The sequence below is a fragment of the Benincasa hispida genome, chromosome 12, assembly GCF_027475165.1.
Source record: "Benincasa hispida cultivar pf3 chromosome 12, pf3_genome.v1.1, whole genome shotgun sequence".
Lineage (NCBI taxonomy): Eukaryota > Viridiplantae > Streptophyta > Magnoliopsida > Cucurbitales > Cucurbitaceae > Benincasa > Benincasa hispida.
Window position 1 is genome coordinate 2,900,942 of NC_143489.1, and position 72,089 is coordinate 2,973,030.

The 72,089-nt window shown below is 33.5% G+C and overlaps 2 long non-coding RNA genes across 3 annotated transcripts; one reads left to right on the forward strand and one right to left on the reverse strand.

The window, feature by feature from the left end:
* Window positions 1-12,365: 12,365 nt before the first annotated feature.
* LOC120092920 (uncharacterized) lies at window positions 12,366-18,339 on the forward strand. Its single transcript, XR_005486216.2, has 2 exons — window positions 12,366-13,548; window positions 17,988-18,339. It is a non-coding gene; the product is annotated as an uncharacterized LOC120092920 (long non-coding RNA).
* A 36,860-nt stretch (window positions 18,340-55,199) lies between these two features.
* LOC120067046 (uncharacterized) lies at window positions 55,200-59,028 on the reverse strand. 2 transcript variants are annotated; one of them, XR_005478913.2, is made up of 4 exons: window positions 58,485-59,028; window positions 57,747-57,920; window positions 56,619-56,689; window positions 55,200-55,644 (listed from the first exon to the last, which is right to left on the reverse strand). It is a non-coding gene; the product is annotated as an uncharacterized LOC120067046 (long non-coding RNA). The 2 variants fall into 2 exon arrangements; XR_005478915.2 differs by having other exon boundaries at window positions 57,747-57,961; window positions 58,485-58,863.
* Between the last annotated feature and the right edge of the window lie 13,061 nt (window positions 59,029-72,089).

Consider the following 72,089-nt stretch of genomic DNA (forward strand, 5'->3'; position numbering starts at 1 on the left):
TATTTATTAAATTAATAAAAGTATTATTTTATCATTTTTCTTACTTATAATAAAACTGCATAATAAACAATAAAAATTAAACAGAACCACATAGTATTAAATTTTCATTGATATATTGATTTTTCCACATTTCCATGAGTTCAACATCGATATAAGGAGTAAATCGATATTTTCATTTATCGTAGGAGAATTCATGAACCATAAAAAGAAGAAGCAACAAAATGTCATTAATGTAAATAGAATATAAATAATACACATGTTAACTTATTTAAAAATCATAAAGTATTTTTTTATAGTAATTTTAAATTTATTCTTTGAATTTTTTATTTCTATAATTTTTCTAGAAATATCTATGGAAATTAATATTTTATCACTATTTTAAACCTTGAATATAAGGTAAATAATTTTGAATAGTTTGAAAAACTAATTTAATCTAAATAAAAATAACTTAAATGTTTAAAAATATGGAGTGTTTAAAACAAGAAATAAAAATATATTACTAAAAACGTTTTTTTATTTTATTAAAAAATAAACGATGAAAAAAAATTAGATAACAAATTTTAATAAAAGTGTTGGTATAATATTAAATTTATCATATCTCATGAACTTAAACTTTTGAATTTATTAGTGATTCAACATCAACTACAAGTGGTTGATACTATCTTATCTAATTAGACGTATAATGACTTACAAATTTTCTAGGATTTTAATACTTATTTTAAAAAAATTTAAATGTAAAAAGAAATCATTTGAACTCATTAAACTCGACTCTAAATTAAGCTAACCATCACTTTGCGAATAGTTGAAATTTTGCATATGTTGTCCAATCAAAAGAGAGAAAATATAAATCACATCTTAACCATTAACTTTACTAAGTTTTGTTAAATATATTTTACTTTTACTAATTAAAGCCTCGAGAAGGCCAAAAGCAAAGAGAAACCGAAGTTCGATATCTCGTAGAATGCATCTTTTGTAAAGGGAGATGTGAACAATGCAAAAAACCAAACATAAAAAGACAAAGACATAATTAGCACATTAATATTTGTTTTCTTACATTGTTTAGTTTGTAAAAGAATATGTCTTTTATATTACCAATCAAGACGTAGTCTTTGGTAGCCATTTGTTTGGAATTTTATGTTCAAAATGTCATTAAAACAATCATAAAAAATACAGGTTTTTCTTTCCCTTTAATTTCTCTTTTCAACTACTCTACCACTCACAAATTTCGATCTAAAACGTATTACAGATTCAATAATGCAATGCATTTAAGTTTTGTGTTTGGTTTAATCAATCAAGAAAAAAAGGTTCATCGTAGATAGGAATTAAAATATGTCGTATAAAATTCATTAATCTTTAAAATTAAATATAGTTAAATATAGTTTCTTTTGCAAAGGTATACAATTACAATAAATAAGACCATTGAAATTAAACCATGTTTGAGCACACAAAGAATACTTAGGCACCGTTTAGGATTGAATCGTAAAAAACTTTTATGGAAAAATCTTAACTACCTTCCTTACTTCGTAAATTGAATTATTTAATAAACTATGAGAATCACTTCTTAATTTTAACTAACGTGTGTAAAAGTTAATAGATACTAGGTTTTAGATTTGACTTTCCTAAAAATTTGCTAACTTCTTTACTTTTTAAATAAATATATTTTAATAATATTATTTCAAATTAATATAATTTGTTAGGTCTATTTTCAAATTCTAATTTATTCATTTTTTATAACAATTATTTTTTAAAAAAATATATCAAATAATTTATATTAAATAAAATTAGTTAAAATTTAAATCGCATACAATTTTAAATAAATTATAAATTAATTATCCATATACAAATAATTGAAATAATAAGCCAAGTTTGGTTTATATAACTAAACTATACCAATTTAGTATTGATTTACCAAATACCATAACTAGTTTTTTATTTAAAATTAAAATTTATCAAATACTATTTTTCTTCTTTTCACACAGTTGAGTTTTCTAAAAGTACAACTTCCCACAATTATTTTAAAAACTACAACCATCCTAAACTGAAGTCCTAGAAGACTCTTTGTTTTTTGCATAATTAGCCTTGTAATATTTTATCAAAAATGTTATCCTATTGATTTTGTATTTACAAAATTAGGCTATATTCACATAGTTTATATAATGTTACTCACTAATTAATTTTGTCAGAAATATGAGAATTTCTTCTATACAAGGTTTTATATTATTGGCTCTAACACTAATGTTGATTATATTGTCCACTTGGACATCATTCTCTGACATTGTTTTTAGTTTCACTAACAAATGTCATACTGATGGAGATAATTGTTCTCATTTATATTCTACGGATCTTTCTTTATTCTAGTCAATGTGAGATTTTTATTTGCATATATGTTCTTACACCAAATTTTTATAGAAGAGTTGCTTTATAAGGTGATTGACATGTTCCTCACATGTAAGTTAACGTTTCTTTTTTCACCCAAGAGACAATTTGATCAATAAGGCACACTTTAGAAAAGTTGACTTAGGAGGTCCATAAATTCTATAATACTAAAAAGCTAACAAAGAGGGGACAATGGCTTTAATACTAAATTTAACATGTGGTGGGGATTTTGGAACAAATGAAGATTGTCTTTGAATTGATACCAATGAAAAAAAAAAAGGCAAAGCTTTGGACTAAGTTTCAAGCCATTTTCATGAAAGACATAAGAATTAGGTCAATGGGCAAGGTCAGGTCAGGTTGTTGTGTTTTTCAATGTGAAAGTGTTGAATTTTTTTTGGAAATTTTCTCCAAACTTTTATGGTCAAAAGCAAATAGTTATTGGTAATTGGTGTCAATGTCAACTTTTTTAAGGTCATTTTATGGACAAACCCAAAGCTTAGACTTTTTTTTCCTCTTCAAAAAAAAAAAAAAAAAAAAAAAAAAAAAAAAAACTTTTGCAAACTAATGAATATTATGAGAAAAAGTTGAAATCGAATTATTGTAATTTAGAAAAGTTTTTTTTTTAGAAGAATACTATAAAGCTCTAAGCACCACTTAGGTTAAATTATAAATATTTTGTTAATTATTGTAGTGAGGCATTACAAAGGAAATGATATATAATAGTTACAAATTAAATAAACCAATCATAATTGTATCTTTTCCAAAAAAAAAAAAATAGATCTTTGGTTAACGAGGATTTTGATTTAGTTTAAGATCATATGTAATAGCATGTTTGTGACTATGAGGACTTTCTTATGTTTATATGTTTAAGTTTTTTTTAAAAAAATTCCATGCATTTAAGTAACTCGAAAATTTTATTATTGTGATAGTACATAATTTATGATTGGTAATGTGATTCTACTAATATTTAAAGGGGAGGGGTTGTTTAGTTTTTAATTGTGATAGTAGTAAGCTTTTATTATTTTGAGTTATTTCGTGTATTGGAAACTATGTGTGATTGAATTGTTATTTGAACGTTATTTATATTATTGAAAATTGTTTTTGAGCTAATTGTTTGATTGAATAGTGATTTTGAGTCTACTGTATACTTAGTAGTTTCATTTGGAAGTTATTTATGCAATCAAAGTTTTATTTGGAGTTTATTTGTTTAATTTGAAGCATAGTTTGTGTGACTAAATTATGATAAGCATAATTGTATGATTAGTTTAATTTTGATTCTCTCATGTGTGATTAAGTTTGATTCTAGTCTTATTGTGCAATTGATTTTGAGCCTATTTTTTATTTTAATACTATTAAATCTATTGAACATTAAGTTGTTACATTTTACATATTGATCTTGTCATCTTAGTTGAATTTGTGATTATTATGCTTGAGATTGTTTTAATACGTTTATTGTTGTGATTTTACTTGGGTTTGAAATGAGATAAAAATTGTATATGTTATGTGCAAGATTAAAACCGGTCCTTGTTGACAACACAAGAATGAACGATTGTTAATTGACTTTCTTTCATCTTTGTGGGTAGAACATTTAGTAATGTTTCTTTTGTTTTTTTAAGACATCATAACTTAAGGATTATGTTGGTTCACTTATTTTGTAATTTCAAAACTTTATACAAAAAAGTTTCTACATGTATGTGTATATATTAATTTTAACCTTTTTATCAATATATTTGGTCTGATCTTATTTTATTTGATTATTTGTACAAGCAAAATGTTTATTAGATTTGAAATACAAAAGATAGGAAAGATGCAAGAAACGTCATTACTAGAAATTAAATGAATATTTTTTTTTTTTAACAAAAGCAAGCTTTTGCGAATAAATAGATTTTCATCGCAAATAATTTTTGTGACGATAGTGGTTTTCATCACAAATTGCAACATTTCTCGGAAAATGTTGCCAAAAGGTATTCATCGATGGAGCTTTAATGATGTTTCATGCGACATTAATATTTAAGTTGCTGAAGGTTTTTTTGCAACACATTTTTCACTATTAACAACGTTTTAGTTTAGTCATTAAAAGCAATATTTCTTATAGTGAGAATGTATAACAAGAAAGGTATTTTTTATTTTTTTTCTTTCTTTCCTTTTTTTTCTTTTTTTCCTTAGAAACTCAAATCTTCAACCAAATAAAGTAGATACTAATGTCTCACCTAATTGAGTTGTAAACACAATATTCTAAAATTATTGAGCTTTATGAATCCTAAAATTATTGAGGTTTGTTGTGTTGGAATCCTAGAAAGCATTATTACCTAAAATATATACAAATCTTCTGTTTCTTTAATTAAACTTTATATATTATACCTACTCCATCACTAATGCTATACTTGTTTGAAAACTCGTATATTTCTGCAGAGTTATACTTTAGCCAATTTTATCTTTTTATTTTCAAAAATTATATTTTTGATTAGAGTAATCAATAGATGCATTAAGATCTTCCAATCATTTACATTGACAAAAACCCATTGCATCCTAATGATCATCTAAGAAATTCCAAAATATTATTGAGATAATAAAATTTAAAAGTATGAAATAGATTAACCAAAACTTCAAAGAAATTTTGCTATAAATGTCATGTGATCCAAAATGAAAATAAAATTACAAAAATTAGAAAATATTAGATTTTTTGTTTTTTTTTTTTAACACCACTATTTATCTCAGCAAGAGCTTCAATTAGAGATGAACTAAAGGAGATCCTTAAAAAGGGAGGGGGAACCCTAATTATATTCTACTTTACTGAAAAGTATCTCTAAGAACTTTAGTTTCTGTATACAAAAATCTTAGTGCTACCCCAAGCTTTATATATATGTGTATATATATGTCTATATGTATATATATATGTATATGTATATGTATATATGTATATGTATATATATATGTATATATATATATATATATATATATATATATATATGTATATAAAGGGATCAGAAAGCTACAAAATTCAGATTAAATATAAAAAAAATTGCTAATTGAACGTATAAAATAGGAGAAGTTAATGAAAGGGGATGGTTGAAGTTCAATTTAGTACCCAAAGTATCAAAACAACTGTTTGTTGTAGAAATCTTTTATAATTTCATAGATCTATTAGTTGTGGTTGATGACATAAAATAAAATTTTGGATTGCCACACCCTTCTATGTTTTTTTAGAATAGATGATATTATTATATAACAACAAGGAGGATCCCATAGCCCAGGATCAAGGCATCATCGCAACAAAGCACAAATAAAGACAGGTCAACAAAATGTAAACAAAGCCAACAAGATAAAACCTGAACATAACCAAACATAAATGTAAAACAAAACCCCCAAACACCAGGGAGAGAGCCAAATAAGAGAGACCAAAATCCCACAACTAGGGACAACAGTAAAACATAGAGCAACAGCAAGTTCAAAAAGAAGAAAAACAACCGAAACATGCTAGATAAGACCAAGAAGATCAACCCGCCAGGAAGCAGTATGAGCACGAATCGTAGAGACCATAAGGTGAAACAAAGCAGACACCGACCTCGGTCCATCTCCATGCTACCGCCGATTATGTTTCTACCAGATGTAGTAGATGGAAGCACAATAGAATACACGGAACAACTTACTACCACCCCCTTATTCGACCCCACCCGACTCAACCAACTCAATTCGACATCTCAACCCACCACCCGATGTGACGAACCTAACTAACGTAACACACCAGACCACACCTCTCTCCCAAACCCACACTCAAAAAATAAATGATCTCGAGACTCTATACCTCCCATACATAGAAGACACTCCCCTTCCTCCTCTGACAATACACCCCATGCACAGAAGGAGTGGCGCGAAATACTACCCCCACCCACAAAATACTAGTCCAAGATACCCTAGGACGACGAGGACGCCAACTCTCCTAAGCACTACCGATAGAAAACTGACTACTAGCACCCGGCTCCCAAACCCAATAATCCTCCCCCCTCACCGCCCCATTGCCTGAATAGAACCTCAGATATCAAGCAACTCCCAAGACACTGTAGGCCACCTCCAACCTCCCTCACTATCTAAGAACTCCGATAACCGTGCCTCCAAACTACTCCCTGCATCATAAATCACCGTAGACCCATATGAATCCAAAATTGCACCCCCAGCAACCAAGGATCCCACCAAACAAAACAAGACCGTCCATCGCCGACCATCAAACGAACCAGATACTTGAATCTATCTCTATAGCGCAAGATAGCCCTCAAGCACCAAGACCTCCCAACCTCACTCCCAGCCCACAAATACCACCCCTGCAAAACATACGCCTCCATCCACGCCACCCATAATGAACCCGATTTAATTAAGAGAAAGCAGCTTCATAATAGCAGTCTGATTTCATGAAGCCACATGTTTCCCACACCCTTCTATGTTACCGCCCACACTGTTCTAGGTCTTAATTTTGGTTACTTCAAGGGCTATTTTTAAATATTTATAAAATGTCGAGGGAAATAATAATGCAACATTTTGAAAAAAAAAAAAAATATGTTATGGATGAATTTGGATCGGATGAAATAGGCCATAAATCAAGAAAAATAAGGAAAGATAGATATACAATATAAAGTGGAGTTGGTTCAAATAAGTCTAACTACCAACTAATCAATTATTAGATCTAATCCTAACTTATTGATTAGAAAAGATCCATCTCATCTTCATCTTATGAGAAAAGGTAAATTCCATTATCTCATTCCACATCTAAATAATTTTTTTAACAGATTACTTTATTTCTTTAAAGCAAACTCCAATAAATGATAGAGTACATAAAAACTACAATACATTGGTGGAACTCTACCAACTAAAGATGTCAAGACAAACATCACCAATGACTAGACAAACTCTGTCGCCGACTTCTCCTTCCACTCCATCTTTGTCGCCTTTCATTGCATCAAATTTTTCAGTCAGTATTCTATCATAAGTGTGGCCGCAATAATGGCCTCCTTTGAACCCGTCAAATTCCACAACAATCACCTCATCTCATCCTCCAACTTTTTTTATGCCTTGAATCCCCACCCAGATCTATGCCGCTGTTGCCACCGCAGTAGTCACCTCCAAAATCGTCTGACTTCGCGATTCCAATTTCATCTTTTCCGCCACCGTGTCCTTAACCATCTGCTACTCCACTTTCATCTGCATCTAATATTCCACTGCTATGAACTCTCATTGTCTCTTCCGCTGCAATGGACAATTTTGCCGGCAACCCTACCACCAACTCCATCCAAAGCTCTGCCCCCATTAACAACGGACCCTTCCGCCTCTAGCAAAGCCTCCTCCTCCACAATCACCGAAACCACCTTGTTACTCCCCTTGTCGCCCCCATCAACAGCACAAACAAAATCATCGTATATTCCATTGCTGCTGCCACAACCCACAGACCCATATGAGCAATCCCCCCCTACACCACCATCGGTATCTTCAAAAACTCACCTCCCCTCCTTTTCACACCACACAAAATCCATCTGAGAATTTCCTCCATCGACATCTCCACGAATTCATGAACTAAAACTAATGGAATAGCCAATTTTTTTTTTTTCGTAATGAAAACGATGGGTTATTGATATTTATAATAAATAATATTTTAGTAAAGAATTAAGTTATTACTCAACAAAGGATTTTTTTTTAAAAGATGAGATCAATTCAGAAGTAACCTTTTTCTTTATTATTATATTAGAACCGGAACAGACAGAATTCTATTGGATTAATTCGGGGACACACGATAGATTTTTATCGTATAGTATTCTACAAAAAAGACATATCAAGATAAATAATCCCGATACGCTCCTTAAATTTAAGGGGAGAAGGAGGAGTGATTCCTAAAAAAGGGAAACAATTAGGAGAAAAATGTGGGCAAAAGCTCCAATTGGGGGTGGGTTCGGCACAACAAGTGATTGCGGCTAGGGGTGAGTTCGACACAATAGGTGTTGTCGTCGGCTAGGATCTGGCAGCAGTGGTTGGCGGGGGTGGTTTTGAGGGGATTACTCATTTGACTTTTAAAATTTGAAATTTTTTGAATTCCTAGAAGACATTCTACCTATAAGTACATGATTATAACTTCATATGAGGGATATTAATATGAGATATGGAACTAAAATTCCATATCTATTCTATAGTTCTCCATCTTTAACTTTGACATCAAAATCTTTTTTTCTTTGTTTTGCAGGACATCTCTTCTCTAAATTACAAATTTATGATTGCGGTCATGTAAAGGTCAAGTGTGTTTTTTTCCTATCAAGAATTTGAACTCAACAATTGGCATCATCTATGAGGACGACAGTGCTCTACCTTTCTATTCCAAAATTAAGAAAATCAATACTAGTTGAACTTGTTTGAAATCTAGCCCAACAAAAAAGTATTGTAGTAAAAGACATTGAAAATTTCATATCCATATTGTCATGAACCAAAGGAAAAACAAACCCTATGCAAGAAAAGTATCTTATGGTAAAAGATATTAAAGAATTTTAACCCGCAGTAAAAAACTAATGAAAAGATAAATTCTAAAAACTAGAACAAACAAGATCATAAAAGAATGTAAGACATTGAGAGCTTAGATTGGAAGCAAAAATAAAACACATTTTTAATCTTGAAGATTTCTACAAAGTTATTCATTCCCATATAAGTTTTATTTCAAATTTGAAATTTTTTATACTACATTCAAAATTAATAACAATTTTGTTTAAATCTAGCTGATGTAATTAATTAATTGCATGACATATTTATTTTATTATGATCCTTTGTCTTCCCTGTAAAATTATGTGTTCTAGAAAATAATACTCAAATCGAACTCAAAGTATCTAGTTTAAAGTAATTAAAAGTCGACTAAATTTTAATAAGTAATGGGATTAATGTTACGGGTGAATTTAGACATGACATAATAGACGGTAAATTAATAAAATATTAAAAACATGATTATAAAGTAGATAAAAAGTGAAAAAAAAAAACTCATTCATGGAAATAATGTCTACGAACTTAATTTTTTAAAAAAAGTATTTTAAAAAAATATTATGTAATAATATGTAAACGTTTTTTTATATAAGCTTTCATATGCAGTAATGGGGTAATAATAATAGTAGTAGGGGGCTGGCATGGCCACGCTTATGTTTCCCATTTGGTTCAACTAAACTTCTCATAGAATAGATGTTAATTAGACGAATTTGGAAAGGGATTAAAGGATCAATTAAACTAATTTTTTACATCCCATCGATAATTATTTCATTTTTTGTTTTTAGTTTTTAAAAATTAAGCCTATTTTCTCTATTTTTTTTTTTTAACGATTTGCATCCTTATTAATCATTTCATAATTGTTAAATTCTTATCCAAATTTTAAAAATAAAACAAATTTTTAAAAGTTATTTATTTTTAGTTTTCTAATTTTAACTTGGTTTTTTAAACATTGATAGAAATAGGTAACAAACTAAGAAATTTGAAGTTAGGAGTACTGTCTATAGATTTAATTTTTTTTAAAAAAACAAATAGTTACCAAATAGAAAAAGAACTCAAGAATGTAATAAATAAATATTCAATTATTGTTTTCCATTCAAACTTAATGAAAAAAAAAAAAAAACACATTATTATCATTAAAAGTTACCAAACGGAGATAAAATTAAAATATATTTCTAACAAAAATATTATTCATACAATCTAAATAATTCAATTAATTAATGTAGACATATTTTTTGACCAAGAAATTAAAAGATTATAAATTTTTCCATAATTCTCTTGGATTGGCTGAAGTTTTTAACACTGAATTATTTGAAACTTAAATTTGACATGAAAAATTATTTGAGCAAACTTAAATACGTTTAAAAAATAAATTCAAAGCATATGAAATTCAAGAAAATATTTATATCCAGTATTTGACACACAGAAATGAATTTCACAAAGTGAGAAGAGAACAATAAATATACTCAGTAGTCATATCAATTCATTTAAATACAAAACAATGGGCAGTGACAGGAAATAGTACTAAAGCTCCCACTTTTCTCCATTTGAAAAGAAAAAAAGAAAAAAAAATCTCAAAGGTGAGGAATTTCATAAAGTAGAGAAAAAGATAAAAAGAGATAAAGAAACAGTAAAAGCAAAAAATAAGCCCAAAAAAAAAAAAGTCCCTAAGTTTTTTCCTCTCTCAAAGATATTATATTTAATACGTAAAATGGAAAAATTAAACCTCTAACCTATAAGTTAATAGTATAAATGTTATGTCAATTGACGAAATAGTACATTTTTTGTTTTCAAGTTCTGAGTTTAATTTCAAAATAGTCTCTAAAATTTAAAATGTAAAACTTTTAGTTCTTAAGTTCTCTGTTTTGTTTAAATTTGATATCTACGTTTCAAGATTGACACATTTCATCCTAATTTTTCCATTAAAATGCCCACTTTCAATTTTGGCGTTATTGTCAATTAAATAATTTAAAATAATTATGAAGTGAAATTCTAAAATTAATTTAAATAATAATAAAAAAGAGTGAAACTTATATAATAATGATTTATTTATTTATTTTAAATTAATTAATAAACATCAACAATCAATAAGTATTTAATGAAAAATCAAGATTAAAATTTCAAATCTTAAAATTTAGGGACCAAATATTGATACAAATCTCAAAAGTATTCTAACATTTCCAAACCTAAAAACTAAATTGAAATCAAATTCAAAACTTAAAGACTTAAATATTTTGAAAGCTAAGGTTCAAAAAAGTTTTTTTTTTTCAAAAATCAAATCAAATCAAATAAATGATAATTGTTTTAAATGACAAAATTGTTGAAAATATTTTTAAATATAGCAAAATGTTACTATCTATTAATTATAGATACTAATAAACAATGATAGACATCTATCAGTATTAATGATAAACAATGACATTTTATTATATTTATAAATAAGTTCGTTTACTTTATTATTTTTCAAAACAGTTCTAAAATAAAAACAAAAATAAAAAATCAAATCACATATTGGATCTTAAGATGAACATCTCTAAAATCAGAGATGAAGACACAAGGGGCTCTCTGTGGACCAGCAGTCACCTGAAAAAAAAAAAAGAAAAAAAAAAAAAAAGAAACCTAATTTTTCTGACTTTCCACCAACTCTTTTTCTCTACCCCTGAGGCCCCCATCTTTTGATCTCGAACCCCCCGCTGCAAACGTAGAAAAATAGTAGACCCCAAAAAGAAAAAAATGAAATAAAACTGAAAACCCACTGAACGAGGATTTGCCTTTTTTATGAACATTTTTTGTACATTAACCCCAAAGTTTTTACACTACCCTCATCAAAAACATGTAATATAAAAAGAAACTCACTTTTTATTTTCTTTTATTTTTTTTCTTTTTAAACCCCATTCTTTAGATTTCATTTTTTTACCAAAATAAGGTTATTGGATTGGCTCAACCAATCCCTCAACCAAAAATTTGGCTTTTCTTATTTTGTATATAGTCATTTTTCATCACCATCATCCTCTATTAATCATAGGGCTTACAAAGGATGATGTGTGATTAGGTCATGATGATTTTTAATGTCAAAATTCCTTTTTTTTTTTAAAATAAATGGTAAAAATTAGTTTTAAAATATGGTAACAGCTGTAATTATACCCTCAAACTTTTATTTGTAAAAATTGAGTCTTTAAATTTATACAAGTATTAAAATTGGACTATCAAATTTATATAAGTATATAGATCTGAGGGAGTAATTTTCATCATTTAGGGGTCCAACTTTTACAAATATTATAAATTTGAGAGTCATTGAGACCCGATTTTTACTATTGAAAGTGACTATCAACATACTTCAGAAATGATTTTTATAATTGACTAGTTTTTTAGTAAAATCTCGAAATTCAAATAAATGAGTATATGTCAATTATCGATAGGCGAGATATATGAATTAAGATTCTATATATAGAGGGTAAGTATAGGATGGGATTTGAGAGAGGAAAAAGGGTTATTTTTTTATAACCCAAAAAACCCGGTTTTTGTAGGTACCCATTTGTCCTTTTTCACTTTACAATTCTATCCCTTTTTTTTCCCATTTCAATCTTTCATCTTCTCGAACACGCATTTCTCAGACTTCCCTTTATCTCTTTTTTCACTCTTTATTTTCTCTCTTCTCTCTCATTTTCCTCTCTATATTTCTTCGAAGAACAACAAAGCAAGAAGAAGAAGAAGAAGAAGAAGGCAAAAGAAGCAATTTTGTTTGAGGGGAATGTTGTCTGGCTCGAGGTCACTTCGATCCATAAGTTTTTTTCTCTCTCTCAAAATCCCATCTTTTATTTGGTTTTAATTTCAAAGCGATTACGACAAATCGACTCATTAGAAACGAAGTGTCGTCGGACCAGGCTTCATTCCCCCCACAAATTTTGCTTCAATTATTACACCAAAAAAAAAAAAAAAAAACCCCAAATCGATTTTCTTTCATGGGGTTGTTGATTTTGGTCTCCTCTTCTCGATCTACAGGTAAAGTTTAAATCTTTTTGTGTTTTTTTTTTTGGTCAAATTTAAGGAAAATTATTTGAACCTCGGATTCAGTTTTTTGAGATGGGGTTTTTGAAAAAAATAATGAAAAAAAAACAAAACAAAACAAAAGATTTAGATTTAGATTCTGTTTGAGGCAGGAACAGATTGGGGTAATGATGGTGTTATTTTGACTGTCTTTTTTTAGATCTCTTTTCTGACCAAAGAGTGAAAATATCATCATTACATTTTGGTTGTGTTTTTTTTTTTTTTTTTTTTTTTTTTTTTTTTTTTTTTTTTTTTTTTTTTTTAAATTTCTCTTTCATGAATCAAGATTGTGTGAATGAGAGAGAAAGATCTAAACTTTCTCTTCTAAACTCTGATTTTCTTTCTTTCTTTCTTTTACAATCATGGCATTTTCAATCTTCTTTGTCTCTTTCTTCATTTCTTTCATTAGGGTTTATATTCAATCTACCAAATTTCAACACATTTATTATTAAAAAATTTCAAACCTTTTTTTCTTAGATCTATATATTATGCCTTTGTTTTATGTTGAAATATTTTTTTTCCTAACTTGTTTTATGGTTTTGTGGAGTTACTGTTTGTTTTTAAGCCTTTACATCTGAGAATTGCAGCCTTCAAACTGAAGTTCATTCCTGTTCATTGAAAGGGGTAAGTTTGGTATATCCTTTGTTTTAGAGAGAATCTTATGAACTTGAGATTTTAATGCAGTAACTGTGCATGTTTCACTCTTTAGACTACTTTGAAAAGATATGAGACTTTGCAAGGACTTAGAATTTACATTATTACATTACGATCAAAAGAATTAGCCTATCTATTCTATTCTATTCTACTTGCTTTGATCAATTATTTATATACATGACATGTTGATTGAATTTACAAATAAGTTTTGAAAAGATGTGACACAATGAATAAGTCAATGAGATAAAAAGAAACCCAGATCTAGCAAAATTTTGGTTTAGTGTGTATTGTATTTCCTCATACTATATCATTTTTTTACAATAATACAAATTTTATGTTCATTTAACTATACTTATGTTATTGTATACTATGTTTGTTGAATTCCATGGATTCTATTTGACTCGTTCATGTCAAACTATTACTTGTTAATCTAAGTAGTATATCAAAAAAAATGTTAACAAAACATTCTTAGCCCCTGAACTTTCATGAAAGTAACAGTTTAGTTATTGAATTTTAGTTGACAACGATATGTTCTATTTACTTCAAAATTTGTAACAATTTAGTTCATAAATTAAATAAGTAATGATTTAATCCATGTACTTTATAATTTGTAATGATTCGATCCCAATGGTGAAAAGTATTAATTAGTATGATTTAGTGAATTTTTTTACCCATGTAGATTGGTAAACTGACCAAGAATCAAGTTTATTTATAAATTATAAAGACTAAATCATCACGTAATAAGAATTGACACTTAATATATATGAAAAATTTTACAATAGAGACTAAATCGATAAAAATTGTAAAGTGTATGGACTAAATCATTATTTGTTCAACGACTAAATAGTTACCAATTCGACAGTAAAATGACGAAATTGTTATTTTTCATGTGTTTTTCAACCTTAAGAAGTCACTAAAATAAAAATGAAGGTGGTAAAATGATAAATGAAGTTAGAAAATCAAAGAAAGAAGAGGAGAGAGAGTGATTGAAAAGGTGAGGAGAGAGAAAGAGGGGAAGAGAGGGTGATGGGTGAGTGTAGGGTGTGTGTCTCATTGTGTCATCAATTTTTGAAACTGAGACATATGCTTTCTTCACACATAAATGTTTATAATAATTAATTAATTATTATATTGTCTCTTCTCTCTCTTACCTTTCTTTTTCACTCTGAGAAAATCTGAATCATTTGTGTTAAATTAGAGAAGTCAACATCATCAATTACACACCATGCAAACTCAAGACTGCTTCTTGTTTGTGATATTGTGTTCTTGTTTTGGCTCACCAAAATAAATGGTTCTTTTAAGTTTTTTTTTTTTTTTTTTTTTTTTTTTTTTTTAAAAAAAACACTAAGTTTTTGTACTAATTAAGCTTTGATTAGACAGAGGGTGTGAGATGTGGTGGTTTGTTTAGAGGGAATGTTTTTGAATTCAACAATTGAAAGTTTTCAACTCAAGAACATTTGCTGAAGATGTAAATGGCAAACAGTAAAGTACTCTTTCTATTTACTTCTTACCCCTTCTTTTTAAATAAAAAATGGTTGTTTTTCTAAGTAGAAATTGAGGATAGGAAGATTTGAAAAACAGATCTTTTGGTTCTTAATTACATTGATGTCAGTTGAACTAAGTTCTTTTTGACAAAAGTTAATGGTTGTTACTGACATATGTTTGTCTATTTTTCCTATTTTTGGGTGAAAAATATTTTGGTCTCTAATCTTTCATTGAAGTAAGAATTTAGTTCCTAACCTTTGGTCGGTAACGATTTAGATCTTGTATTTTCAAATTGGTAACAATTTAGTTCATGAACTTTAAAAAGTACAATTTAGTCTCTATATTTTGAAATAGGTAACAATTTAATCCTTATAATGAAATTTTTCATTAAATTTAAGTGTAAATTTTTATTATATAATAACTTATTATTAGTCTATGAGAAAAAAAAATAAAAGAAAGAAAGAAAGAACTCCAGTCAGTTTTTTGATCTACATGTATAAAAAATATTAAACTTTACAAAAAAAAAATCATGATAGAAACTAAATCATTACAAATTATAAATTACGTTACAGATTTAAAAATCCAGGATTAAATCATTATTAGTTAAAATTTAGGGATTAAATTATTACTTTCATGAAAATTTAGGGACCAAAGGTGTTTTTTTTTTTAATTTTTTAAAAAAGTATCGATAAATAGAAGTATTGTTTACCAACTTAATTTTCAAAACACAAAAAGGTAATGGACCGTTTGGTAACCATTAATTTTGTTTTTTGTTTTTGTTTTTCTAATAAATGGACATATTTGATAACTAATTGAGTTTTTTGTTTTCTAAATTTTAAAAACGTTTTTGAATGATTAAGAATTTTTTTTTTCTAGAAAAAGGGTTTTTGAAAACTGTTTTTTGTTTTTTAAAAAATCGTGTTTGATTATAATATATACTTGCTTTATCGTTTGGTGGTAGGAAGGGTGATTTTCATATTCACAATAGTGTGTATTTTTTTTCCTTTTATTTATTTTCAATTTTATAACAACAATCTCTAGTTTTTTAATATAATAAAAATAAAAGTTAAATAAGATAAAAAAAAACATTTTATTTATTGTTTTACATTTTATTTTTACAACAATTCTCATTTTTCATTTTAACAAGTATATCTTAAATTTTGTTAAAAACAAATTTCAAAATGCAAACTCTTCAAAAGAGTGTTTTTTCTCAAAAAATAACCCAACATTATTGGAATGATATTTTTGTTTTCTCAAATGATATTTTACTAAATCAAAATAATAATTGTATTTTGTCATTTTGTTTATTATTCTTCATTTTATTGTGGTTAATCCATGCATTCAAACTGTTGATAATGTTTTATCGATATAGATTTGTTTAAAAAGGTTAAAATAAACATAATTTTATAACTATGCATATATGATACAAATAAATTATCGTAAAAATATCTTGATTTTAATTTTATAAACATATGTAAAACTAAAAAGGATTATCAAAAACTTGAAAAAGAATTACCAAACATGTTTTTGGTTCTTGGTTTTTAAAAAATAGAAAACCAAAAACAGTAACAAAATATGTATATGCATTCAAACTGTTTATAATTTTATAAAAATATATCTTAATTTTGTTTTTTATTTTTTATTTTTGAAAATTAAGTTTATATCATCTACATTTCTTATCATAATTTGAATTTTTCTTAAGTACAATGGTTGAATTTTTAGCTAAATTTAAAAAACAAAAACAACTTTGTGAAAGCTACTTTTTTTTAGTCATCAAAATTTGACTTGTTTTCTAAACCATTGGTGAAAAGTAGATTATAAAGAAAGAAATTTGGAGGTGAAAGTAGTGTTCATAAACTTAATTTTAAAAAAAAAATAAAAAATAAAATGATTACGAAACGGGTTCGTACGGTTTTTATTTTTTTAAAATAAAAAACCAGAAATAGATTTTCAAAAACCAAAAATAAAAACAAGGAGCGAAAGGATTCCCACATGGAGTCAGAGTTATTTTGAACATAATCAAACAATCAATCAAAATTTTGAAAAATACATCTATTTTGGCCACTTTTCCCCCTTTCTTTTTGAAATATAGTCTTTCTAACGTTAAAATCAATGGTTCTGAAAAGAAGATCAAACAAAAACTTGTTTGATTTAATTTCTTGGATCCTTTTGAAAAGTGTATATAATGGAACTGTATTGAATCTTTCTCGTTATTCTCAATGGATTTCTAATTTAAAGAACAAAAGAGGGAAAGACAGTAATTTTTTTCTTCTCTAGTATATATTTTTCCCATAGGAACTTAAAAGTAACTCTTCAAAAGTGAAACTATTTTTTTTAATTAATAATTTTGAACTCTCTTTATTGAATATGATATAATAAATAAACAAACTATAATTTATCTCTTTTAACCTATGAATTGGCCAATCTTATGGTTAGAATAGACGAGGTGAAATCTTTCATGAATCATATGAGTCTTTAATTGGATTTAATTCAATTTCCATAAATCTATAATTGACCTCCCTAGTGTAGCAAATAATTTCTTTACTAAATGCTAATTAAGTATCAGTCCAATTTGATAACTTGTATTGAATAATGTAATATTATTTTCCCGACAAAAATTTAACGTTTGGGCTAAAATATCATATTAGTAGATGTATTTCATTTTACTTTGAAAATTGTTACTACAATATGGTTGGTTGTTTGTAACATGTCATATTTCATGCCGTACAAATTATCTGAAGATTTTTTCCTTATATGTTGATATGTGTAGTGCAAATTTGTTTGTAAGTTTTTCTATCCTCAACAACGTATTATGTAACATACCATGTATAATGTCAAGCATAATGTTACTGACAAGTAAATTTTAGTAGAATACTTTTTTTCTTATCTGACCTTGTGTATTACATACTTTTTTAATCTTGCAGATAATATTTTTTTCTTTTCTCGAAGATCTTCTCAAAGTTGAGCAAGATTCTGGTCTTGTTTATTTTTTATGGTTATGCCATTTGAATAAAAGAATATGTGTTGAAAACCACTTGTAAAAAATGATATGTTAGGCTTTGTGTGGAGACAAAACTCCACCACCAAGAATATATATGTTTTTGCATTGGTAAAATTTTGACCAAAAGTCAAATTGGAAGGAACAAGAAATTTGAAGGGGAAAAAAAGGAATTGGAGGTGGGGGCTTAGGCCAATTATGAGCCTTAGGTTTTCTTTTTGTCAACACACATATCATATATATGGAAATTGGATAAAATAGCAAGATTTCGTATTTTATTTGGATATATGGCAAATTTCGAAAATTATAAATTTTTTGGCAAAATGTTTGCTACTCACGTGAGATTACTTTTTATAATACTTGAACTGTCCTTGATGTGATCATCCATCAGAAATTGAATACAATGTAATTGTTATAGTGTGAATCAATCCTCATTAGAAATATAACGTAAATGGGCAAGCATTAGCTATCAGTTTCTAATCTAATAGATTTTATATATATAAAATAAAAGTGGTGCATTTTTTGCCCAATTTACATTTCTAATTAGCAATTTTTATGAAATTAGATTTGTATAACCACCTTTCTGAAAAGTAGTAAATTTATATCTACATATATAGTGTAATTATAATATGAAATTCTGAGATTTTATCTATCATTTTTACATGGTTTCTAATTAAAACAATATTGTATCTATTTTAAACACGTCAATCTTCTCGTAAGATTTTTTTCCCTACAATTGTTTATTTAGAATATTATTGTGTACACAATTTATATTTTTTAAAATTTTACATATACAGTAATTACATCTTGTGTTAGAAGTATTGTATCAACTTTACCATATTTAATTAGAAACAATTAAATTAGGAATTAGACACTATTTATATATATATATATATATATAGTGTAATTGTATTTTGTGTTATTAAATTGACTGTTATCATATAAAACTAATTCTTTATTGAAATATTTAACATTTTTGGCATGTGGACTTTTTTTCCACGCTTCAAATTTGTTCTCTCTGTTATCATATATAAATTAGTCCCTAATTTTTTATTTATACCCTAATTCCTGATTTTTCCTCCATAATTCCTAGTTTTCCTCCTTGCTCAAATTTGAATTTATCTCCTATTTTTTTAGATTTCATATCTTTCGAATTTATAGTAGGTTGCTTTTGAAGTCTAATAAATTAGATTTATACCAGAATAAATTAAAATATTAGTTTTCAAATTTTTGGATTCGATATTTTTAATATAAGTCTCAACTTCATAATTTTGGAAGTTTAATGTATTTATTTTAATTAAAAAAATTTAGAACCAAATTTAAGTTTATTGGAGAAGATCACTAATGTATTAAAAAAATATATGTGGAGAATATATATATATATAAGATTTTGTGAGTTTTAAAAGGAAAAAGGAAAAAAAAAAAATTAATCTCTATCAGCATCACACAAGCCCCCTCCACCCTCTCCCACAATCCTTGTTACTAGAAATAATGAATATGATACCTAACGAAAAAAGCTATAATAAACTTTTTATAGCCTTTTTCGAAGATCTTGACAGCTCATGTTATTAAAAGTCCGAAACTCTTTATAATATTTTTGTAGAACTATAATGGATGTTATAATAGAGTATAAAGAGATAGCTTATATATGTTGCTATAAAAACATTTGATAGCATTTTTTAGTAAAACTATAATATGTTTACGTAACTAAAATAATGTGTTGTCTTTAATATATAATAGCTTTTTTTTCAAGGTTATTATATATTATTTATATCTATAATTACAGCTATAACAATGCTATTTAATCTTTTATGATTACTATTGTTATTGTAATAACCTTTTGGTAGTATTTCTTTTTTACTATATAAAAATTTCTATAACTTTTACTCATGGCTATAAAATATATAGCTTTTCTCTCAACAATAATTTTTACATTAATTAGATTTTGATAAACTTTACTTCAAGTACTCATTTTTAATTAAAATCCAAACACATGAAATATTCCATAATAAACTAATTACTATCACTTCCATTCATAATCCATTAATATTATAAAATAAAGTATTCAATAATTTTCCAAAATAAATTTATTATCCAAACTATACAAGCTAAGATAACGTACATTAGCTTCCAAAATGCACAATTGTTCAAGTGTCGAAGATTATATTTATCAATGTAGTTGAGTTGTCATTGTTGGTTCTCTTTTGCTTTGGTAAGATATCATTTCATCAACCCACATGAATATATAAAATATATATCAGTAAATGATTATGTGGATACTAATAATAGTGAATTAAACAAATAAAGAAAATCTTTAATAAACGTAGACAAATAAGCTTAGAAAATAACATACTAATAATCAATTTCAACCACTTCCCTTGGAAAAAAAAAAAAAAAAAAGTCAACCCAATCAAGTCATTCTTCAACAAAAATACACAGACTCTATAGGCAAAATATCTCAATAAAGATCCTAACAAAGTAAAGTCTTATAAACTTTTTCAACCTCCCAAAAAGAAAGAACATAGTATCACTACTACAAAATTGGGCTTTAATGTCAATTTAAAATTGATATTATAGGGTATAATATCGGTTGAAAATCGACATCGAAGATCGTGTTATAAAAGGCTTTTACTGTCAGTTCAAAATCAACATTATAGATGGCCAAGATTTCAATGCTAATTATCTTCAATGTTAGTTTTTAGCCGACATGGAATACTATCTTCATGTCGTTTCTCAACCGACATTGAACATCATCTTTAATGTCAGTTTTCACTTACTTTTTATTGATGACTGTCCATTATTAAATGTTTGTCATGGTTTTATTATTGAAAAAAAATTACTTACGTATGGGCAAATCAATAATATTTCTTTGTTACTTGTACATGCACAAAATAAAATCCTAATTGCTCTCACAACCCTAATAAATCATAAAAGAGGAGTTGGATGATAATTTAAATCCAAAACCAAGATAAAATATATTTTTCATCCAAATAAACTCCATATGTTTTAGACAACAAATCCCTACGTATCGACCAAGAATTATACATATATATTATATGTTAAACAAGTACAGTATACATGCCAAGTTACAATGATGCCTACAAAATGAACTACAAAATGGTTAGAATGACTAAATATAAGTTGAAGATAAATTAGGAGTGTCCCAATGATGCCTTCAATGATATCAATTCTTGGAACCTAGGGACTATTCTTCCACCTACAAAATTGAACCAAAGGAAAATTTGAACAAATAAGTAAAACACATCATGTAATATTACCCTCGGTGAACAAGAATAGAAAAAACTAGTGACCCAAACAAAACAACATTAGTTTAATTCAATTTCTTGGTCTAAGCAATTTGGATTAAAATGCCACAAGATTTGAGAATCAACAAATTAGTCAAGAATACTTTACCAGTTATAGACGACCTTAATGCTCAACGCTCACAACAGTGCAACACCATATAATAACTCCAGATATCCTCTGAAACTCTAGATGTTGAAGCCTAGATGCAATGAATTGAAGAGGATTGCTTAAATAGGTATCATTTCAAATGTTCGTTACATTTAAACTACAAAACAGAAATCAAAGTGGCTACACTTCAAATGCTAATGCTCAATTCAATATATAAAATCTGGACATCCTATGACATTATAAATGTTGAATGCAAAGGATCGAAAAAGGCTGCTTAAATAGGAAACAAATCAAAGCCACTCCATGTTGGGTTGATGCCCTACAACACTCGTGGGTCTTGTAGTTTATAATTGTAATGTACAAAGGATTTAATTATTTAATAAAATATGAGATATTTTTATTCGACATTTAGTAGCATTAACCCATAAACTAATAAACTAACAACCAAGATTATCTTTTGTAGCTAAACATGTATGTATGTAGAGACATACATGTGGATCATGTTTAAGTGATAACTTAAATGGTCTGTAGTAGATGGATAAGGTTGAATACCTTATCCTGGTGACACTACGAATACGGTCCGTTTTGTAGATGTTACAATTATTGTAAAGTGTTACAACTGATCTGATCCTAATCATTTATGTGAAGACATGTGAACGAGAATGTTCTATACAAAAGGTCTTGTATAAGACTGGACCACAAAATGAATAGTTTCTTTATATAACATCGTTAATAGTAGAGACTTACATTTCACTAGGATGACCATAGGTGACATGACCAGAATCTTGAATGAGTTGTGAACTTCTGCCTATGAAGGCAGTTCTTTGATTTTTATGGTGAGAGTGACCAGATCGCTAACTCAATAAGCCTACTATTTTGGGGATTCGTCTGATTAGAGAGCTGGGAACACAGCTACAGAAGATGGAATTTACTTCTTCCTTAATATCGATATAAGTAGATAAATTGCTCATTTAAGGACTGATTCCAAGGCTTGAACAATGTGGCGTCACACCCTCTTTTGGCCCGAGAGAGGTTTGGTCATAGTTGTACTATGACTTATTGTTCATTAGAGGAATCAGTGGTACTTAAGGAGTTAGATGTAACTACGGGGGCAAAATGGTAATTTTGGTTCAAATGTACTTATAAGTAATTTGTGAAGGGTCATCGCACTGTTGATTGGTTATATCCAATGGACACAGAAATATATTTGTAGTGTGAAGAGTGCAGTTGTCGGTCTTTAGTGGAGTGATTGACAATTAATGGATGTTAGATAATTTAATTTAATTAAAGGAGTTTAATTAATTATCCAAGTATCATTGGAGCTTCAATCTACAGATTCATAAGGTCCCCTCTGTAGCTCAACATGGACTATTAAAAATTAATTTTGGATTAATTTGATTTTTAAATTAATTGAGGACATTAATTATATACGATATAATTAATTTAAATTAATTATATGTGATATAATTAATATAATGTATTTGATACATTATAATATAAAGTTTATTTTGAGAGGAATTAAATATTTGAATATGATTCAAATACTACTTATATAAATTGGATTCATATAATTAAATTTAGTATAAATGTTATTTATATTAAATGTCATACATTTTTTAGAGAAATAAAAACTATAGGTTTTATTGTATTTGATACAATATAAAAACTACAGGTTATGTGTTATATACTATATAACATATGGTTGAATATATATTATATGATAAGTTAGTTGTCATATAAATATGTATTAAATTATTATTATTATTTGTTAAATTAAAATTTGAATTTAATTTGAGAGGGAGTTATTATTTTCTCTCAGATTTAATCGTGTGGTGGGTAGTATTGGTTCTTTTACAGTTTTCTTCACCTTCTTCACAAAAGTGGTTTTTTACAGTAGATTCCCATAAAAGAACAAAAATCTTTTCCTCTCAAAATTTCCTCCTTCTTCTTCCAAAAGTAATAGAGCCCACACATTCCTGAGAAATCTCTACCCAAAAGAGAATACAGAAGGCTCTGCTTCGTGGTGTCCTCATTGAGTGTTCATTATCGAGTTATTCGTGACCGATCAAGGAGGATTATCATGAAGTTGTTCTTCAAGGGTAAGTTATTTTTCCTTCTCAAATTTCCTTCCTAAAGCATGTTGTATTTTTGCTAAACTACATACTTAGGGTTTTGTAATTTCATAATTATGTGAAATTGGAAATTGGGAACGATCTGCACTTCTGCTATGGGCCTCATGGTTCCTTCAATTGGTATCAGAGCCAGGTTCTTGGTCTACATTTTAATTTTTCAGAATTGATTTTTACAGTTAATGGTGAGTTTATATTATGTATTTTGTTCATGTCGATGAATAGATGAATGAATGGTTATCAATTCATGGATAATTTCGGGATTGGTCTATAGTTTTTACTACTTTAAATTTACATTTTGATTTGTAACAATCCTTTTTTTTTTTTTTTTGCATTAATGCGATCAAGTCTGTAAATTTAAAGTATTGAGTCATTCGTGCTGATTCTAGTGATTTTCTAGAGAAAACGAGGCGCAAATTGGAGAAGAAACGAAGCAAATTGCATTGTACAGTGGCTGACTGTAAAGTAGCGTTGAGCGTTGCAACGCTGCGATGAGGCAGACAGGTCAATTTTTTCGTAGCATTGCAACGCTCCGAGATGAAAAAATTTAACCAGTTTGCGCGCGGATCGGTTTATAGCCCAATTGGTTCACGTCAGGTTCACTTGACTATTATATGTAATAGTGTGTTTTTTTATTAATTAAATTAATATAAATGTTATATTACTTTAATTAATGGTTTAGGAAGTCCAATCGTGGTCCTTAAATTGTTGTTTAAATTATGCATTTGATGTATCGTTCATTTTTAATTATATATGTCATAATGTATGTCATATAGTAAAATCCCACCATAGATTATGCATTATTCGTGCATCATAGCATGCTCATCAATCATATAATATAAGTGTATGCATGCATTAATAACAAAATCATGCATAATTTATATTATAAGGGTTACAATATATAGTTTGGATGTATGGATGTATGCATGCTATTAATTATTTCATTACTTTACTATATATAAATGTTATGTATGTTAGGTAATGAAATGGGAATTGCATGAAGCATGACACTACTTTAGATAATTTTATAAATATTATAATTTTATTAAATATGTCATTCAATGCAATGTATGATTTTAATTTGTTTCATTTACTTTATAATTGTTATATTTAAACGAAATAAGAAATTAAAATCAATAATTCAAAGTTTCATGCAAACTTAGGTTAAAATCATTTTTCAAAAATAGTTTTTAAAATATGACTCACATAGACCTAAGATCACAAAATTTCTAATGAAATTAGAAATTAATTTAATATTTTAATCAGTTTAATAGGATTGAATTGGTCTTATTAAAAGATTAAATTTGTAACAAATATATTTATAAGGAACCTTTTGTCTAAGACTAGCTCTGTCTAGATTGGGATATTTAAGTTGACGGAAACAAAACATCCCTACCTGAGAACTAACCTGGAAAGGTCAATTAGATAAATTTTCTACAAGCATACAATTGTTGATTAAAGTTTATTAAAATGTTTAATGAACATTAATCAAAGTGTTACTTTTGGACAAATTTAAACAATCATTTAGTAAAAGTAAGTAGGCATATTTTTCCTAAGTTAAATTTGAAGGAAATTGACAATCGAGATTTCCGTGAGCAGCAAAAGCAAGAAAATTCCAAATTACAATCATGAATCAACATATATTTACAGTCGACTTCATTATAAGCGGTTATGCAAATATACAGAGAAATTATAGCATGAACAATAAATGTACAAAGAGACAAACTCTATACGAACATCGGCAGAAGCGTCTCCATGCTCTGATGTACACTCTGGTTGATAACAGCAACCACAAGCGCCCAATCTACACGATCGCAATACTGCACGAAGGAGACCGCTCCAAAGGTGACACGAGGGTGTACAAAATGATCTCACAGTGTAAACCAATGACAGAGACCATAGGACGTGTTGGCACACACCCTTCAACCACTTACTATAAATACTCTCTCCGTCCACCTTGATATTGACTCATGCAAACACCATCCGAAGGGGGATGCATCTTGGGGCATCTCGAGGCCAAGCATGAATCTCACGGTGTGAACATACAGGGAGAAACGTGAGTGAAATTATAGACATATATGATACGCCTCCTCCTCCCACTGAGTATTTTATAATCTAGGGTTTAGTTTACTTAGAAAAAACATGGCTAAGGATTTTAACTAAGTGACTTTTAGGTTTTCCTTTTACCTTGGATAGTTGCACAACTTTTGATCAACATCCATTAAACTCTTTAACGGAGTCTTTGACCAAAACGCCGCATGCTTGTTGAAAATCTATCTAATTCACCTTTCCAGGTAGGTTCCCAGGTAGGGGTGTTACGTTTCCGTCAACTTAAGAACCCCAACCTAACCAGAACCCACCTTAGACAAAAGATCCCTTATAGATAGATTTACAACAAATTTAATCTTTTATTCCAACCAATTTAATCCTATTAAACCGATTTTAAAAGATTAATCTAGGTTACTAAACTCTTTAGAACCACTGAACTTAGGTCTATCTCAATCCAATTTTAAAACCTTTTTAAAAATTGAGTTCACCCTAAGTCCGCATGCAACTCTGAATTATCGATTTTAGGTCTAATTTCCTTTATAACACTTATAAACAGAAATAACCACAATGCGAAACTAACACATGCAAGGCATTCATAACTCTTATAAACGGCGTAAGTGTCATGCTTAATGCATTGTCCATTCATTGCAACTTCTTTTATATAACACTTATACAAAATAGCAATGAAACAAGCAAAACATGCTTCCATTCACCCTTAGACTATAATATTTAGAATAAAAGGATGATGCATGATAATGCCCAATGCATGCAAAATATAACTCTTATATTTCATGATGCATGCACATGCTTTCAAGTAATTTCTTCATGCTTGATTATAACATTTATAATACATGATTCATGAATAATTGTACAACCTATGGTGGGTTTTGAACTATGTGACAAACACTTTGACATATAAGAACCATACATCACATGTATAAGCAATAAAAATTGATGAACCGGATTAAATTGCCTTAAAACACAAAAGGGAAAGCTAACTATTACAAAGACAAGGAGTCTCCAGTTCAAACAGGCGAACCGGGTCTTGAACCGCTCAGCAAAGTATCGCTTCTTCAACCATCCATCGTGTACTAAGCACCCCGCGATCGTCTACACGATAAATAAACTAATTGCTCTATCACTTACCAGCACTCCCATAGTTAAACGATCGTTTAGCATGTGCTATATGATTGTCTAGAAAAATCCAAACGATTGTTTAGTTATTATTGCACGATCGTGTACCTTTAGTAAGTGATGAAGCCTGAAGTACACGATCGTTTAGCGCGCTCCGCACGACGCCCGCCTTCCGCGATCGTATAAACAACTGCGATGCCGCGAAGCACCATCGCCTAAGCAATCGCATAGCCAGCGCCTCCGTATCGCATATGCGTGATCGCATAGGTAGTAACTAAGCGATGAAGCTTGCTAACTACGCGATCGTCTAGCGCGCGCCTTTTACTAATCGATGAGCATAGCATGATCCCACTACGATCGCCTACCTCCAGCACCTACGCGATCACACAACCAATGCTACACGATATGGTAAACGATTTACCCTATCGCTTAGCATTAGCTAAACGATCGATTAGAAAATACTACACGATCGTCTATAACGAAAAATCTAAACGATCGCTTAGTGAAATCTCAACGATCATTTACCTGAGGCTACACGATCCATTCAACGCTTGATCTTCTTCTTTGTTGAGAACTGCATCACCATGCGCCGAAGCTTCAACGAGAACGACTCGATGAACTCGAACTTTTCAAATTACAGACTCGATTGCAAAGTTAATTTCGCCCAAAAATGCAGGGGCCCTTATAATTAACACTTTGTAATAACGAAAGCTTTAACAAAAAAAGGCAATTTAAACCTGAAACATTCTTCAATTCATCCACAAATGCAAAAAACGGTTAACTACAAATGTAGAAACCCACCGTGACTGTAAGAACCGTTCAATTCAAATTTGTAATTTGGAATATCAGAGAACCTGGCTTTGATACCAATTGAAGGAAATCGACAATCGAGATTCCCGTGAGTAGCGGAAGCAAGACAATTCCAAATTACAATCATGAATCAACATATATTTACAGTCAACTTCATTACAAACGGTTATGTAAATATACAGAGAAATTACAGCATGAACAATAAATGTACAAAGAGACAAACTCTATATGAACATCGGTAGAAGCGTCTCCACGCTCTGATCCGTACTCTGATCGATCATAACAACCACGAACGCCCGATCTACACGATCGCAACACCGCACAAATTCTTCGCGCTCGTCCTCAATGATATCCTCGGTCACGATCTCCTCCACAACACGAATTCCTCCGCAACACCACGAACGGACTCCTCCAAAGTACCATGAAGGGCCTCCGGAAAACCTCGACGATGTCGAGTTGAATCTGACACCACCAACAAGGCGACCTTGGTATTCTCGGTGTGAGAATCCAGAGGGTGGGCTCTGTTCGAACTTGGTGTGAGGCAGACGAACGAAGAAAAGACAGGTCGTATACACGACTGGGCAAGTGGGAGAAGTCGGAGACCTATCATATAGGCCAATGTCCAATCGTTTAGATAAAGCTATGGATCGTCTAGCAAAAGCTATGCGATCATTTAGCTCAGTCGATTCTACACGATTCGTTTACCTTGGGCCAGCGATCGTTTAGTAAACACTGTACGATCGTTTAGCTAGCACCTGCATAATCATTTAGCTCGTCCAGCCGTCGTTTAGTAAATCTGTATTTACTTGACGACTTCTGTGAGTTCTTTTCGCCGGAGATAAAACTCAAAATATTTTCAAAACTTTTGTAAAACTCTTTTTTTTTTTTTTTTTTTTTTCAAAATAGGAAATCGATTTCCTTTTAAACTCACAGTTACCATGATCAATAACCACCCACTACATTTTGTTATTTAAAATAAAAAAAATATTAATTATCTAATAATTAATATTATTATAAATATAAATGATAACCAACTTATCATACTATATTTATAACCATATCATGAAACATATAAACCATAGTTCTTTTTCTATTCCATGGTACTTAATGTAAATCTCATTTACATTAACCCTCCACTAGATGTATCTCATACATCATATCGATTATATCATATATAATCAAAATACCTCTTGTCAATCTGAACATTTCAAATCAACGCCAAGAACTTGATCATTCAACATGAATCCAAGCTACCAAGGAGACCTCATGGACCTGTAGATTCGAAGCTCCAATGGTACGTGAATAACTGACTAAACTCTTTAGTCACAGGATCCACCATCCGTTAACTGCCAAACACTCCACTAAAGACCGACAGCTAAACTCTCCTCATTACAGATATATTATGTGTCCATCTTAACCAATCAGTAGTGCGACAACCTTTCACAGATCACTCGTAAGTACAGCTGGGTCAATAACCGTTATGCCTCTGTAGTTACATCTGTCTCCTTAAGGACCACTTATCCCTCTAATGAACATATATCATAGTCCTATTATGACTGAGTCTTCTCTTCCAAAGAGAAGTTGTGGCCACTATGTTCAAGGCCCGAAATCAGTCCTTAAGGGAGCAATCTCTCTACTTATTCCTGCTTCAGGAAAGGAATGAATTTCATATTGTGAATTGAGTTCCCAGCTCCCAGATCAGAGAAGTCCCCAAAAAGGTAGGCATGTTGAGTTGGCAATCTGGCCACTCTCACCCATACTAATCAAAGGACCGCCCTCAAAGGCAGGAGTTCACAAAACACTCGGGATTGAGGTCATGTCACCTATGGTCGTTTAGGCGAGATGCAAGTCTCTAGTATCAACGACGTTATATACAGAGTCTAGTCATCTCGTGTTCTAGGTCTTATACAAACTCTTTGTATAGGACACCCCCGCTCCATGTCTCCACACGAATGGTCAGGATCAACCATCTGTAGTAGTTTACAACACTTGCAAACCTCTACAAAGCGGGTTGTATCCGTAGTGTCACAAGGATCAGGTATCCCACTTTAATCTTTATACTACAGACCAATTTAGGTTATCACTTAAGGCATGATCCACTTGTATATCACATATATATGCTTAAGTTCACATAAGATAACCAAGGAGCTTTGTTTATTGGATATGAATAAATGCCAGAATTAAATAACACTTATTTTATTCATTGAACAATATGTATCTTTACAAAACAACGAGACTCCAAGAGAATTAAGACACCAATCCCAATAAAATTAACCCTAGGTAAAACACTCAGTGGGAGGAAAATGGGGTATATGATACTTCATTTTTCCTTTTCATGTTTCTCTCGAGGCACCTTTGCTTGTATCCCCCTAGGGTGCTGTTTGTGTAGATCAATACCAAGATGAATGGAGAGAGTGTTTATAGTAAGTGGGAGCGGGACGTGTGTCAACACATCCCACGGTCTCTTTCATTAGTTTGTAGTAAATTTTCATGCTTGGCTTTGAGGCACCTTTGCTTGTGTCCCTCTACGGATGACATTTGCATGACTCTTTACTCAAACTCCAGAAATGGATAGAGTTGCTTTAGTTTTTGTCTCGATCGATTTTTCTCTACGGTTGGCTCATTGGGGCGAAACACTAGATCTAAAATGAGGGGTTATACTTACAAGAAAATGTTAAGCTAGTTAACAGTTTCTTAACCGAACAATGGTGACTGATATTTATAGGAATAAAGAGTTGTTTTGTATATTGGCTAAAATGGTCTTATTTTAGTGAAAGGGTACCTGATCACCCTATGGTGGCTTTTACCCTGTCTCATTGAAACATCATTGTAAAATAGATATCAAATAGGGTGCATTAAGTTATTTTGCTAAATTTTATTGGGTATTCAATTGGATAATGCTTGAATACTAATATAAATAAATTTTATGTTTAAGCAAATTTACAAAATGACTTCCATTATATTAAACATGCTCGCCGCTGATAAGTTAATAGGCGATAATTACATCACCTGAAAAAACACGATTAACACGGTTATAATCATTGATGACCTGAGATTTTTCCTAGTGGAGGAATGTCTTCCAGTCTTAGCACCAAATGTTGCTCGAAATGTTCGGGAAGCATACGAGTCTTGGGTACGAGCAAATGAAAATGCCCGAGTGTATATCTTGGCAAGCCTTTCTGAAGTTTTGGCTAAGAAACATGAGCTCATGCTCACTGCGTGAGATCATGGAATCCTTGCGGGGAATGTTCGGACAACCGTCCGCTGAGCTCAAGCATGACACTCTTAAATAAATCTTCAATGCTCGTATATAAGAAGGGGCATCTGTTCGAGAACATGTTCTCAATATGACGTCCACTTTAACATGGCAGAGATGAATGGGTCTGTCATCGATGAGACTAGTCAGGTTAGCTTCATCCTAAAAACTTTACTTGAAAGTTTCCTGTAGCTCCGCAGCAATGTTATTATGAATAGAATTGACTACAATCTGACCACCTTGCTCAACGAGCTACAGACTTTCCAATCCTTGATGAAAGTCAAGGAACAGAAGGGAGAGGCAAATGTTACCTCCTCTTCTAAAAAGTTCTTCAAAGGTTCGACCTCAAGAACTAACTCTGTGCCTTCATCTTCCGACATCAAAAAGTGGAAGAAGAAGAAAGGTGGAAAAGGGAAAGTTAACCCACCAGTTGCTGCCCATAAGGTCAAAAAAGCCAAGGCTACAAAGGGAATATGTTTCCATTGCAACCAAGAGGGACACTGAAAGAGGAATTGTCCCAAGTACTTGGCAGAAAAGAATAAGGCGAAATAAGGTAAATATGATTTACTTGTTTTGGAGACTTTTTTACTGGAGAATGATGATTCGGCCTGGATAATAGATTCAGACGCTACTAACCATGTTTGTTCTTCATTTCAGGGAATCATTTCCTGTCGGCAACTGGAGGTTGGGGAGATGACGATGCGTGTAGGAACTAGGCACGTCGTCTCAGCTACTGTAGTGGGAGGACTTCGACTTTGTGTACAGAAATTGTATATTATATTAGATAATGTATATGTGGTTCCAAATTTGAAAAGGAACTTTATTTCTGTAAAATACTTACTTGAACAAAACTACTCTTTATCATTTGATGTAAATAAAGTGTTTATTTACAAAATGGAGTATATATTTTTTCTGCAGATCATAAAGATAATCTTTATGTGCTAAGACCGTTAGCAACTAAAGCTCTCTTTAATACTAAACTTTTTAAGACTGTGTTAACTCAAAATAAAAGATAGAAAATTTCTCATAAGGAAAATGCTTATCATTGGTATCTAAGATTAGTACACATAAATCTCAGTAGAATTGAGAGACTGGTCAATAATGGAATTCTAAGTGAGTTAGAAAAAAATTATTTACCTGTATGTGAGTCATGCCTTGAAGGAAAAATGACTAAAAGATCTTTTACTAAAAAAGGTTATAGAGCCAAAGAACTCTTGGAACTTGTATATTCAGACTTCTGTGGTCTAATGAGTGTTAAGGCAAGATGAGGGTTTGAATGTTTCATCACTTTTACTGATGATTATTATAGATATGGGTATGTTTATTTAATGCAACATAAGTCTAAAGCCCTTGAAAAGTTCAAGGAGTATAAGGCTGAGATTAAAAATGCATTAAATAAAACGATTAAAACATTTCGATCTAATCGAGATGGAGAGTATTTGGATCTAAAATTCCAAGAATATTTGATAGAGCATGGAATTGTCTCCCAACTCTAAGTACCTGGTACACTCAGCAAAATGGTATATTAGAAAGGAAAAATCAAACCCTGTTGGACATGGTTTGGTCTATGATGAGTTATGCTTTCTTACCTGATTCATTTTGGGGTTATGCAGTACAGACTACAGCTTATATTTTGAATTGTGTTTCTTCCAAAAGTGTTACTGGAACACCTTTAGAATTATGGAATGGTTGTAAAGTTAGTTGATAGCTCTAAAAAAGAGCTATTATTCCTAGCTTAATTCGTGCCCATTATTGAATTTTCCATGTTTATTTTTCTATTTTGTAGGTATCGAGCAACTAAGAGGTATAATTGGTGATTTGGAGTAGATCCGGGTTAACTTGAAGTAATTTGGAGTTGATTTAAGCATCCAGACTTCAAAAGAGATGAAAAGACCAAAATGCCCATGTTGAAGCATCACAACACTAGTGATTTGCCTAAGTCTAACGCTCACCTAACACTTGAAGGTAGTAGTTTGGACTACAGGGGAACGTTGCAACGCTGCCCCTAGTGTCGCAATGCTCCAGAGATTCATCAGTGCCACCGTCACAATGTCACGCAATGCTCCAACCCTAATGCTTGTGGACAGAATGGATAGCGTTGCAACGCTCCCCATCAGCGTCCCTGATAAGTTGCGATCATTTGATAATGCAAGGACCACCTACTTCCTTCGTCATTCAAAGTTCTTTAGTTCCACAGAGTCGACTTAGCGATGCCAGTCTTCTCCTGGTATGCCTTTACTCGCTACCCATTGACTTTGAATATGTTGGTTCCATCGTCACTTGATAATTCCACCGCTCCATGCAGAAGTACTTGTCAAATTACAAACGGTCTGGACCAACGTGACTTTAGCTTTCCCGGAAAGAGTCACAGGCGTAAATTGAAAAGCAAAACTTTTTGCCCGACTTGGAGGTTCTTACCGCATATGCATTGATCATGTCAGCGCTTGGTACGCTCTTTATAAATCTTCGCATTTTCATATGTATTGTTCCTCCATTCTTCTAGCTCGACCAGTTGCATTTTTCGCACTTCCCCTGCCTTCTTTAAATCAAAATTCAGTTTATTTACCGCCCACAGTGTTTTATACTCCAATTCCAACGGCAAATGATACGCCTTACCAAATACCAGCGCATAGGGGGACATACCTATGGGTGTTTTAAATGCGGTCCGGTATGCCCACAACACATCGTCAAGCTTAGTTGCCCAGTCTTTCCGTGAAGGCTTTACTACCTTCTCAAATATCAACTTAATTTCTCGATTGGACACTTCAGCTTGACCATTCATTTGCGGATGGTATGCGGTGGCCACTTTGTTGAGGATATTGTACTTGCGCAATAGCTCCTTGATATTGTGATTGATAAAGTGGGATCCTTCATCACTTATGATGGCACGAGGAGCACCAAATCGAGTGAAAATATTTTTCTTTAGGAACTGGGAGACTACCGCTGCATCACTTGCAGCGCATGCTATTGCCTCTACCTACTTCGAGACATAATCGACGGCCAATAAAATATAGTGTTTACCATGCGAAGGGAGGGAATGGTCCCATGAAATCAATCCCCCATACGTCGTATAATTTCAGCTCCAAGATAGTGTTCATTGGCATTGTGTTCTTCCATGAAATGTTGCCTGTGCGTTGGCACGGATCACATTTCTTTGCGTAATCAGCCGCATCCTTGAATAATGTAGGCCAAAAGAATCCACTTTGCAAATTGGTTGTGGTGCACTGTATTCCAAAGTGCTACCCATATGATGAGTCGTGGTATTGTGACAATATGCGTTGTTGAGCAGCATTTGGTACGCATAACCGAATAATCTGGCCTGCACCTCTCCTATACAAATTCGGCTCATCCCAATAATAATGTCTACATTCATTCTTGAGCTTCTTCTGTTGATGATAAGTGTAATCTTCAGGGAATTGTTCACAAACCAAATAATTTACGATGTCCGCATACCAGGACAATTTTTCTATGTGGAATAGCTGCTCATCCGGGAACATGACACTCACCTCAATCTCATTGTGGTCAACTTCAGGATTTTCCAGTCTAGACAAATGATCCGCAACCTGATTCTCTGTCCCCTTCCAGTCAATTATTTCTATATCAAATTCTTGAAGGAGAAGAACCCATCTGATTAGCCTCGGCTTTGTGTCCTTCTTTTTCATTAAATATTTTATTTCCAAGTGATCGGTGTGGATGAGTACCTTGGTTCCCAACAGATATGCTCGAAATTTTTCCAACGCAAAAATCACAGCCAAAAGTTCTTTCTCTGTAGTGGTATAATTTATTTGAGTAAGGTTTAAAGTTTTGCTTGCATATACGATGGGGTGCAAAATTGTTGTTCTCTTTTGCACTAAAGCTGCCCCCATTGCATACTTGCTTGCGTCGCACATGATTTCAAATGGCAATGTCCAGTCCAACGCAATCAGTACGAGTGCGGTAATTAGTGCATTTTTTAAAACTCTGAATGCATTGAGGCAGTTGTTGTCGAATTCAACTTTTCTGTCAGCCTCTAGCAAAGCACTCAGTGGTCGTGCTATCTTAGAAAAGTCCTTGACGAATCGTCTGTAAAATTCGGCGTGCCCCAATAAGCTTCGCACAACCTTCATGTTAGTTGAAGGTGGAAGTTTTTCGATTGCGTCGACCTTGAATCTTTGCATTGCACATGTTGGGTTATATAATCTTTTCTAGGCCCAATTAATCATGATCAATCCTGAGATGGTGAAGAAATGGCTGAAGAGGGCTCTATTAAATCCTCGATGTGTAGATACTCGTTACTCGATAAGTTTCTGCTCGTTACTCGATGAAAATTTCGTTCTATCCTCGATGAGTTTCTGTTCTTCGCTAGATGGAACTCGAAAAGTGTTTTATGGTTACTCGATTCTACTCGATGAGTATTAATCTTTACTTGAAGCAACTCGAAGATGGAAACTCTTGACTCGATGCTACTCGATACTCTGAAAAAGTTATTATTTGATAACAAGATCGTGTTTTTGTTGATTTGCAGAAAGATAGATGAAGATTGAAAGAAGAAGATAAAGAGAAGAAGAAGAAACACACATAGTTACGTGGTTCGACCAATAAGCCTATGTCTACGTGAAGATTCACTTTCTTTCTCACTTGAAGATTGTTTACAGTAGTTGTTGTTTACAGAAAAATAGAAAGTATGATGATTTTTTCTTTTTTGTGTTCTGATTAGTGGTATTTATAATGCATACCATCTGACCGTTACAAGATAAAGTTAGTTATGTAAACTAAACTAGTTGAAGTGGTATTTGAGTCACGGTTTTCACAAATTCTCCACCTTGACTCTAATGCTTGCAATCTTCTGATCTTCTTGATTCTAGCCATTTTGTTTACCTTGTGTCTGGAAGTTTGAGACCAACTTATTCTAGACATTTGTCAATTTAAGTTTTGAAACTGGTTTTATCAACATGTATGATGCATTCTTTGATGTATGAACTTTTAAGATTTCTATTTCCCCTTCTCAACTTTGTCTCTGATGAAATGATACTTTATATCAATCTGTTTTGTTCTAGTGTGGTATTGTAGATTTTAGGATAAATGTATAGCACTTTGGTTATCACAATAGAGTCTTATCACTGTTTGACTTATTCCAAAATCTTTCAACAATCTCTTAAGCCACAATGCCTCTTTAATTGCTTCAGTTAATGTCATATACTCAGCTTATGTTGTAAATAAAGCCTTGTGGCTTTCCAGCTGATTAGATTAGGACCATAAGAAATAGATAGCCTATTAGGGACCTCATTTTGTCCAAATCATCAGCATAGTCAGCATCCACATATCCATATAATTCTAAGTTTGGTTCGTCTGATTTTTGGTAGACTAGTCTAGAGGTTTTTAGACCAAACTAAGTATCTTAGGATCCATTTAGTGGCCTTCCAGTGTCTCTTACCTGGGTTAGACATATACCTATTAACAAGGCTAGCTGAGTATGAGAGTTCAGGTCTGGTAGAAATCAATAAATACATTAGGCTTTTGATTGTCTGACTATAAGGTATAATAAACATTTGTTTTTGATGTTTTAGATCAGAATTTTTAAGAGAGTTGGCTGAGGATAACTTGAAGTGCTGAGCAATAGGCAAGCTTACAGGTTTAACATCACTTAGAATGAACCTTTTTAGGATCTTCTCGCAATAGTTAAACTGGTTGATGCTTAAGATAGGCTCATCCCTGTTCCTTAGGATTTCAATCCCTAGAACTTTGCTTGCTTCTCCCAAGTCCTTCATGTCAAACTCTTTTTTCAAAAGGTTTTTAACATGAGTTAAGTCTTCCTTGGACCTACCTTCTAGTAACATATCATCCATATATATGAGTAAGTAAACCTTATCCTTGTAGGAACTTGTATTTACATAAACACATATATCAAAGGAACTTCTTTTGAATCCAATGTTAGATATATAGTCATTGAACCTTCTACATTAGCACCTAGGTAATTGTTTTAGCCCATAGATTGACTTGTTGAGTAAGCAATAGAGATTCTCTTTTTCTTTAACTTCAAATCCCTTAAGTTTCATCATGTAGATTGTCTCTTCTAGATATCCATGAAGGAAGGCAGTTTTCACATCTAATTGATACAATTCTAAGTTATTTTGAGCAACCAAGGTTAAGAGAAGTCTTATAAAAGTTTGTTTGACAACTGGAGAGAAAATCTCTTAGTAGTCTATTTCTTCCCTTTGTGTAAACCCCTTTGCAACCAACCTTACCTTATACCTAAGTTTCTGATCACATAATGCACCTTCTTTAAGTTTGAAAACCCATTTGGAAGCAACTGGTTTATAACCCTTAGGCAAAGGAACTAAAGACCAAGTATCATTCAAATTTAGTAAATGCATTTCCTCATTTATGGCTTCTATCCAATCCCTTGCATTAGAACAACTTGTTGCTTCTTCAAAAGTTGTTGGTTCTTGGCCAATAGAAGCCACAACAGCATTTAGAATAAATTCATATAGTTCATTTCAGTATATCTTGCTGGAGGGGTAATGGTTCTCCTTTTTCTATCCTTGGCTAAGACATAATGACTCAAGTCTGGCTGCTCATTAATAGTCTCTTCTTGTTCTCTTGCATCTTCCTCAACTTCTCTTGTGTCACTAGGTAAGTTAGGTTCTATTGGTTGCTCAGTAGTTAACTCCACCTCAATTCCTATGGTGGATGTCTCAGCTTCATCTTCAAGTCTCTTCTCCTTTTGCATAAACATCTCCTCTTCTCTAAAGGTGATGTCTCTATTAATTATGAACTTCTTCTATACTGGATGCCACATTTTAAATCATTTGACACCCCCTGTAAAGCCTACAAACATGCACTTAACAACTATGGCTTTCAACTTTCCCTTATTTTGGTGAACAAACCGTACACACCCAAAAACCTTAAGGTTGTCTAGATTAGGAGGATGATTAGTCCACTTCTCCTCGGGGGTAAACAACTTTAGAGATGTGTGAGGGCACCTATTCAAGGTATAAACAGTGTAGGCTACAACTTCTGCCCAAAAGTTTTCACTTAAGATAGCATTAGAAAGTAAACATCTCACTTTTTCTATTATACTTCTATTTAACCTCTCACCAACTCCATTCTATTGAGGTGTGTACCTCACAGTCCTATGCCTAGTTATATCATTCTCACTATAGTATTTATCAAAGTCTTCATTACAAAATTCAAGCCCATTGTCAGTTCTAAAGTATTTTAACCTTTTAGATGTTTGTGTTTCTATCATAACTTTCCATTCTTTAAACTTCCCAAAACTTGGTCCTTAGTTTTAAGGAAGTATATCCAACTCTTCCTAGAAAAGTCATCTATTAAGGTTAGAAAATACCTTGAACCACTAAGACTTGGTATAGAAGATGGTCCCCATAGGTCAGAATGAACATAGTCCAATATTCCTTTGATGGTATGCTGAGATTTTGTGAAGCTCTGTCTGGTAGCTTTCCCTAATATACCATGTTCGCAAAAGGAAAGATGTTCACTCATCTCTTTCGGCAGTATACCCTGTTTCGACAGTGCTTGCATCCCTTTTGCACTGATATGGTAAAGTCTTTTGTGCCACAAGTCTGCCTCTATCAAGTTTGCTATTGAAATAGTGTATGCAGTAGTCATCATCTCTACCCCACTTACTATAAAGAGATCATTGACTTTTTCATCAACCAACACTACCTTAGAATCGTTAATCACTTCTAGGATTCCATCCTTTCCTCTGCACTCACACCTAATGGAGTCAAGCATACCCAGATATGTCAAATTTCTCTTGAGTAAAAGTACATGTCTCACATTTTTGAGAAGCTTGATTGATCCATCCTTTAGCTTTAAGGATATTGAACCAACCTCTTTGATTTTGCAATATTCATTGTTCCCTATGTACACAGATTCTCCATCCACATCCTTGTAGGTATTAAACCAAGGTCTAAAGGGTGTCATATGATAGGTACAGCCAGAGTCAAGTACGTAGTCATGCTTCTCAAAATGACTTATTTGGTTGGTTTTGTTTCTAGTAGAGGCTAAAGCATCAGAATAGATATAGGACCCTTTAACCACTGAGGCTTCTTGCTGTTTTCCTTTCTGATCCTTCTTTTTTTCCTGATTTTTCCGTTTTAAGCTGTAGCAATCCCTCATTGGGTGTCATTTCTTCTTACAATAATTACATCTCATTTTGGTTTTTGGTTTATGCTCGTCACTAGACCAATTTTTAGTCCCTTTAGAATGATTTTGCTTATTCTTGCCCTTGACAAATAGCCCTTTTGCACTAGGTTATTCCTTTTTTACTGTATGAAGCTCTAACTCCCTAGTTCTCAATGCTGAAATAATAGCATCAGTGGTAACTGACTCTTTGCCATATTTCAAGGCATTCTTTACCTCCTTTTTAGCTTCGGGTAGATAGTTGAACAAAAAAAAGGCTTCATTCTCATTGCCAATCTTTTCGCCAAGGCTCTTGAACTCAGAAACTATCTTTTTAAACTCATCCAGATTGTCTGATAGTTTTTTAGCATAATCCATCTTAAAAGTGAAGAATTTTTCCCTTAAAAACATATTGCTAGGTAGATCCTTAGTTGCATAGAGATCTTCCAGCTTGACCCGCATTTTGTAAGTCGTGTCTTGATCGATCAATTGTCTCAAGATGCTATCACTAAGATCAAGAACTAAAGTTCCATAGGCAAGTTTCATATCTTCCCTTTCTTGAGCAGTTAACGTAGGTGGCAGAGTTGATAGTCTAAAAGAGCTTTATGAGCTCTCGTTGTCCAAGAATAGCCTTGATTTTGGCCTTCCACAGATCAAAATCACCATTTCAGTCAAACTTTTCTATCCCAAATCTAGCAACAGCCATCACTGACCTGGAAAAAATGTCGACAACGGTATTCTTGAGTATCTTGTGTTGGGAATGGTGTCCTAAATCTCCTGGTAGTCTAGTAGTTTGTAAAGTCTATGAACATATTGCTATTAATAAAATAAGTGTTATTTTATAAGCATTTACTCAATCCAATAAACTAAGATCCGAGGTTATTTTATGTAAATTTAAACAAGTATGTAGAGACATACAAGTGGATCTTGTTTAAATTAATAACTTAAATGGTCTGTAGTAAATGGATAAGGAGGGATACCTTATCCTGGTGACACTACGGATACGGCTCGCTTTGTAGATGTCACTATGGATACGGCTCGATCATTTATTTCCTCCTTCCCTCTATCCAAAATCATATAGAGCCCACAATTTCTGGATTCTCACACTGAGAATACCAAGGTAATCTTGTGGTGGTGTCTTGTTTACTCGCTGGTGATCGAGGATCGAGTTTCACTCGTTGAGATCAAGGATCTTCTAGTTGCTTGTTGCGATCAAGTTTTGATCGTTGCATTCAAGTTCTTGTTTGGACGCGTTGAGACTGATCAAGGGATATACGTGAAGAAATAGTTCTTCAAAGGTATTATACTCGATCCCCTTGTATTTTCTTAAGAAGCATGCTGTAATTTATTTTTAATGCATAATCTGTTTGGAATGACTGTAAATGTATGTGTTCTTTCTCAATGGAGTTTGGAACGATCCGCTTTCGCTCACTGGTTCTCCAGTTTTATATTTTCTTCAATAGGTATCAGAGCTAGGTTGTTCTGATATTACAAATTCCATTGCAATATTGAATGTCATTTACAGTCTTGGTGGGTTTTAAGTTTTCTACAATGCATTTAAGTGTTAAGTATGGTTGTGGATGTTGTGGTTGATGGATGTTTACGGGATGATTGCGTCTGTTTAAAGCTTTCTTTACATTTACAAGTGTTAATTTGTAAGGGCCTCTGCGTTTTTGGGCATAATTAACAAATAATTGAGTCTGTATTCTTGTTTTGTTTTGTTTGAGTCGTTTGTGATGAAGCTTCATACACATGGAGATGTTGTTCTCTTCGAAGAAGCAGACCAAAGGTTGGTCACATCGTATAGCCTAGGCTAAATGATCGTTTAGATTTGCCTATGCAATCGTGTGGAAAAGTTCTACTCGATCGTGTTGCCTTGGCTATTCGATCGCATAGACGCTCGGGGTAAACGATTGCAGAGTATATAATACTTGATGCATGGTAGGCACGCACACTAAACGATCGAGTAGACCAACATGCTCATCGCATAGTCACTGGCTACTCGATCACTTGGTATAAGATACTCAACGCTTCTCCTCGATCGTTTAGACAATCATGCTTCATTGCCTAGTCATTGTCTACTCGATCGTTTAGGCATGCGTTGCTCGATGTGCGCTGCACGATCGTGTGGGCCTTCATACTTCATCGCATAGTCCAAAGGCACTCGATCCATGCTACACGATTGTTTATACTCGATAGGAATTACTCGACGATTACAATGAGCTGTTACACAATCAAGTGACGAGGCTTTGCCCGGGCGGTTCAAGTCCCAGTTCGCCTATTTAAATCGGTTGACTCGATGCTTTTTGTAATAGTTAGCTTTATTTTTTCGATTTTGAGGCTAATTATCCCAGTCCATCAATTTTTATTTAACGTACATGAGATGTATGTTTGTTTATATGCCATAATGTATGATACATAGATTTAAAAACTCAGGTTATACATTTATTCATGCATCATCTTTATATTATAAGTGTTATAATATAGTAGTTTATATGATTAAATTACTTAAAGCATGCTCATGCATCATATAATTATAAGAGTTATAATATATGCATGCATTAAGCATATCCATGCATCATTATTATATTATAAGTATTATAGTATAAGAGTGTATGAGGGCATGTATGCTTAGTTCATTACAAGTTATATAAAAGTTATATATAGTAATGAATGAACATTGCATGAAGCATGAAACTTAGGTTAATTTATAAAAGTTATAAATGCCTTGTGGATGTCTAGCTTAGCAATGTGGTTGATTTTGATTGTTTCATTTTTTATAAGTGTTATAATTAATGAAATTAGAATTAAAATCAATAAGAAAGAGTCGCATGCAAACTTAGGCTTTAATCATGTTTTAAAAGAGTTTTAAAAATTGATTGAAATAGACCTAAGATCATGGTTCTAATGAGATTAGATACCTAAGTTTAATCTTTTAAATCGGTATAATAGGATTACATTGATTTGAATAAAAGATTAAATTTGTAATAATCTATCTTAAAGGACCTTTTGTCTAAGGCGAGTTCTGGCTACATTGGGGTATTTAAGCTGATGGAAAGGGAACATCCCTACTTGGGAACCTACCTGGAAAGGTGAATTAGATAGATTTGCTACAAGCATATAATTGTTGATTAACATTTGTTAAAGTGTTTAATGAATGTTGATCAAAGTTGTTTAACTTTCCAAAGTATGTGTTACTTTTGGCAAACTTAAACAGTCATTTAGTAAAAATAATTAGCCGTATTTTTCAAAGTAAATTGAACCATAGGTTGTTAAAATACTCAATGGGAGGAAAAGGTATATATGATATGTCAATTCTACTCACGTTTCTCCCTGAATGTTTATACCATGAGATTCATGCTTAGCCTCATGGCATCCTAGGGGCATCCGACGATGGTGTTTGAATGGGTCAATATCAAGGTGAATGAAGAGAATATTTATAGTAAATGGGAGAAGGATGTGTGTCAACATGTCTTGTGGTCTCCTTCATTAGTTTGCACCGTGAGACCTTCTTACATGGCCTCGAGGCGTCCTGGGAGTATCCTCATTCGGATGGTCTGTGCAGTTGGTCAATATCAAGGCAAACTCCAGAAATGGATAGGGTCGCTTTAGTTTTTGCTCCAATCAGTTTTCCTTTCGATTTGCTGCTTAGGGCGGAACTCTAGGATCTAAAATGAAGGGTCACACTTACGGGAAATTGTTAAGCAAGTTAATGATTTCTTGACCAAATCAATGATGGCTTATCGTTATAGGAATAAAAGTTACTCTGGTGTAATGGTTAGTTGAGAGTGTCTCAATTCAGTGGAGGGATAAATTGACTACCCTTCAGTGGCTGTTGTCCTAAACCACTAAAGCTTCATTGCAAACTAGATATTATATAGGATTCATTTAGATTTTGCTAAACCTGATTGGATTTGTTTTAAAAGAGATATGCTAAAATCTAACGTAGATCAATGTTTTCTTCTTAGCAACATGTCAATGTATGATTTTTCTGTTAATTGCATTTTCTACTTTAACCGACTACATGATGTGGAAAGAGTCTATTAAAACATTTTTCGTGGCAAACAATCTTGAATTTGTCATTTTTTAAGAGTGTCCTCAATTCCCATCCCCTAATGCTCCGCAAAATGTTCGTAATGCATATGAGGTGTGGATGAAAGCTAATTCGAAGGTCCGACTTCACATTTTGGCAAGCATACCTGATGCATTGGCCAAAAGGGCTGAGAACATGTTCATTGCACGTGAGATCATGGACTCGTTGCAAGAATTGTTTGAACGTAAGTTCTCACTTTGTAAGCAAAATGGGATTGATGACAATGAAACCAGTGGTGTCAGTTCCCAAGATAAACTCCAGTCTTTCTTCAATGTCAAGGGACTAACAGAGAAAGCAATTACTGTTGACTCTGATGAAGTTCATCGACGAGAATTTTTCTCTGAAATGGAACTTGGAGTTTATAATCTAGGTTCTGATACTGATCCCACTACTTTCCAGGAAAGGAAGAAATCTGAAGACGATAAAAGTGATTTATTTGTCTTGGAGACGTGTTTGGTAGAGAATGATGATTCTGCCTAGATACTTGATTTAGGTGCTACTAACCACATGTGTTCTTCCCACCAAGGATTTAGTTCCTGAAAAAAGTTGGAAGCTGAAGAGTTGACTTTTAGAGTCGGTACTGGTGAGGTCGTTTCAACTGTTATTGTAGGCAGGCTTAAGTTATTTTTGGAAAAGAAACGGTATTTGTTACTGGATAATGTTTATGTAGTTCCTTAATTTTAGTTTCTTGTCTGATTGGACAAAATTATAACATCTCCTTTTTTAAGAATGGTATGGAGATTGGTTTTGGTTTAATGGAAAATAACTTGTATATACTAAGGCCGTTAGTAAAAGTTTTGCTTAATACTGAAATGTTAAAAACAACAACAACTGTAAAAAGACCAAGAGTTTCTCCTGAAGAAAATGTCCATCTTTGGCATCTAAGATTAGGTCACATCAATCTCAATAGGATTGAGAAGTTTGTGAAATATGGACTTCTAAATGGTTTAGAAGAAAACTCTTTGCCACTATGTGAATCTTGCCTTTAAGGGAAAATGGCCAAAAGACCTTTTACTGAAAAAGATTATAAAGCCAAGGAAACCTTGGAGCTTATACATTCAGACCTTTGTGGTTCGATGAGTGTAAGAGCACGAGGTGGATATGAATATTTCATATCTTTCATAGATGATTACTCTATATATGGGTATTTATACCTAATGCAACATAAGTCTGACGGTCTTGAAAAGTTCAAGGGGTATAAGACTGAAGTTGAAAACTTGTTAGGTAAAAAGATAAAAACACTACGATCTGTACGTGGTGGAGAGTATATGGACTTAGAATTCCAGAACTATATGATAGAACATAAAATCACGTCTCAACTCTTAGCCCCAGGTACATCTCAGCAGAATGATGTATCAGAAAGGAGAAACAAAAACCTATTAGACATGGTTCGGTCTATGATGAGTTATGCTCATCTTCCAGACTCGTTTTGGAGATATGCAGTAGAGACTGCAATTTACATTCTGAACAATGTTCCCTCGAAAATTATTTCTTAAATATATTTTGAGTTATGGAGAGGTCGTAAAGGTAGTTTACGCCACTTCAGGATTTGGGGATGTCCAACCCACGTGCTTGTGGCTAACCCTAAAATGTTGGAACCTCGTTCAAAAGTTTGCCTATTTGTAGGTTACTTCAAAGAAACGAGAAGTGGATACTTCCATGATCCAAGTGAAAATAAAGTGTTTGTATCGACAAACGCTATGTTCTTGAAAGAAGACCACATAAGGGATCATAAGCCACAAAGTAAACTTGTTTTAAGTGAGATTTCTAATGAGACTGCTGAGACTTCAACAAGAGTATTGAACAGGCTAATAAATCAACAAGAGTTGTTGATGTCAGTACATCTAGTCAACCATCTCAAGAGTTGAGATCGCCTCGACGTAGTGGAAGGGTTATAAACCCATCTGTACGCTACAGGGGTTTAACAGAAGCCCAAAACATCATATCTGATGATGGAATTGAGGATTCGTTGTCTTATAAGGAAGCAATGGAAGATGTTGACAAAGATGAATGGATTAAAACCATGAATCAGGAAATGGAGTCTATGTACTTCAATTATGTCTGGGAGCTTGTAGATCAACCTGATGGGGTAAAACATATAGGTTGTAAATGGATCTACAAGAGGAAAAGATGTGTAGATAGAAAGGTACAGACCTTTAAGGCTAGACTTGTTGCAAAGGGTTATACCCAGGTTGAGGGAATGGATTATGAAGAAACTTTCTCACCTGTTGTCATGTTAAAGTCTATCAGAATTCTCCTGTCCATAGCCACATTTTATGACTATGAGATATAGAAAATGGACGTCAAGACTACCTTTTTGAATGGTAATCTTGAAGAGACCATTTACATGACTCAACCAGAAGGATTCATTCAACAAGATCAAGAGCAAAAAGTTTCCAAGCTTAATCGGTCCATTTATAGACTAAAACAAGCATCTAGATCTTTGAATATACGATTTGATACTGCGATTAAATCTTATGGCTTTGATCAGAATGTTGATGAGCCTTGTTTTTACAAGAAAATTATTAACAGCTCAGTAGCTTTCCTTGTGTTGTATGTGGAAGATATCCTACTCATTGGGAATGATGTAGGTTTTCTGACTGATGTTAAGAAATGGCCCAATTCTAAATGAAAGATTTGGGAGAGGTGCAGTTTGTTTTAGGGATCTAGATCATAAGGGATCGTAAGTACAAAAGGTTGGACTTATCTCAAGCATCGTACATTGACAAGATTCTTGTCAAATATTCGATGCAGAATTCCAAGAAAGGTTTATTACCTTTCAGGCATGGAATTGTTTTGTCTAAGAAACAGTGTCCTATGAATCCGCAAGAGGTTGAGGAAATGAGATGGGTTCCCTATACATCGGTTGTTGGTAACCTTATGTATGCAATGTTATGTACTAGACCTGATATTTTCTATATAGTAGGGACTGTCAGCCGATATCAGTCCAATCCCGGATTAGGTCACTGGACGGCAGTCAAAACGATCCTGAAGTATCTTTGGAGAATGAGAGATTATATGTTCATGTATGAAGATAAGGATTTGATCCATACAGGATACACAGACTCTAACTTTCAGATTGATAGAGATTCTGAAATCGACATCAGGGCCAGTGTTCACTGTGAATGGAAGAGCTATAGTATGGCGAAGCATCAAGCAAGAATACATCGTGGACTCCACTATGGAAGTCGCATACGTAGCTGCTTTTGAAGCTGCTAAAGAGGTTGTTTGGTAGGAAGTTCCTTACTAATTTGGAAGTTATTCCAAATATGTCTCTTCTGATCACACTTTATTGTGATAACAGCGAGGCTGTGGAAAATTCTAAGGAACCTCGGAGTCACCGAAGAGGCAAGCACATAAAACGGAAGTATTATTTGATCCGGGAGATTGTGCATCACGGTGATGTGATTGTCATAAAGATCGCGTCGGAGCACAACATTGCTGATCCATTTACAAAGGCTCTCACGGCTAAAGTGTTCGAGGGTCATCTAGAGAGTATGGGTCTACGGGATATGTGGTACTTTGTCTAGGGCAAGTAGAAGATGTTACTAGGGGTATAATGTATGCCCTAGTTTATTGTATTTCTGTACGGTATTTGTATTGTACATTAGCCTCCCTAGGCTTTAGGAAAAGTGGGAGATTTTTGGGAATGGTATCCTAAATCTCCTGGTAGTCTCGTAGTTTGTAGATTCTATGAACATATTGTTATTAATAAAATAAGTGTTATTCCATAAGCATTTACTCAATCCAATAAACTAAGATCTGAGGTTATTTTATGAAATTTAAACAAGTATGTAGAGACATACAAGTGAATCTTGTTTAAATTAATAACCTAAATGGTCTTGTAGTAGATGAATAAGGAGGGATACCTTATCTTGGTGACACTATGGATACGGTCCACTTTGTAGATGTTACAAATGTTGTAAAGTGCTATAAATGACCTGATCCTGATCATTCATGTGGAGACATGCGAGCGGGGTATCCTATACAAAGAGTTTGTATAAGACCGGACCCCAAATTGATTAGTTTCTTTATATAACACCGTTGATAATTGAGACTTACATTTCACTAGGATGACCATAGGTGACATGACCTAGATCCTGAGTGAGTTGAGAACTCCTGCCTATGAGGGTGGTCTTTTGATTTGTATGGGTGAGAGTGGCCAGATTGGCAACTCAACAAGCCTACCATTTTGGGGATTCGTCTGATTGGAGAGTTGGAAACTCAGCTACACAAGACAGAATTCACTCCTTCCCCAAAGTAAAGGTAAGTAGATAAATTGAACCCTTAAGGGCTAATTCCGAGTCTTGAACATAGTGGTCACACCCTCTCTTGGGAAGAAAGGATTTAGTCATAGTGAGATTATGACTTATTGTTCATTAGAGAAATCAGTGGTACTAAAGGAGTTAGATGTGACTACAGGGCAAAATGGTAAATTGGTCAAGCTACACTTACGAGCGATTTATGAAGGGTCATGGTACTGTTGATTGGTTATATCCAATGGATACAGAAATATATATATATATATATAGTGCGAAGAGTGCAACTGTCATTCTTTAGTGGAGTGTCCGACAATTGACGAATGGTGGATATCGTGATTAAAGAGTTTAGTCAGTTATTCACGTACCGTTGGAGCTTCAAGCTACAGGTCCATAAGGTTTCCTTGGTAGCTCAATGGGTTCAAGTTGAGAATCAAATTTTGGGTTAGTTTGAAGTGTTCAAATTAACAAAAAGAAATTTGATTATATATGATATAATTAAATTGATTCAATTATATGTGATATAATTGATATGATGTATTTGATACATGACTAGATTAGAGAAATTAATATAAATATGATTTATATTAAATTCCATAAAATAGAAAAAGAACTATGGTTTATCTGTTGCATATGATGCAATATTAAAACTATATGTTATAAATATAATATGATAAGTTAGTTATTGTATTTATTTATAATTTATTAAGTATATGATAATTAATAATTCTTTTTCTCTATAACCGACTTGAGGGGGAGGTTATTTGCAGTTTTATGATAATTGTGAGATAAAAGGAAAATAGTTTTTCAAAATCATTCGGTCGAAACATCTCATAGAAAAACTATCAAGTAAAAACTAGTTTTACATAACGATAGCTTTAGAGCCTAAATGATCAAGTATTGAGTTTACTATATGATAGTTACTCGTTGCTACACGATCGAGTATCAAGTCTATACGATAGGCTTCTTTATTTACATGATCGTTTACTTCCCTTTTCCCTATATCCAAAATCATACAGAGCCCACAACTCCTGGATTCTCACACCAAGAATATCAAGATAATGTTGTGGTGGTGTCTTGTTTACTCACTATGATTGAGATTCGAGTTTCACTCATTGAGATCGAGGATCTTCCAATTGCTCGTTGAGATCGAGTTCTGATCGTTGTGTTCAAGTACTTGTTTGGACGCATTAGAGATTAATCGAGGGATATACGTGAAGAAAGAGTTCTTCAAAGATATTATACTCGATCCCCTTGTATTTTTTTAAGAAACATGCTGTAATTTATTCTTAATGCATAATTTGTTTGGAATGACTATAAATGTATGTGTTTTTTCTCAATAGAGTTTGGAACGATTCGCTTCCGCTCATTGGTTCTCTACTTTTAGAGTTCCTTCATCTTGATGCTTCAAGAATGCCGATCTTGATGATCTTCAAACGCTCTGATACCAAATTTTGTTGGGTTATACAATCTTTTCTAGGCCCAAGTAATCAAGATCAATCCTTAGATGGTGAAGAAATGACTGGAGAGAGCTCTGTTAAATCCTTGATGTGTAGATACTCGTTACTCGATGGAAATTTCCTTTTATCCTCGATGAGTTTCTGTTCTTCACTCGATGGAACTCAACAAGTGTTGATCGTTACTCGATTCTACTCAATGAGTATTAATCTTTACTCGAAGTAACTCGAAGATGGAAACTTTTGACTCGATGCTACTCGATACTCTAAAAATGTTATGATTTGATAACAATATCGTGTTTTTGTTGATTTGCAGAGAAACAGATGAAGATTGAAAAAAGAAGATAAAAAGAAGAAGAAACACGCAAAGTTACGTGGTTTGGCCAATAAGCCTACGTCCACGAGAAGATTCACTTTCTTTTTCACTTAAAGAGTGCTTACAGCAGTAGTTTACAAAAAAAATAGAAAGTACAATGTTTTTTTTTTTTTAATATTCTGATCAATGGTTTTTATAACACATACTATCTGACAGTTACAAGATAAAGTTAGTTATGTAAACTAAACTAGCTGAAGTGCTATTTGAGTCATGATTTTTACAACATGTTTATCCAGATTTAAAGAATAAATTAATTATTTGAACAAGGTTATCCTGACACTTAATCAACATAGTTGAATCATGAATCTTAATACATGTGTTTCTAGTTTTTTATGGTCGCTAAGGACCCAACTACATCTAAGAGCTTGTAAGTTGGTTAGGGCACGGTCTTTCCAGCCTTAATTACGAATTAGGACACACGATTGGTTTTGAATTAATTGATTGTCGATCTTTGTAGAGATTAGTTAATTCGAATCAATTGGATAGCTATGCATGCATAATTCGATAACATGAGACTTTGACGGAAAACAATGATTTAAATTACATTGAATCACTACTTGATCCGAGAACAAGATGAATCCATTACCATTTCATATATCCCTTGCAATTTTTTTTTTCTTTCATGTTTTCAATTTTAAAACCAAAAACCAAAACCCCATTTTTACTGTTTTTTCGTGGTCAAATCTAACCCAAAAAAAAATTAATTCTTCGCTTCTCTATGGTTCGACCCCGCACTTACCATCGTTGCTACATTTTAGTAGTAATAGGAGTAGTTTGATGATTTTACAAATTTTCTTTTGATCAAGTTTGAAGCTTATTAACAACGTAAGTTTCGGATCTGTCAGTAGCTTATGCAATTTCAGGATCTGAGGTTGTCCAGCACATGTACTTGAGGAAACCACTAAGAAATTGGAACCTCGTTCAAACTTGTGCCTATTTATAGGTTACCCTAAAGGAATGAGAGGTGGTTACTTATATGATCCTAAGGATAATAAGGTGTTTGTATCGAAAAAGACTACCTTTTTAGAAGAGGACCACATAAGGAGCATAAGTTCTATAGTAAGATCGCGTTGGATGAATTTTCTAGTGAAAACTACTGAACCTTTAACAAGAGCTATTGAAGAGCCCAACATCTCAACAAGAGTTGTTGAAATTGGTTCATCTAGTAGGTCACATCCACCTCAAGCATTGAGGGAGCCTCGACGTAGTGAGAGGTTTGCAAATCCGCCTACTCGTTATATGGATTTAACAGAAACTTTAGGTATCGTAGCTTATGGAAATATTGAGGATCCATTGTCTTACAAGAATGTTGACAAAGATGAATGAATCAAAACTTTGGATCTCGAAATGGAGTCTATGTACTTCAATTCAGCTTGGGATCTTGTAGATCAACCTGATGAGGTAAAACCTATAGGTTGCAAGTGGATCCACAAGAGAAAACGAGGTGCTAAATGGGAAGGTGCAAACCTTCAAGGCTAGACTTGTGGCAAAGAGTTATACCCAAGAGGTGACTTTCTCACATGTTGCCATGTTGAAGTCTATCCGGATACTCCTATCCACTACCTCATATTATGACTATGAGATTTGGAAAATGGATGTCAAAACTGCTTTTCTAAATGGCAATCTTTAGGAGACCATTTATATGGAACAACCTAAAGGATTCACAAGGTCAAGAGCAAAAGGATTATAAGCTTAATCAGTCCATTTATGAATTGAATCAAGCTTCTCTATCTTGGAATATAAGATTTAATACTGCGATCAAATTTATGGCTTTGATTAGAATGTTATTGAGCCTTGTGTTTACAAGAAAGTCATCAATAGTTCAATAGCTTTTCTTATGTTGTATATAGACGATATCCTACTCATTAGAAATGAGGTAGGTATGCTGATTGAAATTAAGAATTAGCTAGCGACCCAATTCCAAATGAACAATTTGAGAGAGGTGCAATTTGTTCTGGGCATTCAGATCTTTAGAGATCGAAATAATAAAACGTTGACCCTATCTTAGGCATCATACATTGAAAAGATGCTTGTCAAGTTTTCGATGCAGAACTCCAAGAGGGGTTTACTTTTTTTTTTTCAGGCATGGAGTTATTTTGTCTAAGGAACAGTGTCCTATGACACCTCAAGAGGTTAAGAAAATGAGACGGATCCCCTATGCATCGACTGTTGGTAGCCTGATGTATGCAGTGTTATGTACTAGACCTTATATCTGCTATGCAATAGGGATAGTCAGTAGATATCAGTCTAATCCAGGATTTGGACTAATGTTAAGAACATCCTTAAGTATTTAAGGAGAACAAGGACTACATGCTCGTGTTTGGTTCTAAGGATTTGATCCTTACAGGATACACGAACTCTGTTTTCCAGACTGATAAGGATTCTAGGAAATCCACATCAAGATCTGTGTTCACTCTTAACGGAGGGGCAGTAGTCTTCAGGAGCACCAAGCAAGGGTGCGTTGCTGACTCCACTTTGGAGGTTGGGCACATAGTGGCTTGTGAAGCTGCTAAGGAAGTTGTGTGGCTTAGCAAGATCCTGACAAATATGGAAGTGGTTCCAAACATGTCTAAACCCATCACCCTTTATTGTGATAATAGTGGTGCTATGGCTAATTCTCGAGAGCGTAGGAGTCACAAGCGTGGAAAGCACATAGAGCGGAAGTATCATCTCATTCAAGACATTGTGCATCAAGGACACGTGATCGTCACGCAAATAACTTCAGAGCACAACATTGCTGATCCATTTACAAAGGCCCTCATGGCTAAAATGTTCGAGGGTCACCAACAGAGTATGGATCGGAACGAGCCACATTGAGTCTAGGGCAAATGGGAGATTTTGTACTGGGTGCATATTATGTCTTAGTTTACTGTTTTGTGTACTTTTATATTAGTGTAACTTTTATGATGTACACCCTACTAGCTTTAGGACAAGTCGTACATTGTTAGGGTTGATGCCCTAAATCTCGTGGGTTCGATAGTTTGTAATTGTAATATACAAAATATTGTTTATTTAATAAAATATGAGATATTTTTATTCAACCTTTAGTAGCATTAACCCACAAAACAATTAACTAACATCCAAGGTTATCTTCTGTAACTTAAACATGTACATAGAGACATACAAGTGGATCAAATGGTCTGTAGTGGATGGATAAAATTGGATACCTTATCTTGGTGACACTACGAATACGATCCGCTTTGTAGATATTACAATTGTTGTAAAGTGCTACAAATGATTTGATCTTGATCATTCATGTGGAGACATGTGAGTAGGGGTGTTCTATACAAAAAGGCTTGTTCTATACAAAAAGGCTTGTATAAGACCAGACCACGAAATGAATAGTTTCTTTATATAATGCCGCTAATAGTAGAGACTTACATTTCACTAGGATGACCATAGGTGACATGGCCTGAATCTTGAGTGGCTTGTGAACTTCTGGCTATGAAGGCAATCTTTTGATTTGTATGGGTGAAAGTGACCAAATCACAGACTCAATAAGCCTACTAATTTGGGAATTCGTCTGATTAGGAAGCTAGGAATACAACTACACAAGACAAAAATCACTTCTTCCCTAATGTCGAGGTAAGTAGATAAATTGCTCCCTTAAGACTGATCCAGGGCTTGAACAATGTGGCGTCACACACTCTCTTGACCAGATTATTCATTAGAAGGATTAATGATATTTAAGGAGTTAGATGTAACTATAAGGGCAAAACGATAATTTTGGCTTAACTATACTTTCGAGCAATTTGTGAAGAGTCATTGCATTGTTGATTGATTATATCCAATAATCGACAGTTAATGAATATTGGATAATCTAATTAAAGGAATTTAATTAATAATCTCAATACTATTAGAGCTTCAATCTACAGTTCCATAAGGTCCTCTCTGTAGCTCAACAAGGATTATTGGGAAATTTTTTATTAATTTGAATTGTTTAAATTAATTGAGAAAATTAATTATATATAATATAATTAATATAATGTATTCAATACATTATAATATAAGATTTATTTTGAGATAAATTAAATATTTGAATATGATTCAAATACTATTTATATAGATTGGATTCATATAATTAAATTTAGTATAAATGTAATTTATATTAAATGTCATACATTATTGAGAGGAATAAAAACTACAAGCTATATTGTATGTGATACAATATAAAAACTATAGGTTATGTATTATATACGATATAACATATGGTTTAATATACATTATATGATAAGTTAGTTATCATATAAATATATATTAATTTATTATCATTATTTGTTAAATTAAAATTTGAATTTAATTAAACTCCCTCCCCCTATTTTCTCTTGTAATTTTAATCTTGTGATGGGTAGTTTGGTTCTTTTACAGGGTTTTTTTTATAGTAGATTCCCAGAAAAAAGAACAAAAGTCTTTTCATCTCAAAATTTCCTCCTCCGTCTTCCAAAAATATTAGAGCCCACATACTCCTGAGAATTCTCTACCCAAAAATAGAAGGCTCCACTTGGTGGTATCCGAAATTGGGTGTTCGTGATTGAGTTGTTCTTGACCGATCAAGGAGGATTATTGTGAAGATCTTGGTTCTTCAAGGGTAAGTAATTTCTAACCCTATAATTGTTTCCAATTTGCATGCTGTAAAATTAGTTTGAATTGTATAATTTTTTTTTGTAATTTTGTATTCTGTGAAAATTGGAAATTGGGAATGATTCCACGATGGACCTCACGGTTCCTTCACTTCACCTATAAACATATTAAAAAAATAAAAAATAAAATAAAAACAAAACCTTATTTAGTGGAAGCACTCAACATTAGTATTCAAAAGAAATTATGAATAAGAAACTAAAGAACCTTAGTCAATCTATTTCACAGAATTAAGTAATAGATAAACTTCAGTTTAGTATTCTCATTACAAGATATAACAGTTTCGATATCTTCTGACGAATCATATAAGTTGAATAGATACAACTCATATAAGTTGAATAAATGAGCAGATACAACTCGAGAACTCCATAAATAAGAGGGATTCAAAGTCCTCATCTTAATAAAAATATTATCCCTTATTTCTAACTAGTGAGACTTTATAGTCATGTAATAGCAAGCTAGAAACATTTACTTCAAAAGGTAACTACTTCTATGGACATTCAGAAACTTTAAGGTTAAAAGAACCAAAGTGAAACTCATAAAATCATACATTTTATATCCTTTTAAACCACAAAGACAATTTTGTATCGTTGATAGGCCAGGCTGAACAATTGTGTATCGTTGATAGGCCAGGCTGATCAGTTTACCCTTAAAAGTAAAAGAGTACAAAAAATAATTATAATTATAATAAGAGAAAAAAGTAGAGAAATTACCTCAATGTATCGTTGAGTCGTTCTCCTTAGGTGAATGGTAGAAAGGCCAAGTTGGTCAATTTTGTAGCTTTCAGTTGGTTCATTTGATATGGGACAATGAATAAAAGTCATTCCCATTTCACTTGAAGGAATTTGTTTCTCTTGATTGTAATATTCTTTAAGTGAAACACAATCCCTTGCTTCCACTTCTCTAACACTTAGTGGAAGTTTTGGCAAATTCAAAAGATGAAAACATTCCTCCAAAAATAGACCTCTCAAATTAATTAGATGGGAAATGTTTCCGGTAATTTGGTAAAATGATTTTGGCTTATATGAAGAATTTGTAATGAAGCTAAGCTGATCATTAGGTACATCCATCAAATTATAATCACTCAAATTTAAAACCATCAAAGAACAACCAAAATTAAACCAATTTGTCACTTTCAACCTTTGAGAAGGAGAGAATTTTCTAGTGAAATTCCAAGTAGGGAATAATGAATGAAGAAATTTGCGAGATAACTCTTGACAATTTAGTATCTCAAGCTCAGTCAAAAGTTGAAGAGACAGTGGAGCTTGATTTACACATGTGTCACACAAGAAGACATAAAACACGTTAGAAAGAATTTTGTTTTTTTTTTTTCCCCTCCTCCAACCTAATAGTTTCTTTCAACAAATCAATATTGTACTCAAAACGAAGAAAAACCAAATGACTAAAAAACAAACTTTTGTTAGTATTCGTGCATTCCTTTTCTTGTTATTGACAATATATACAAAGGAATGGGTAGAAAAGAACATTAGAAAACATTTAGCTAGTCGAATGACCCCATTTTGTAGCAACCACACAAGCTTTACAAGATGCTTCCAACTCTGCTGCCAAAACCCAAACTTCCACCAAGGTATATCTAGCTAGCTCTACCATCTAAAACTTTTAAACTACACACAAATTCCTACAGATTTTTCCTTCTAAAATCATCAATAAGAAGAGCAATAACAACTAAAATAACCACAGAGAAACACCCAACAAAAAAGACATGAAGAACAAATCCAATAAGCAAAGCAAGAATCTCACCCTCTTCAATGAAAACAAATAATCCAAAATTTGTTGCTTTGAGCATAGTACAAAATGAGTGTGGTAATGGCCTGATGCAAGACCTACAAACAAGAAAACCAACATTCAACAAATCAATCTAGATTGATTTTGGTAAACGAATGAATTTTGGTTTAAACAATTTAACATCATATCCATCATACTAGAAGAAAGGCTCCAATGGAGATGTTGAAGATGACTATTTTTCTCATCTCAACTTTAGGGAACTCCAACCCAGTATGAGATTCGAAGTTGCAAGTGGAAACATTGAATTTTTGCTTTAGTTAATATGCGTAAGTCTGAAAAAGAGGAAAGACCTAGAACAAGGGCCTCCAGAGAATGCAACAAGCACTTCAAAATACAAATGACTCCATTTGAACAAGCCCCCAAAACACATGAAAATCCAGAAAAAGACAACTCTCATTAGGTGAAAAAGAACATTCCTTAAACCCCTAAGAAAGAAACTTAAAGAGAACAACCAAACCAAGCACCCATAAAAAAAATCTAAAATAGTAGAGATTCCAACAAACGCAAGACCATTTGAAGAAAAATTATCCTTTCAACCGTATTAGAAAAATCCAAATGACTCCATTTGAACAAGGCCCCAGAAACACAATCACAAAGAACTGTTGCATCCTTGTAAAAGCCAAGGGATACGAAAATGACTTGAACCTTCAAAGCAAGATTTTCTGGCCATAAAGCCCAAACTGAACTGAAACTAAACCAATTTAACCAAAGACTCTTAATTCTCTTCAACTAATGATTAAGATAGAAGCTTCAACCTTTCTATTGAGACACAGAACCCCATAGCGGAATAGAAGAACAAAGCTAACAACCTTCCAAGGGCACTCTTTCATACTAAAATTCTTTTCTCCCATAAACACAGAACCCTATAGCATAATAGGAATTCAAATCAAGCTTATTAACACTACTTTCACACACAAATTTTTTTTTATCTCTCCAAAAACATACTTAATCTTAAAGGTAGAATACACATAAAAAATTTACCAATTTAGAAGAAGTAAGCCAAGGCACATACCAATATATAGTTTGACTTTTTTGGATTATTGTCAATGGATATTTGGACGAGAGCTCTAATTTCTTTCTTGCCTTCACCAATGGAAGAAAAAGTCAAAACAGAACTACAGATAAATATGAGTAACTTGAAAATTCAATCAACTACACAGCTCACCAAGAAGCAGAAATTGATCAATATGATTAGTTGTTTCTTTCAATTGAATAACATTCTATTTTCCCTCAAAAATACCTAATAGATCACAACAATTATATAACTAAAACCCAATTTAAATCAATAAAAAGAAAAAAAAAATTCATCATAGTATACAAATACAGTCAGCTCAAACAAAAAAAAAACACTCAAGAATAATTGGAATCTTTTAAAAATTTAGGAAGAAACGAGAGCAACAACTAATTTCCTGATGTTTCCAAAGATAACTGGTGAACAACCCATTGAAAACAACAAAACGAAAGTCTAAAAGAGAAAAACGATTGATTGTGTAGACTTACAAATGAACTTCGATTCGTGAGGATGAATTTTCAAAAGCCTTGTATCCATACTTCACTTAGATTCAAAAGCAATTCACTCGGCTATTAAATCAAGCAATTGTTCTACACAATTGAATTATAGAGAGAGAGAGAGAGAGAGAGAGATTGAAGTAAAGACTTTTGGGGATTAGTGTATAAAAAGAAAAGGCACAAATCAAACATAATCATAAAAGCCTGAATAAACAAAATAAGAGAAGACATGCATCTATATACAAAACTCTTTTCAAAGGCATTTCAGGTAGATTATAAAACCAGAAACAACATAATTTATCCAATTGGAATCAAGGAAGTGTTTGGAAACTATTCTAATCACTAGCTCTCTAGTCTCTAGATTTGTTTTCAAAACATTTTTCAAAGATATTTGGAAACTTTTCTAATCAATAGCTCTCTAGTCTCTACATTTGTTTTCAAAACATTTTTCAAAGATAGTTTGGCAAGTTTTCAAATATAAATTACTTTAAAACACAATTCAGAATCACAGATTATCATGTCGAAACAAACGGTACAACTATAAACAGGATTTTCAAACAATTGTCCACATCACTCACATTCAATTTCATAATGACATAAACAATTCATTCATGAAGTTTATAAGCAATACCTTTAGCCTCCATCCCAGCTTTTTGTAGAGAAGAAACCCAGAGAACTTAGTAGTGCATGATCACTCAAGAAATTCCACAAAGATCTGTTTGAGAGCTTCTTCCATTTTATCAGTAACTTCCTTGAACTCCTTGTTCCTCACAAAATGTGTCTAGTTATAATTGGTCTTGAAGTCCTGGAGTAAAGCCTCAAACTAAGCTTCAACCTCACTTATGCCTTTGATTTGAACAAGCAAATGGAAAATTATAGGCAGATGAAACAAAAAGAAAACAAATTACATGTCTGCTTCAATATTTTTATCAAATTCAGCCTCAATTATGAGTTTAATTTGAAGTGGCTCTTTCATAGGAGAGTAAGCAATAAACTTAACTGTGCACAAACCAACATCTTTAAGCTTCTTTATGTTTATTGCAATAATTCCCAATGCCTTCAATCCAACAAAATTACTTGAACCTCTAAAATTGTTATTTGGAAAATGATCAATCCCCAATCAAAACCCTAACCAATCCCCAATCGTTACTAGGAAATGATAAATTCCCAATCAATCGTTATTGTGAAAAACAAGGGAGAAGAGGAAGAAAACAAGAGAAGAACCAAAACTCAAATCTTATTTTCTCCAAATTTTCTAAAACAACAACTCTTTATTCCACTAAACCAAACAAAGAACACACACAAAAGAAAGAAATAAAGAAGAGATCAGATTGTGATGATGCAAACCCATGAAACCCACAGAACAGACCTAAGATGGGTTGGTTAGAAATGTTCACGGTGGACCTGAATGGCAAATCTATGTAGGTTATGGACTTGTGTGGTGGATCTGTTTACAGTGGATCTAGGCGGAAGATCTGAGATGGCCAGTGCAATGATAGCGAGATAGTGACCTTAACCTCAGGCGAGATGGTCGAGAGAGAGAGAAAAAAAACAAACAGGCGAACGAGAGAGATGGCATGACCTTAACCTCAACATCCAGTGGTTAGAGCACAGCGAACAATCGTGGACGGAGAGAGCGACGACGCCTGTCAGGGATGGCAAGATCGACGTGATCGTCAAAGGAGAAGATGGTGAAGGTTGAGAGAGAAAGGAGTGGGAGTTGTGTGAGAGAGGATTGAGTTGGAAATCGAAAATTTTAGAGTATAATGTCGGTTTTAAACTAACATTGTAGTCTCATCTTTATTGTTGGTTTAGAATTGACATGAAAAGATTTGTGTTTTCTTAAGAAACCGACATCATATATCTATATTTAGTTTTTCTAACTGACATCAAAGGAAAAATTTATTGTAGTGTATAATTTAATCAAGTCGTTGTTCAACAAATATATATATACACAAACTCTATAAGCAAAATATCCCAACAAAATAAAGTAAAAAATGAACATAAAATAAAACTTTTTTCACCAATACTTTCTTATCTTCAATCCTAAGGCTAATTGATGAATGTTCATTTAGTATCAAAAGAAGCTATAAGAAAATACTTAAGAAGAGTTGGGGTCCCAAATACAAGAATCTTCTCTCCTAAGGCTAATTGAACACTCGTTAATCAAAGCGAAAAGAGCCACAAAAAAAAAAAAAAAAAAAACCTGAAAGAAGGGAGAATAGTATCCATTGAATAGCTCATCTTATAGTAAGAGATTATAATCGAGGAAATAAAGAGGAAAAGGAAAAGGGTTGGAAGACTCTGTTTTGTTAGTTTTTTTGGAAGAGTATATGTTTAGTTTCTTGTGTAAATAGGAACAGAAAGATCCCCCAGCCACTTGTCCTTCCAAAACTAAAATATCTTACCTCCTATATCTCACACAAATGCTAAAATGTCATCTCCTTTTCTTTGTCCGCTTTTGTAGAATCATAAATCACAATCTTAAATAAGGAGTGATGAAAATAATAACAGAGAAAAAACACAAAATTTACATGGAAACCCTAGACCATGGAGAAAAACCACGGTACAGATCTTTTCTTTTATTATTATAAACTAATACACTAAATACATGAGAACAGGGTGAATAAATAGACTTGTAGAAAACCCTAGGGCTAGAGGCAATTACAAAAATACCCCTAGAGTAAAAACCTTATTTTCAACACTCCCCCTCAAGTTGGTGCATAAATGTCGATAAAACCCAACTTGCTGAGACAATAGTCAAAATTTGGTCTAAGCAGCCCTTGGTGAGAACATCTGCCACTTGTTGATTAGACGAAATATAGGGAATACAAATGCTCCCGTTATCCAGTCTTTCTTTAATAAAGTGTCGGTCGATCTCTACATGTTTGGTTCTGTCATGCTGAACTGGGTTGTTCGCAATGTTGATTGCAGCTTTATTATCATAGAACAACTTCATTGGAAGCTCCCTGTCTTGGTAAAGATCAGTCGACACCTTATTTAACCAGATTTCTTCACATATTCCCAAATTCATTGCCCTGTACTCAGCTTCAGCACTACTCCTCGCCACTACTCCCTGTTTCTTACTTCGCCAAGTGACAAGGTTACCCCAGACAAAGGTACAATATCCAAAAGTTGACTTTCTATCAATAACAGAGCCTGCCCAATCAGAATCTGTATAGGCTTCAATCGTTCTTTTCCCAGATTTTTTAAACATTAAGCCCTTACTGGGGGTTCCCTTCAAATATCAAAGGATACACTCAACTGCATTCATATGTTCCTCATACAGAGCTTGCATAAACTGGCTCACAATGCTTACTGCATATGAAATATCTGGTCTGGTATGGGATGGGTAGATTAGCTTTCCAACCAACCTCTGGTACCTGGAACCCCGTTGTTTGTAACACCAAGTTTTGTATTATACTCTATAGGTGTGTCAACAAGTTTACAGCCAGTCATGCCTGTCTCTTTGAGTAAATCAAGTGTATATTTTCTTTGCGATACTGAAATACCTTCTCTTGATCGAGCTACCTCCATTCCCAGGAAGTATCTCAACTTACCAAGGTCTTTAATTTCAAATTCTTTGGCCATTCTCATTTTAAGCCTCATAATTTCACTCTCATCATCACCAGACAAAACAATATCATTAACATACACTATGAGAACAACAACCTTCTCGGAATCAGATCGTTTCGTAAATAGTGTATGATCTGAGTGCCCTTGGTTGTAACCTTGTGCTTTAACAAAAGTAGTAAACCTATCGAACCAAGCCCTTGGGGATTGTTTCAGTCCATATAAGGATTTCTTCAGTCTGCAAACCTTGTACTTGAACTGACTTTCAAATCTAGGAGGCAAGCTCATATAAACCTCCTCTTCAAGTTCACCATTAAGGAACGCATTTTTAACGTCCAATTGATAAAGTGGCCAATCTTTGTTAACAACAATTGACAACAACACACAAATAGTATTGAGTTTAGCTACAGGAGAAAATGTTTCAAAATAGTCAACTCCGTAAGTCTGGGTAAAACCTTTAGCAACAAGTCTGGCCTTATACCGATCAATCGTCCTATCTGATTTGTATTTTACAGTGAAAACCCATTTGCAACCAACTGTCTTGTGTCCTTCTGGTAAAGGCACCTGTTTCCATGTGCCATTTTTCTCAAGCGCCCTCATTTCTTCCATAACAGCGGATTTCCATTCAGAGTTCTCCATGGCTTCACAAATATTGCTTGGAATTATTATGGTGTCCAAGCTAGTGGTAAATGCTTTAAACTCGGAAGACAAGTTATTATACATCAAGTAGCTGTGCATAGAGTACTTTGCACATGAGCGAGTACCTTTCCTTAGTGCTATCGGAAGATCGAGAGAGGCATCACGATTTTCCACTTCTCTCGGTTTTTCAGCATGACTGGTCACCTATAACTCAAGATTTTTAGTAATATTTTCCACTCCTTTGTCAACAACAGGACTTTTCCCTTTATTATTCTTTCTTTCAGTTGTTTCTTCATCTATCATATATTCGGTATGGCCCTTTCGACCTCCTTCATCTTTTTCGTCCCTGCACTTGTTAGTCTCCATACATAAATCAACTTCATTAGTTTTAGGAACACACGTACCTGAACAGATGCCGGTTCTGACTCTTGGACCGAAGTCGACGGATTAACAGGTGGCAATTCTTCCTTTCGACGATTCTTTCTATAGTAGGTTATCCAAGGAAGCTGATCGGTAGGAAGAACAGGGCAGGCTCTTTCAGAACTAATGGAAGGGATCAGAGTGGAATCCCCTAAGGGAATAGCATAGGTGGACTAGTTAGGCTCTTCACTTGGACTCTCCACCTGAAGATGACTAACGGGAAAGAAAGGTTGGTCTTCAACAAAGGTAATATCCATAGAGACAAAATATTTTCTAGAGGACGGATGATAGCATTTCCACCTATGACCTGGGTACATATCCCGGTGAAACTACGAGTATGACCCGCTTTGTAGGTGTTACAAATGATTTAATCCTGATCATTCATGTATTAGACATGCGAGCGAGGATATTCTATACAAAGAAATTTGTATAAGACCGAACCACGAAATGTTTATCGTGGCCACTAATCGAAACGTTTGATAAGCGTATGAGCACTAGACACTGATCGAAACGTTTGATAAGCGTATCAATGCTAGACACGGGAAACGAAAAGGCCCGATCGTATATCTTGGCCAACCTTAACAAAGTTTTGGCTAAGAAGCATGAGCCCATGATCACTGCACATGAGATCATGGAGTCCCTGAGGAGAATGTTCGGACAACCGTCCACGTAGCTTAGGCACGACACTCTTAAGTACATCTTCAACTCACAGATGAAGGAGGGAACATCTATTTGGGAACATGTTCTCAACATGATGGTCCACTTCAACGTGGCAGAGATGAAAAAATTGAGCATTGATGAGGCCAGCCAGGTTAGTATAATTCTGGAGTTGTTACCAGAAAGCTTCCTTCACTTCATTAGCAACGATGTTCTAAGTAGGGTTGACTGCAACCTTACAACTCTACTCAATGAGTTGTAGACTTTCCAATCTTTGTTGAAAAGCAAGGAGAAGAAGGTTGGTGAAGAAAATGTTGCTTCATCATCCAAAAAGTTCCATAAAGGTTCGACTTATGGAACTAAGTCTACATCTTCTTCTTCCGGCATCAGAAAGTGGAAGAAGAAGAACGGTGGTAAGGGAAAGGCGCCTGCTAATCCACAACCTGCTGATCCAAGGTGCAGGCAACCAGTGAGGGTTAACAAAGGAAAGTGTTTCCATTACAACTAGGATGGGCACTGGAAGCGAAATTGCCCCCAGATATTTGGCTGGGAAGAAGAAGGCCAAACAAGGTAAATGTGATTTATTAGTTTTGAAAACTTGTTTAGTGGAGGATGATGATTCTACCTGGATTATTGACTCTGGGGCCACTAACCATATTTGTTCTTTATTTCAAAGAATTAGTTTCTGGCAGCAGCTTGGTGCTGGTGAGATGATGATGCGAGTTGGAACCAACCACATTGTCTCAGCTGTGGTAGTAGAAGGTCTCTGGTTGACTTTTCAGAATAAATTTCTCATTTTGAATGATGTATATGTAGCTCTCGATTTATAGAGGAAATTAATTTCTATAAAGTCTTTGCTTGAATGTAATTATCAACTACATTTTTCAGTTAATAAAATGTTTATTTCGAAAAATGGTGTTAATATTTGTTCTGTACAATTGGAAAGTAATTTGTATGTGCTAAGATCGTTAGCAACAAATGCCTCCATAACATAGAGATGTTAAAATTGTCGTAACTCAAAATAAAAAACTTAAAATTTCTCCTAAAGAAAAATGTCCAACTTTGGCACCTAAGATTAGGACACATTAGTCTCAATAGGATTGAGAAGTTGGTGAAGAATGGACTTCTAAGAGAGTTAGAAGAAAATTCTTTACCTGTGTGTGAGTCATGCCTTGAAGGAAATATGACTAAAAGGCCTTTTACTAGAAAAGGTCATAGGGCCAAAGAGCCTCTAGAGCTAGTGCATTCAGACTTTTGTGGTTCAATGAATGTACGAACTAGGGGAGGTTATGAATATTTCATCACTTTTACTGATGATTATTCTAGGTATGGGCACGTTTATTTAATGCAATATAAGTTTGAGTCCTTTGAAAATTTTAAAGAGTTCAAGGCTGAAGTTGAAAACGTATTAAATAGAACGATTAAAACACTTCGACCTGATCGAGGTGGAGAGTTTTTGGATTCATCATTCCATAACTATATGATAGAACATGGAATAATTTCTAAAATCTCAGCACCTGGTACACCTCAACAAAATGGTATATCATAGAGGAGAAATCGAACCCTGTTAGACATGGTTCGGTTTATGATGAGTTACACTTCCTTACCTGACTCATTTTGGGATTATGCGATAGAGATTGCAACTTATATCCTGAACTATGTTCCCTTCAAGAGTGTTGCCAGAACACCTTTGGAGTTATGGAATGGTCATAAAGCTAGTTTATGTCATTTCAGGATCTGAGGCTGCCCAACACATATGCATGAGGCTAATCCTAAGAAATTGGAACCACGTTCAAGGTTATGCCTATTTGTAGGCTACCCCAAGGGAACGAGAGGAGGTTATTTCTATGATCCTAAAGAAAATAAAGTGTTTGTATCGACAAATGCTACTTTTCTTGAGGAGGATAACATAAGGGAGCACATACCTAGAAGTAAAATCATGTTGAATGAGCTTTCCAAAGAAACTACTGAATCTTCAATAAGAGTCATTGAAGAGCCTAGTACCTCAACAAGAGTTGTTGAAGTAGGTTCATCTAGTAGGTCAAATCCACCTTAAGTGTTGAGGGAACCTTGAATAGTGGGAGTGTTGCGAAACCACCTATTCGCTATTAAGTTTAACTGAAATCCTAGCTATGGTAGTTGATGGCGAGATTGAGGATCCATTGTCTTATAAGAAGACAATGGAGGATGTTGACAGAGATGAATGGATCAAAGCCATGGATCTCAAAATGGACTCTATGTACTTCAGTTCTGTTTGGGATCTTGTAGATCAACCTGATGAGGTTAAACCAATAGGTTGCAAATGGATCTACAAGAAGAAACAAGGTGCTAATGGGAAGGTGCAAACCTTCAAGGCTAGACTGGTGGCAAAGGGTTATACCCAGGTAGAGGGAGTCAACTATGAGGAAACTTTCTCGCTTGTTGCCATGCTGAAGTCTATTCGCATCCTTCTATCCATTGCCTCATATTATGACTATGAGATATGATAAATGGATGTCAAAAATGCTTTTCTGAATGACAATCTTAAGGAGACCATTTATATGGTACAACTGTGGGATTCATAGTCCAAGGTCAAAAGCAAAGGTTTGCAAGCTGAATCGGTCAATTTATGGACTAAAACAGGCATCTCGATGTTAGAATATAAGGTTTGATACTGCAATCAATCTTATAGCTTTGATCAGAACGTAGATGAGCTTTGTGTCTACAAGAAGATCATCAACAATCTAGTAGTTTTTCTAGTGTTATATGTAGATGATATCCTACTCATTGGGAATGATGTAAGCTTACTAACTACAGTTAAAAACTGGCTAGTGACCCAATTCTAAATGAAAGATTTGGGAGAGGCTCAATTTGTTCTTAGTATTCAGATCTTTCGAGATCGGAACAACAAAATGCTAACACTGTCTCAAGCATCGTATATTGACAAGATGTTGATCAAATATTCGATGCAGAACTCCAAGAGAGGCCTATTGCCTTTCAGGCACGAAGTTACTTTGTTTAAGGAATAGTATCCTAAGACACCTCAAGAGGTTGAGGAAATGAAACGGGTCCTTATGCATCTGTCGTAGGCAGTTTAATATATGCAATGTTATAAACTAAACCTGACATCTGCTATGCAGTGGGGATAGTCAGTAGATATCAATCTAATCCAAGATATGATCACTGAACAGTCGTCAAGAACATCCTCAAGTATCTACAGAGAACGAATGACTACATGCTTGTGTATAGTTATAAGGATTTGATCCTTATAGAATACATAGACTCTGATTTTCAGTCTGATAGGGATTCTCGAAAATCCACATCAGGATCAGTGTTCAGTCTTAATGGAAGGGCTGTGGAATGGCGAAACACCAAGCAAGAGTGCATCGCGGACTCCACCATGAAGGATGAGTATGTAGCGGCTTGAAGCTGCTAAGGAGGCCGTTTGGCTCAAGAAATTCCTGACTGATCTGGAAGTTGTTCCAGACATGTCAAAGCTCATCACACTTTATTGTGATAATAATGGTGCTGTGGCCAATTCCCATGAGCCTAAGGTCATAAGCGCGACAAAAATATTGAGCGAAAATACCATCTCATCCGAGAGATTGTGCATCGAAGGGACATGATTTTCACGAAGATAGCTTCGGAACTCAACGTTGTTGATCCGTTTACGAAGGCCCTCATGGCTACAGTGTTTGAGGGTCATCTGCAAAGTATGGGTCTATAGAACAGACCACGGCTGGACTAGGGCAAGTGGGAGATCTTATACTGGGCGTCTTATGCCCTAGTTTATTGTATTATGTACTTGTAATTTGATTATCTTGTACACCCACTAGCTTTAGGACAAGTGGTAGATTGTTAGGGTTGATGCTCTAAATCTCGTAGGGTTTTATAGTTTGTAAACCTTGTATGAACAAACATTTCTGTGATTAATAATATTTGATATTTTATTCACTTTGTCTATGAAATATATGATATTTTAGTTGCATTAACCATAAATCAATAAACTAACATCCATGGTAATCATTATAACTTAAACATGTATGTGGAGATATACAGGTGGATCATGTTTAAATATAACCTAAATGGTCTATAGTATATGGATAAGATTGGGTATCTTATCCTTGTGACACTACGAGTATGACCCACTTTGTAGGTGTTAAAATTGTTGTAAAGTGCTAGAAATGATCTGATTTTGATCATTCATGTATTAAACATGCGAGCGGGGATATTCTATACAAAGGAGTTTGTATAAGACTAGATCACGAAATGTTTAGTCTCATTATATAACGCCATTCATAATAGAGACTTTCATTTCACTAGGATGACTATAGGTAACATGACCTTAATCCTGAGTGAGTTGTGAACTTCTGCCTATGAGGGCGGTCCTTTGATTTGTATGGGTGAAAGTGGTCAAATCGCCGACTCAACAAGCCTACCATTTTGGGGATTCATCGGATTAGGGAGTTGGGAACTCAGCTACACAAGATGGAATTCACTCCTTCCTTGAAACAGATGTAAGTAGATAAATTGTTCCCTTAAGGGTTGATTCCGGGTCTTGAACAATGTGGCGCCACACCCTCTCTTGGCCAGAGAGGGGTTTAGTCATAGTGAGACTATGATCTATTGTTCATTAGAGGAATCAGTGGTACTTAAAGGAGTTAGATGTAACTACAGGGGAAAAACGGTAATTTGGTCCAACTATACTTATGAGCAATTTATGAAGGATCATCGTACTATCGATTGGTTATATCCAATGGACACAAAAATATATTTGTAGTACAAAGAATGCAGTTGTTGGTCTTTAGTGGAGTGCCTGAAAATTAATGGATGGTGGATAGTGTAATTAAGAGTTTAATTAATTATTCACATACTGTTGGAGCTTCAAGCTACAAGTCCATAAGGTCCTCTTGGTAGCTCAAAAGGATTTAGTTGAGAATTAGTTTTTGGGTTAATTTGAAATGTTCAAATTAATAAGAGGGAATTTAATTATATATAATATAATTAAATTAATTAATAATTGACATAATGTATTTGGTACATTATAGTTTAATTGGAGGAACAACATTTGAATAATGATTCAAATATATAAATCTATGAATAATATTAATAGTTGTTAAATTTAATATAAATATGATTTATATTAAATGCCATAAGATAGAGAAAAAGAACTATGGTTTATATACTGTATATGATGCAATATTAAAACTATAGGTTATAAATATAATATGATAAGTTGGTTATCATATTTATTTATATTATTAATTATTTGATAATTATCCCATTTTTCTCTCTAATCTTAGTGGGAGGTTAATCAGTTTTATGGCAAAATGGAATAAAATAAAATATGATTTTATTATTCCGGTGGACAAGACACACGAATTGTGAACCTTCTACACAATTGGAGAGTTTATCTATGCGATAGAGATTTTCCTCCTCCATTTGTCTTCCTCCTCCAAACCACAAACTTCCTCTTAACCAAAATAGCCAGAGCCCACCACTCCTGAGTTCTCACCCCTAGAATATCAAGCTAACTAAGTGGTATGGTCCTCTCCCTTTGGTTCGAGTTCTTGCTGTTGTTTGGAGTGTTCGTGCTTGTTCAAAGTGTTCGAGTTGGTTCGAGGGATTAATGTGAAGAAGAGTTCTTCAAAGGTATAATCACTTGAACTCTTTTTTCTTATTCAAAAGAATGTTGTAATATAGTTAAAGTGCATAATCTGTATGTTTTATTGTAAATATTTGTTTCAATCGAAATGGGATTTGGACGATCCACTTTTGCTCATAGGTTTTCTCTAAAACGAGTTCCTTCATCATCACCTTCTGTATTTATGTCAACCGAAAACTTTCTCTTATGTATGAAGGGACACGACTATGAATCTTCTCTTCGTTGTTTTCTTCATAAAATGATTTTTCTTCAAGGTTTTCATCTTTCTTTCATGTTGGTCGCTTTTAATTTTAAGAAGATCAAAAGCAGATATTAAAGGTCGATCTTTCTTTGATGTAGAGATACTTAGCCTTTTTAAGGTGGAAGTTCAACTGGAAATAAATGTTTAACATCGGTTTTCCTCTTCTGTTGTGGTCATACTCAATCTTTGGAAGACTGAGAATTGAGCATTTGAAGGCTTAATACAATCAAAGATAGAAATTCTTTACTTGATTTCTTTTGAATCATTGACTTCTTCAGTAGTTATATGATTGTTACCGACTCCCGCTGTGCTAACAACATGACACATAATAACTTCTAATACTTATTTAGAACATTATCGAAGAAGTTTCTTGGAAGGAAGTCTGCCAAAGTTACCGGTTGTCGAAGTTGAGGGAAATCTTCGTCTTCTTCCTTAGTAGACTTAGGCTTCCATGTCGTCCTTTTCCTTTCTTTTCCTGAATCTTATTCCCCCTTCTATAACTTAGATAGAAGCACAACTCTTTTTGGATGGAACTCCACTTTCATCTTTTTGAACGAGTCACAAGGATCCATCCTTCATCGTTGTAACCATCAACATGTTCATCTTTGTTTTGGGAGTCTGTCATTAGAATCTCTTGTTGGAACTAAACATCTACAGGGTCAAAGGTCCCAAATTGGATCAAGCTTTCTCTTTGATCATAAAACGCAGTCGGCGTTGGAACACTTAAAGCTTCCACTACTTCGTCGTGATTTGTCTAAACTACTTCATCAAGATCCAACTCAATCTTCTTATCATGAGCCAACTTTATGTTGGGGTTAATGCCCTAAAGTCTCGTGTTCTGTAGTTTATAAATAGTATGTACAAATACTTGTGTTGTTAATATATGATATTTACTTCACATCTTGTATTTTGCTCATTTACTTGTTTTATTTGCTTTACCACAAACCAATAAACATAAAATCCCTAGTTATCCGTACGTGACTCAAGCATGTATACGGTGACATACAAGTGGATCATGTCTTGAGTGATAACCAAATTGGTCTGTAGTATATGGATAAATGAGGGAAACCTTATCCTGGTAACGCTATGGATGCAGCCCACTTTGTGGAATAGTTACAACTGTTGTGACTTGTCATAGATGGTCTGATCCTGATCATACGTGTTGGGGACATGCGAGCAGGGGCATCCTATAGAAAGAGTTTGTATAAGACCTAACCACGAAGTGTTAACATCTCGTTATATAACACCATTCATGACAGAGACTTCACTTCACTAGGATGACCATAGGTAACATGATCTCAATCCTGAGTGAATTGGGAACTTCTGCCATTGAGGGTGGTTCTTTGATTTGTATGGGTGTGAGTGGCCAGGTCGTCGATTCAAACCTACCATTTTGGGGATTCGTCTGACTTGGGAGCTGGGAACCCAGCTACACAAGATGGAATTCACTCCTTCCCTGAGACAATGGTAAGTAGATAGATGGCTCCTTTAAGGGTTGATTCCGGGGCTTGAACGATATGGTGCCACACACTTTCTTTTGGCCCGAAAGGTGTTCACACATAGTTGGACTATGTTGTATTGTTCATTAGAGGAATCAGTGGTACTTAAGGAGTGAGATGTAACTACCGGGGCAAAATGATAAATTGACCCAACTGTACTTACGAGCATATGTGAAGGGTCATCGTACTCATGATTGGTTATATCTGATGGACACAGAAATATATCTGTGGTAGGAAGAGTTCAGATGTTGGTCTTTAGTGGAATGTCTAACAGTTAACGGATGGTGGATCTTATGGCTAAAGAGTTAAGTCAACTATTCACGTATTGTTGGAGCTTCGAGCCACAGGTTCATTAGGTCCCCTGGGTAGCTTGGATAAAAGTTGAGAACCAATATTTGGGTTAATTTGAAATGTTCAAATTGACAAGAGGAAATTCGATTATATATAATATAATTGGACTGGTTAATTATATATGATATAATTGGTATGGTTAATTATATATGATATAATTGGCAAATGTATGAGATACATTATTTTGGAGGAAATTAGATATAAATATGATTTATATCAAGTAAAGGAGAAAATACTATAGTAGATATGTGATATCAAACTATAGGATATAAATATAATAGGATTATATTATTAATTAATTAATTGATTAATTATATGATAATTAATCATTTTTCCACGTTCGGACGTGGGTAGTGGGCAACGTTGGTTATGGTAACCGATGGGTTAAAAATGAAAAAAAAATTCATTTTGAATGGTGCAATCGAAATTCATTCTTCTGCCCAAAAGATTTCGTGAAACAATCGCCCGAGAGCCTATACGATAGTTGCTTCTCCGCCTAAACGATAATCCACCTCGCGATTTAGCTAAACGATCGTATACTTTTTTCCTAAACGATCGTTCAACATTTCCTAAACGATCGTTCAGCATTTCCTACACGATCGTGTAGCTCCTCTATGCGATAAGCACTTTTGCTATATGATAGCATTGTTTTTTCTCCCACTTGCTTATCGCCTACACGACTCGTTTGTCCTTCGTCCTCTACCAAATTCACCAAAGCCCACCCTTTGGGTTTTCACTCCAAGAATACCCGAGGCTCATTAGTAGTGGTGTCGTCCTTATTGCGGCGTTCATGTTCACTTTGATCGTGCTGTTACAGTCGACGTTCCTGTCGGGTGTTGGTAGATCTCTTGGAGGGTTTTCGCTGCGTTGGAGTTCTGGAGTGTGAAGATAGTCTTCAACTGGTATGGAACTCTATCCCGTATGATTTTGTTTGTTCTTAGTATGCCGATAATTAGATTTATTTGCATAACTATTTGTGATGAATGTATATTGTTATATTTCGGTCACGATGAGATCGAAGCGATTCGAACGCGCTCATGGAACTCTCGGTATAAGATCCTTCACTTTAGAATTGGCTCCTTCAACACAAAGAACTTTTCTATTGGGTGGCTAACGATCCTGATACAGTAGTAGTTAGGATCATCTACTTTTCCTACTTGTTTTGGTCATTTACATTCCAACAACTGAATATGTTGCTTCTCTGGAAGTTGCTTTAGCATGTTTGCAACATCAGAATCGGGGAAAGGGTAAACCTTCTCCTATCTTTCTTTAAAAGTTGGGCGACCATTTTCGCCCCCATCATGCTTTCTTTTTAAATTTTGTTTCTTTTCTTTTGGAGAAAAATTTTAATGAGGTAGCATGAACGACCATGGATTCTTTTGTAGCACTATTCATTATCTTTTCAGTGCGTTTGGTTTCAATCTTGTCTTTCCTTACCTCAGAAACCAAAAAGTTTTTAGTTCCCCTGTTGGCGATGCTCAACTCCATGTCATGGGCGCGAGTCGCCAGCTCTTCGAATGTATGAGACTTTATCTCTTGCAGAATGTAGGACTCTTTCTGTTGGAAATCAAATAATTAATCAGGAGTCACCTTTAAATCCGAAGGTTTCATCTCTCGTTGAAGGAAGAAGATAATGAAACTGCAAAGATAAGGACGAAAAAGCTCACTCTACCAAGCCACACTTCTAATGTCTTGTCATTGTGACCCTGAGGCTTGGTGTACATAGCAAGAACCCATTCAAAGTGACGAGATCTTGTATGATTGAGTTTGGCAAGAAAGAAGTTCCCAGTGCATGCCTTGAGTGCATATCTCCACTATAGATAATTCAGTCAGTCTATCTTTTCAATCTAGATTCGAAGCTCTCCGTCGATCGATGTAGTCGATGACTGACTCTCCTTTTTGTTGCTTCACATTTGTCAGCTCCATCATACTAATGATGTGTTTGGTGTT